This window comes from Melanotaenia boesemani, chromosome 2 (genome assembly GCF_017639745.1).
Source record: "Melanotaenia boesemani isolate fMelBoe1 chromosome 2, fMelBoe1.pri, whole genome shotgun sequence".
Lineage (NCBI taxonomy): Eukaryota > Metazoa > Chordata > Actinopteri > Atheriniformes > Melanotaeniidae > Melanotaenia > Melanotaenia boesemani.
In genome coordinates, this window is record NC_055683.1 from 27,524,452 (window position 1) to 27,580,897 (window position 56,446).

Here is a 56,446-nt window from a genome sequence, read left to right on the forward strand (position 1 = left end):
GTTTAGTTGATTTAATTTGGCGTGCTTGGAACCAGACTGTGTAGGGCTACTGACACACTATTAGGCCTTGGTTAGGGGAATCTGTCAGATGAATTTGAGCGTGTTTGTAAGCTGAGATAGTCTTCTTCATATTACATGGAGCTTTGGTCAATTGGGTTGCTTTGACCCAGACTCTGTGTTCTCATGGGCCTCTGATCTCCTTTAGAGACATGATAAGAGGACCTCTCAAATACTGTTAATGAGCTCCAACAACCTGACTGATGACGTGCGGGCATTAACTCAAACAATGAATCTGATCTCTTTTCTCTCCCATTTTGTGTGGAAGAGGGGTAAATGAGGCTAATTCAGCTCAGCAGCACGTCAGTCTTGAAACATGAAGAAAACACTTTTTTTTTTTTTTTTTTTTTTGCATGGACCAATTATGCTTCCATGGGCCAAGACATTAAAGATGTGAGAAGTGTTTTCAGTTTTAAATGGTTGCTGTGCAGACACAACCGGTTGGTTTGCAATATTTCTGATCTTAAGTTTATAAATTAGCAGTTTAATGTATACGTAAGTAGCTTACAATCTGTAAAAAATAAATTAAGACCACCAAATATCTTTTTTAGACATAGCACAAATGAAAAAAGTTTCAGGCTTACAGTTGGATCAGTCCAAAAGTTTCCTTTGGACTGATGCAGCTGTAGCTTTAAACCAGTATCAAGTCATAGTGCGATTTGTGAACATTATTTCTGCAAAGGCTAACTCTGATGAAGTGAAGCAGAACAAAATTAGAAAGGTTTACTGCAGTGTTCAGGCAAAGTCTCCAAAATGGCCATTTTGGTAGTGTTTGGTACCATATTGTCATGATGTCCCCCTTTTCTGGGATTTAAAAGATTAACTATCACAAATAATAAATTTGTACAGCACAGGTGTTGATGCGTGTGGTGCTGTAAGGACAGTTTATGTTCATTATCTTATTTATGTTATGAGAAGATAACACTGAAATTTACAAAAGCATCTTTAAGCTTTGACTGTTTCAGTTCATTTCTTCACACACAGCCCAGTGTCTTTTTACTCAGTCACCCACACAAACCAATCTAAGTAATTGTGCTCAGCAAGTTATAAAGTCCACTATGGTCCAATGCGTCTTGTTTCCAGACTTCAGACAGAGCAGTTTTGTTAGACTTTGTACTGAGTTAAACTCAGAAATGAAGAGCTGGTCTGAACAAAAACATTGTTTTCCACAGTAAGGCTCCTTTTGGTTTGCAAGAGCTGAGTGAACGTAACACATCCCAAAGTTGCTCAGTCAGTGTAGGAGGAATGCTGTGATAAACTAGAGCTGTCCGGTCAGAAGATTTATGCCGTAATAAAAGACGTAATAATTGATGATGTGGAGTTTACAGTGATCAGCTAAACTAAGTTAGCAAAGAGCAGTTTAGATAAGTGTCAAGTGTATTTAATAGTGTTCTGTAATTGTTCTCAAACTGCATTAGGACAACTTTTTTTCTACCTCACACACTTTAGAAGAGAAACAGTGAAACTGAAAGAATGAGAAATAGAAAGAAGAAAAAGGCAGAAGATACAGAAAAGACATTATTTCTAGCAACACTGACTTTGTGAGTAGTTTTTGTTTCCATTTTGACACTGGGATTTCTGACAGTTTCTCATGTTTCAGCTCTGGATACTGTTGTAATAAACTGAGCTCATTTCCTCATTTTCCCTCACATTGCAGCTTGGAAATAAACCAGGACACCGACTCCGATGAACAAGCTGATGAAATATAGAATTCTCTCCTTTTTTCCAGTCTTATATTGTGTATTATATAAAATCTGTGTAATCTAATCATGTTTTATAGCCCTTATAGACACACTCACATACAGGTATTTGTGCTCTGCACATGTTGATGTGGTGTTAAATATTCATTCACTGTATACTGGGCCTCTGCAGCTGTGTCACACGGACATCCTGAGAAGTGATGACAGCACAAGACTCATGAGTGCCTGTCGGAGAGCTGAATGAAAAAAATAACTCACTGGCTTTATGGCCCAATCCCACATAATCTATTTGTCCACATCAGGACACAAGTTCAGTTCCCAGGCTGCAGGAATATAACACATACATCCACTGACCTTTTCCCTCAGTTTATTTACTTCTTTGAGTATTATGTAGGGAAAAAAGAGGCTCTGTTCAGCACTTCTAATTTCTTATACCTTGTTATTTGCCAAATTACCTCCTGGATTATTCTTGCTGGAAACAACCCCATTAAACATCATATTGCAGATGATTAGCCGAATATAAAAAAATGTATTTATTTTTATTTTTGTCTGTTATCAGTGGGTTATGGTGTGAAATGTGGTAACAATAAGGTGTGACAAAGACTCAAGAAAGATCCAGATTAAACTGATTTCAAATCAGTTTGTCCTTACAGCTGATGTTGCATTGCAGAAGGGGTAAAATGCAAACTGGGCTGAAAGAAATATCAGTTTTTTTTGTTTTTTTTTTTACTAAATGTTGAAGCGCTTTTTAAAAATCCTTTTACGACAGAACTCACTAAAAATGTTTTTCAGGTTTTTTTAGGCTTCTGGATTCTTGTACCCAATTCTACCTGGCTTGAGTGAAACACAAGTGAAGAAAAAAAAAAAAATGTTCACCGTGATCTGACTTTAAGACTGTTTTAATTAGATTTTATCTAGTTGCTCAAATATTGATAATGCATCCATATATTCTTTTGTAATAATTATTGCGGTTTTAGAGCCAGTGTTTGTTTAAATACCTTGTCAGTGTAGTCAGAACTATGTGAAACCACTAGTGTGGCCAATAAATGACCTCATAACAAAGTGTGCTACTTCCTGTGCTAAGTGCGGGCGAAAACAATAAAAAACTTAACTTTTTGATTCCCAGAAGGATCAGCTGCTAATCTGTGTTGTCACTTTTATGTACAGGAATGTTCCCATCTGAACCAATGCTTTGAGTACTGTAATTACACAAATTTCTCTTTTTCTAAGAAATGGAACACTGTTCAGACCTTGTCTGTCCTTATATACTATGACTTTTCTTTCTCTACACATAATGTGGACAGGACCACCTTATGGACCAGGCTACAATATAAGAGATGTCTTTTTTTCTCTCAGCACTCTGTCCAACCTCATCAGAAGGATGGAGTGTTTCTAGATGTTGTCTCCAGCAGCCACATGCAAAGGCAGTGTAGAGAGGGAGAGGCAATACAGCAGCTTTACACCGCTGACTGCTGATGAAGGTGACAGTTTTGCAAAGTTACAGCCCTCCTTACTCCCTGAATGTACGGGGGAAGGTGGCTATTCAACCATCAGCTGATTTGTACTGAAAATAGAGGTTACTGCTGAAGCACAGCTGTTTTATATAAGTCACTGTGTGATGAAATATCCAGTGCCATGGTCTAGCAAACAGAACATGACCCAGAAGCTGACTCAATACTTAACTTACTTATAAGTTATTCTGATACAAAAGCAAACAAATAGACCTACACATGCTCCCTCCTTTAAATCTCAACATCATGACTGTTCACCAAAACAAAAACCACAGCAACTTAAAATCATCTTTTACATATACTGTATTGTGATTTATTCTTTCACCATTTACACAAAGAGGACACAATATATGATGAACTGTTTACACCAGAATGCAGTCAGTTTTCACTGATCTGTTCTTCACATCAGAAATACTGTACACAACCACCTTTAAGAGAAAATGAAAAGGATCATACTAATCTGGGCCTTTCAGAAAATACATTCATACAGAACCACTTTGGTCCAGGAAGGGGAGTGACCCAAGCTGCTGGCTTCAGACATCTATACTGTATGGTCACAGTTGTACATTGTAGAAATACTGTTTTGACTCTACTAAAATTTTCTCACTTAATGTATACAACATATGAGTGTGCAAGTACTCTCCTCCAGGTCTGCAGCACCAGGGTGTGTATTGTCTCCCCAGCTTAATTATCGGATGTCTACTTGCTCTATTACAACCTTCAGCAGATGTTCATGTAAAATAGCTTAGCCTGCAATTTCTTTCTACCTACTAAACAGCAGCAATGGGTAAAGCACAAAACTATTTTGTGACATGGCAAAAAAGTGCTCTAATTTGCTTTAAGGGGCCAGATGCAGAAATGATGCATTTGCACAAAAACCATGCACCTTTTACTCACAAAGTGGTGTTTATAAAGGAAAAACATTTTATAACCATTTAAGAATGATTTCATGATTATAATGTTTTATATATTCTTATTTAATTTTGGGTGCTGCAAATAACTGCATCTGTGTGTAGTGGTCATGAGTAAAGACTGCTGTTAGCTTGTTGGAAGTCCATGGTAATGTGACTTAAAAAGGACAACGTTGTCTAGCATGAGATGTTAACTGGATCATGCACTGCTTTAGGCTACCAAACATTGTTTAAGAACAAATTAATCATATCCTGATTTATATAGCTTCAGGCTATGTCAGGGATCACCAAATCTGGACCTGTTAGGCCAGTGTCCTGCAGGTTTTCACAGTGTCCCTGCTACAACACACCTGCATCAAATTAACATTGCACAGAACTTCATAGGGAGTTGGATCCATTTAATTTGTCAGACATGTTGGAGCAGGGATACACTGCAGGACACTAGCCCAAGATGGGCTATCCCTGGGGATCCCTGGGCTATGTGTTTATCTTAGTCATGCTGAGGTTGCCAGTTTTTATCCTGTATCTCTGTTTCTGCCTTTGTGACCTAATTCAATTTAGTTTGAAGTACTTTAACTGCTTTAATTGTTGACAAAACATTCATTTAAGGCTAAAGATGGGAGTGGAAATCAGGCTTGTACACAGCTACCATAAATATGCTCAGTTTACAAATCTGGTGGAAAGAAAGCATATATATGTCTCTAGTTTTGTGCATACACGATTGAGTCATAGAATGAAACATGTTTATGCATCTGGCCCCTGCAATCTGAGGAATTGTGATTTTATAATAAAACATAGAGCTCTTTCTTCCTTATGCTTAATACAGGTGCAACATCTAGGAATGTCCTGTGGTGCAGAGCTATACTGCAGTATATTTTAAAGAGGGAGGCTGTACAGTCAGGGGCTGGCTGTACCCTTTGACCTCTGCTTTGGGTCAAGCCAACTGCAGAGATTTATATCTACCTCTCTTCCTCCAAATGCCAACAGTAATTCATCCAACTGTAACACATCCACAAATCTGGAGTACTAAAATTACTTGCACTCATACCCTGAAAATATATATGCACATATACATACACTCACTAGTATGTATGAAATATATTGACTGCAATCAAATAAAATCATCTGTATAAACACACATATACATACATTATATTTACGTTATAAATTAACATTGTCCCCGCAACCCTGAATTGGACTAAGTATAAAAGAATCAAAGAATGAATGAAAAATTAATATTGTGCAAATAGTCATACAAACAAAGTCAAGTTCAGTTAGTTCAGGCAACTCTTTTAGAAACTCAGAGGTTGATTAATGTTCTGCAGGCATCTTCCGTTCTGTATTCAGAAGCAACTGTACCACTAACTTTCCTTGGTGCTTAAATATCAACTAGAGAAGTTTTGTTCTACTTTTGGGCTGCAGGGTTTTGTTCAGTGTCCACTGCCACTGTAGACTCAGCATGGCTGCATATTAAACACTGTCCATAGAGCAACTGGGTGCATGCGGTTATTAGCACTGTCTGTCTGACTTTTTGACATTTATGTAGTCGCTGATGTGATGGCACTGTAGGGCACAAATACTGCAAAACCCCTCTTGTTCCAGAGGCATTGTGTCATCTTGAATGACAAATTCAGACTCACGATTCATGCATGCATTGTTTTACAGGTCACATCTGTCATGTATTCTCCTCTTGATTTGAGTACACAGTTTCCACTTATCAGCTATGATCTCAAAAGGTAGCGTGAGTCAGACAACATCTTAGATGGCAAGGGAAAAGCTAAGTAGCACAGAAGTTAAGCTATTAACCTTAAAAACACACTGTAGTATATTTAACACTTACCTATTTAACTGTAGCACTCAGCAGTATTTAAGGTTTGACCTACATAAAAAAATCTATTTTTACTCAAAACAAATAGTCAAGCGATGATCATTTTAGCTTATTTCTATATTCATCCCATGCCATCTATTGACCTGTTTTTAACATCTATATGTAAGCCAGGAAGGACCTGGGCTGAGCAGCTGCCTGTTTCCCATGGACATTAACACTGTGGTCACTTTACTGTGTGATACAGTCAACATAATGTTTTTTTTCCCCACATTTTCATTAAAATCAATATAGACAACAAAACAACATACAGATACCAGAGCAAAGCATATATATAAAAAAAGAATTCTCTTCTGTCCCTGTTTTCCTTATTTGTGTAATTTGTTTGGTCTTGCTTTTTGTGTACACAGTTCAATGTCCAGTTAGTATTTATCTTTTAGTACCACAAAGCACAGACAGCACACATTAAAGCTGAGGCTCAAGCCAGGACCCTGTCTTTAGATGTTTCTTTTGCTGTTACTTGAGGTTTGTGATTTTATTCTTTTTTTCCTTTTTTTTTTTGTTATTATTACTTTACATGGCTTGTCTGTCTCAAGATGCTGCTGCTGAATTGTTCATACGGCAGCAGCTTCACATATGATAATGGCACATATCTAGAAAAATCCATTCATGAGACTCAAAGTACAATATAATGGCCATCTCAGTGCAGATGTTTGCCATACTGTTGTCCTTTCACACAAGCGAACTGCTGCTCCATCTCCCAGTGACACTGATCACTGAGGTTTGCTCCCAGTCAGTACAGAGCTTTACAGCCAACCAGGGAAGTCACTCGGAGCCAGATGAAAGCATCAAAACATACAAATTTCTTCATCAGGTTCTCTTTAAAAGTGGCTCTCCATATTTTCTTTCTGTGTCTCATAACACTGTATTTTATCTGTAAGGCTGATATCCTCCACCAGGGCGCAGTTGCTAATGGTTCCCACCTGTTGCTGGGAGACGGATGTGTCCATGCCCTTGTTGTGGACAGTGCCATTGTGGCAGCCGGCCACAAGCATGTGCTTCTCTTCAGGGCTACAGACAGGGACAGAGGATTTGGCGATGTCTGGGAAGTGAGGCAGCCGTGAGACATGGTTCAACAGGCTGGCTGTCTTTGTGTTGGGGGTGTTGCTGTAGGTGTGGCGGTATTCCTCCTCAATATTCCTCCCTAGCTTCCAGCGCTTCCATTTCTTCAGGATCTCTGACTGCACCTTTATTGAGTACAAAACAAAAAGAGACATTATAAATCTGATTACAAATGGATAATCTGTGGTTAACAAAAATGTTGTGCAACTGAGAAGACTCACTTCTTTGTTGACAAAACAATACAAGATGGCCACCAGGAGGCCCTGAGGAGACAACCAACACTGGGTCAGTTCTCATAAAGTCATCACAGCTGAAATAATAACTGACTTAACGTTTTGAGGCACAGAGCTCAAACAAAGTGTTTACTTTTTCAAGCAGATGAAGAAATCCCTGTCAGAAGTTACAGAGTGAGGAATCTTTATTTGACAGCTCAATGCTTTTCCAGAAAATTGTCATCTAAGCTTTGATTTGTTATCTGTTTTAACGTCAGTAGTTAACGTCACACTCTACCATGACACCACATTTATGGTTGAACTGTAAAAATTGTCTTTCTTTTTCCATCTTTTTCTGGTTGATCTTTTTCTTGGCTTCGTAAAACATAAGATCAAGAACAGAAGAAATTTGCAAGGACTTTAGAGATTATAGCTGCATTGCAAAAGGAATCCGACACACCTTTACTAGGTCTGCAGCATTGAAAATAAAGAAGTTTAATAAAGATTCTACAAAAAACATCATAGAAATACTTTGTTTAATGGAACCCTATGAAGTTACTAATGTTATGTAAAGGTATAAAACTGAAATATTTATATTTGTCATTTTTTCCATTCAAATCCCATCTGGATAAATATGATCAAGCCTTGCTTGGAAGTTGTGGTTGCAAGGAATTGTGAGTATATAGTATATTATTCCTTTAGTAAAGGATGTTTCAGTGTTTTCTGTGCTAAAGGCGATAATAAAGGGACCACTGAAGCTCCTTTTTTTAGTATTTCATTGTTGTTCCTAAGCAAAAACAAAAGATGACCTGAATCTATGCTCCTTATTTACTCATTGCTACACCTATTTTTCCTTTGTCATCACACTCATCAGTTTTTATTTACCTGGTCATACTTAGTTCATCATCAGGTCGCCATCTTTGTTTCCCCCTGTAAATCATTGTCAATGTTTGTTTAGATAAGTTTTATTTAGTTTCTTTTTGGATTTATTCTTCATGTACTTCCTGCTTCTGTAGCACTTTGAGTTTGGTTAAAGAATTGCTTTATTCCTACACCTGAATTTAGGTTCTCTTTCTAAACAGGATATAACAGAAATCACGTTCCGAGAATCGTCCATCCACAGTTATATGAAAAGCAGCTTTTGCTCTCCTTCTTTGCTTTGGCTGCTTTTGGTTGCAGTCTATTGTCTGCCCATATAACCTGACAGCTGTGTAGAGAGGCGCTGGAGTTGTGTCTCAGAGAAACACAAAATACTGCATTCCTGCCATTCCCTTTGTATCCATGTAAGTGGACTCATTCATTTTCCATGCTGATCTAGTTTACTGACCCTACATCTTCCACATTTCCTCTTCAGGTCACATGAATTAGGGCTCCCATTTCACTCAGTCAGCTGCTCCCACTAATTTTTTTCTTGGCACAGTTAGACATGACAGATGCTTAAAAGTGCTAGAATTAACAGCACATATCCTTAAAACAGCGAAGCCATACCACAGAAGTAATTCATAAAAAATGATTGTTTTAGAGACAACACTTTTTTTCATAGTTCTGCTCTGTTTATGTTTTTCAGCAGCAGCTGTGTAGAAGGAAAAACATGCTGTTCTCTGGAATGTCCATGACAAATCATCCCTGCATGTCTCACGAGGTGGGCACACTAAGACAGGGTTGACGAGAAGAAACAAATCACAAGCTGAGTTTGGATGCAAAAACAAAACGAATACACAGGAAATAGAGCAGACAGAGATGGAGTTAGCAGCTTTAGAGACTCTTGCACTGAGCCAGAATGAAGCAAGTGTGAGCACACATAAGGTGCTGCTAAATGCTAACGTCAAATGACCCTTGCAGCTGATTGCCACCCCAGATATGATAGCACCACCCCTGCAAGTTTACAGGATTGGTTTCTGGTTACATATGAACACATGATCATTACTTGGAGACTGTTATTGGTGCAGTGCAGTTCCAAGGTAAATGTGCTCATCTACGATGGTGATTGCTTGTTTTACTCATGTAAAAACATCATATAGCATCATGGTAAAAGAAAACCATTAAAAACTTAATTTTTCATTGAATAAACTTGAGCATTTAAGTAACATCTGTTTTAGGATTAAAACCACACAGCTGCACTCATCATCGTTCACTATGGGATCTTTTGTACGTCATTTTGTGTAATGAAACAAATAAATATTCAAGAATGAAAGATTTATTCATCATCCAACCTGGAAAGATGAGAAGAAGAGATCAGTGAAAAGCTTGGTGAGACGCAAATTGATGTTTTTCTTGGTGGACTCGTCTGTAACAAAGATAAAGACCACCTGATGGATACCCAGCAGTGGGATCAGGGTTAAAGTTGACTTGGCCAACCTGAGATAAGAAGAAAATAGACAAACAGATAGAAATGAACAATTAAACAGAAAAAAAGCAAGCACGAAAGCAGTAAAATAGAAAAAAAAAATCTCATAAATGTATGTTTTGAACTTTTCAGCTTACCTGAATTTATAATCTGTGTATCTCATTTGGTGTGCTCGAAGTTTTGATACTAGAATTTTGATGATATGGATGAAGATAAGGAAGTTGATCTGTGAAACACAGAGACACAAGTGTTATTGGGATAGTTTTACTATAATGATTCATAGTGAAGGGAATTCCATTTTTTTTTTTCACTTAAAAAAACCTGGAATTCCCTTGTTTTGCGGGTTTGGACTCTTTTAGACCTGACTGCAGCCTTTGACACAGTTGACTACCAAATCCTCCTGACTCGCTTGGAGCAGTGTGTCGGTATCAGAGGAACTGTCCTGCGCTGGTTCCAGTCTTACTTGTCGGATCGATCTTTTTGTGTTCACCTTGAGAAGTTTGCCTCAGCTGCTGCCCCTCTCACTTATGGGATCCCACAGGGATCCATTTTGGGTCCACTGCTTTTTTCCCTGTATATGCTGCCCTTGGGGTCTATTTTTCATAAGCACAATACATTGCTTTGCTGATGGTCTACATCCCCTTAAAACCACAGGGGGATTCTCTGACTAACCTTCTCAGCTGTTTGTGTTATCTAAAAGATGGATTTAAATTTTCTCCACTTGAATACGGAAAAAACTGATATTGTGGTTTTTGGAAGTTCTGAGCTTCTAAATAGTACAGTTAGTGTTCTCGGTCCGCTTACTTCGTTTTGTCGAACCCATGCTAAAAATCTGGGTGTAATTATTGACAACTCCTTTAACTTCCACCAGCAAGTTAATTCTGTAGTCAAAAGTGTTTTCTTCTATCTGAGGCTGCTTGGTAAATTAAAGCCCTACCTGCCCAAGCATGACCTTCACAAAGTCCTCTACCTGCTCATTATGTCATGCATAGATTACTGCAACTCCCCATATTATGGCACTGACCAGTCATCTCTATACCGACTGCAGCTTGCCCAAAACGCTGCTGCTCGGTTGCTTACAGGGATGAAACGACGTGATCACATCACCCCTGTGCTTGCCTCCTTGCATTGGCTTCCTGTTAGTTTTAGGACCCAGTACAAGATTTTTTTAATTGTTTTTAAAGCCTTAAATGGTTTGGCCCCCTCGTACTTGTCAGAGTTGCTACACCAGCATGCTCCAGCCAGGACTTTAAGGTCCTCTTCACAGCTCTTACTGAAGGTCCCATCTGCTAGACTTAAATCCAGGGGTGACAGAGCCTTCTCTGTTGCCGCTCCAAAGCTGTGGAACAGCCTTCCCCTTCACATCAGAGCTGCTCAGTCTGTCGCTGGTTTTTAGTCTTTACTCAAAACCTACTTCCTAGAGCTGGCTTTTGATCAAAACTGAGCTTGACATTTGCGTCTTTTATTTTATTTTAGTTTTATTCTAGTTTTGTTGTTTTTATTATTTTATTGATTTTATCTTATTATCAATTTAATTTTTTGTTTTTATTTCCATTGGTTTTTATTGTTTTATTGTGTAGCGTTTTATTTTCAACTGTGAAGTGTTTGTTCTATTCAGCATTTTGGGCAACTGCTGTTGCAGAAAATGTGCTATTGAACTTGAACTTGTTTTTATTTTGTGTGTGTGTGTGTGTGTGTGTGTGTGTGTGTTACTTTGTTTTTCTATTCCTACAGACTGTACATTGTTTCTGTGGCACTGCAGCCCCCCATGCTTTTTAACCTGAAGATGATTGTAGCCTGTTATTGCACCTAATAGTTAGACAACACAGTCAGTGAGATCCTCCAGACGTTTCCAAGTACAGCAGCTATTATTCTACAATGTATATATATTTTTTAAAAAACTGTTTATTTAAGTTCTTGAAGTTATTTTCTTTGTACTCAGGATTTATTTCTATTATTTGTTCCCAGAGCCTGTACTGAACTGGAAAATCAAAATAACCTAAATCTAAAGAAGCTGATATCGCTTAAGTCAAAATAATATAATGTGATGTTAAGGAAGAAGCTTTAAAATATAGTTGTTTTAAAACAGCTGCCTCTTCTTATCATTGTTTGACTTATCATTTTCATCTTGCCATTTTTTACTTGAGATATTTTTCTTGTTTATATGTCTTTAAATGTAGTGTGCTATAACTGTGTTACTGCCGCTGTCTTGGCTAGGACTCTTTTCCAAAAGGATTTTTCATTTCAATGAGACACTTTCCTGGTAAAATGAAGGTAATATATATACAAAAAGGAAAGAAAAAACAAGCGAAGAGAAGCGAGCGGCTCCCAGATGTAAATGAGCCGACACATCGAGCTGACTCTGTAATGATGTGAGTTTTGATGTTGAGTTAAGGTCCAAGATCATTCACGAAGTATTTGTTGTTGCCTCAGTATAAAGGGCATGTATAAAACAGGCACAATGAAAATGGTGCATCCATCCAGAGAAAGGTGATGAACTAAGAAACTGCAGAAATCTCAGCTGTATATATTATATGTAGAACTTTCTCTTCCAGAAGTTCAAATGGAAATAGACTGTATGAAAAATCATTTTATTTATTTAGAATATTTCTAAATGCATTTCTAATATTGCTTATAATCCAATCTGATGATGTGATAATTAGAAATTTTCTTTATTGCGGTGGTGAATCTATAATTTAGTTCCCTTTTGTTTTTCTATGGTTTGGTTTGACTCTATAATTTTTGCCTATTTCTGTTGGTGCAGGTGTGTACGTGTTAAGACAGAAAATTTTGATTTGCCTGAAGTGGTAAACACTATGAGAATCTCAGCCTGTAACCAAGCATCATACTTTCCTAACCGTAGCGTAGTACTGTACTTTTTAATGCTCCAACCTAAAGCTTTTAAGTATCCACTCCGACCCAGAAAAAAAGATGGGATAAAGCCAGAAGAAGAATGAAGCAAAGTCAGTTTGGGTGTTGGATTATTTCTCTACCCAGTCTACTTTGACAGACAACTTGCAGATGTTTGTGCATGGGTCAGTGGAGTGGATGGGATGAGACGCTGGGTGTAGCAATGGAAAATCAGAGGCTCTGCAGAGACTTGGCTCCATCACAGCTCAATGTGCCGACAATGTTCAGCACTAACAGAGCGCAGGACTCTTCAGTAAGGGTCAGGGCGGGACAGCTGGAATGTCAACCATACCTTTGTTTGCCATTGTCTGGTAAAGAGCACTATTACGTAAGCATATTAATATCCAGCTCTAACATTAGAAGAATACTTCACAAGAGCAAATACAGAGGATGTACAGCAAGCTGTGATATGTACATGCCCTGTAAGAATAGAGAAGTCATATTGGACTTTAATAATAAACTTTAAAAATCCAGCATTTGGGCAGATGAAACAATAATCTGCTTATAACATAATGACAGGACAAGAAAATAATAATAATAATAATAAATATTTGCAATGGTGCATGGCCTAAAGCAAACAAGAATAGAGGTAGAGTGATGGGACAGACATGCAAGGTGTCCAGTGGCACCAATTACTATGGCCACTACTATGATGCAACTAAAGATAGAAGCAGTAGAATGTATTTCGCACACTATAAGGATATGTTGTCTGCTTCGATTCAGTCAAATGCAGCAAAGATGATTGGGTGGTGCACCACAGTACAAAGACACTGACCCAAAACATGCATCCCAGGGCTTTCAGATAGTAAAGAAGTGAAAGCTGAGTGTATCATCTGATACTACTTTGATAGAGCTTTATTTCACTGTCTGCAGACTAATCTTAATGCAGGGAAACCAACAAATAAATAAGAGAAATAAGGAAACCCTGCTTATGTAAGATCCAAGTATTCTACACCGGATTTTTTTCAACAAAGTATTAAAAAATAAAATTTAATTATGGTTTTATTGATATGTCTAATTACATCTGAGCACGTGAAAGGGACATATTTACATACTAAAAAACTGAAAATTGTATATTTTTATATCACTAAAGAGGAAAACCTGATCTTTGCAGCCATGTTCTTCATGAAACTGCAACATATGCTTTGGAAACTAGATAAAAGCAAAAATAAGTAAATGAAAAAAATGATTTCAGTTCTACATATATCACTCATAATTACTGCATTAGCAGTAGATGTAAAACAGCCTTTCAACATGATGGGGGAACACTTTCACATTAGCTGGCATTTTAAGAAACAGCAGGCGTTCCTCTGATGAAAATCTCCTATGAAGTAACCTTTACTGATTTAATTTCTGGTTCATCAGTTACAAAAAATAAATAAATAAAGTGAGCTAAACATAATGTCCACATTTTTAAACCAGTCGCTGCTTAGGATGTTCAAGACAGGATGGAAATTTCTAGATGTGATAGCATCAAAGAATAAAGGCAAATAAATACCCATGTTCATTAAAAATACTGTATTTTTAATGATAGTATTAAATGAAAATGTATAAGGTAAACATTTCTCCAGCTCTTTATAAAAAATGCACTGGAATTAATTAGACAATAAAAGCAAATAACAATAAACTGTAATGTGAACAGTGTTTATATTTGTACGTAAGTGTTATTTAATCTTTGCAGACAATGAGAGTGTGGTATTTGTTTAAGTAGCAACAACACATGTTCTCACAGTCTAATAAGCTTACATTAAAGTGTTTATTACTTTGTGTAGTTTTCTGTGCAGCTTGAAAATGCTGGGATCAGTAACGAGGGAAACACTGAAATGAGGACCAGCCCTCCCAATCCTTAAAACAACTCAAACACAGGAATTCCTGCGGGATACAGGCCACTTAGCAAAACGATTAATGCATGGAAAATGCCAGGATGTCTGGCTTCATGTAGGAGCAGCAACAAATCAGGGCTATGTAAATGCTCTGAACTGACCCTTGCAGACTTAGCTGGTCACAATGAACAATAATCATATTTATTTAAGTCAAAACCCAGTGAGTCCTAACATACTTCCCAGATGTTAAATCTGAAGCACAACCAGCCTTTTCCTCATCATGAATAAATAAAGTGTGTTTAATATTGTATAGTGTATGATTGGGGAGAAACATGCTAGTCAAGTGGAAATGCAAGATTGTTTTGTTGCACATGTGGGATTTACAGTTGAATATGCTTCTTTTTTTATACTGGTGTTTAACAAAGAAAAAAAAAAAAAAAAACAGGAGCCAAAAGATGTGCAGGAGACCAAGAAAAAATAAAGAAAAAATTACCACAACAGCAAGCAGTATAGGGGCTCGGATTATCCACCAGTAATTCATGTTTATATTTTGCTCCCAGCATCTGAAAATGAAAAACAGCAAAGAAAATATCAGTGAGGGAATACGAGGAACATTTCCTGTACTTATCATTAAGCACTTCATGTGTTTTTGACCAACGCCTGCTTTGTAACACATTATTTGTTTTATACTGTTTTGCAACTCCGACTAAACTCCTGCTCACTCTGACTGATGAGGAGAGATGTAACCGCTTTGGGTTTTTAAAGCTTGACATAACATGTGTCAGGATTTGCAAACCTCATGCTGAAGAGCGCGCAAGAAAAACTTTGCATTGAAGAAATTTGGGTTTGGCATGTAAACATGAAATATTAAGGAGCTGCTAAAAAGACTGGTGACGATATTTAGCAACAGAACGTAAGCCACTTTTGGGATATTTTGTGCTGCTATTAGAGAGAAATCAATATGAAATGTTTTTACTAGCATTTGTAAAGAAAAGAGAAAAACTTACTCTTGATTTTCATATAAATACTTAACAACCGCCCATGGCACGAGTAATATTAATGGTGTACCTGTGGAAAAAAATTACAAAATGCTTATTTTGTACACAGTTACTGGAACCTTTTGTTTGCGCTGACTCAGATGCACATAATTATGTTGCACCTCCTGACTTTTTACTTTACTAGTGGACAGCTCACCCCAGCCAATGCACAGGTAGATTTTAAAGTAGTTCCTCTCTGTAAACACAGTGATGACCAGGAGGTTGTGAAGGTAGATGCCTTCCACCAGCAGCCAGTAGCTGTTGGCCATGATGCTGTACTGCATCATTACCACTGCGACACGACAGCTCACTGATGTCTGCAAGAGAGCGATGAGATGCATTTCACCAAATCATCGAGCAGTAAGAAGTCAAACGCTTTTCAGCTGATATGGATGGTGCACAGCACTGTCGCAAAGGGAATCTCATTCTGTTGATGGAACTCAGGGTTTGTGCTTGCATGAAACAAGCTGTGGTTATTATCCTTTCATATTTTAATGATTACATTCAAATGCATAAAATTATTTTCTCTTTGTTTATTTAGATTTTTAAAGATTAAAACATGCGCAGCAGGCCCTGCCATTGTCATAATACTTAACAATCTTTGATAGTTACATGATACACAAAAATTGTGGTCTATTTCGTTTCTCATTTAATCTTAAAACATCATTTGCACAGGTTGTTGTCTTGGTGCAGATCAATACTGACTGCATTGTTGAACAGTAGCTCCCCTGGAGTCATAGATGCGCTGGGAAATCCCTGGTCCTGGTCTCTGCTGAGGTCCTGTGATTGGTTGGCCTCCAACAGAGCATCTTTGATGAGGATAGACAAGGCTCGTAGGATGAAGGAGGCAAACAGATTCATGTGGATGTTGTTCCTCATGCAGTGCAGTTTCCTAACCAATGAAAAGCAACAATGGTATGAAAGGTCACCTGTTTTAATTTCCTTGATGAACAATTATTAGATAAATATCAATTTAACATTTTTATTCATTATTGCATCAGTCAGATGAATATTTGCTCATTATTGACTATATTTATTTTAAGAATTAATTTTCATTGATCATTTTTATTACCTGAAAAATAATAGGATGCCAAGAGCCAAAACCAAAGCCACCAGGGATAAGGAATAGCCCACTGTGTACATGATCCGAATATGACCATAGTACTGCTGTAAATGGAAATGTTTTTACTATGCTAATAAAATAGTTTTGTTTTCATTTGTTTCTTTTAAAACAATCATGTTAAAATTAATTTCTTACCTGACCTGGATCATGAGACTCACACTCACTGGTATTGTAAACGGTCACCCACTGGCCATTGGCATCACATTCCTGGTGTACCATGCCATGCTGAACTACACACAAACACAACATGCATCCAGCATTCACACTCATCTTGCAGGATATTCTAATCAGCCATAAACATACAGTATGTTTCAACAAACTTATGCCTCTCTTACCTTTGTGATGCCATGGCAAATACCATGGGCATGGCACACTGACGGTGCTATTGGGTAGTCCATCAGGCCAACAGACATAATTGTCAAATGTCCTATTGCACACAAGGCCTTAGATTAAAAAAGGGAAAGGGTGAGAGATAAAACAGGAAACTTGGGTGAGATTGTTATACTCATTTAATACTACCCTTTGTTTGTCTAAGCCTCTCAATACATCAAGATATCTTTGGTTCATGGTTCATGGAAGCCATTACTGTATAGTCTTTCATCATATAATCATAGTCCTTCATCTCTACCATTCCATGTTTCATCATTTCTCTCATCAGAGCACTGATTGTTAATGTATGAACAGCTGCATGCTCAGGTACACAAAGTGATGTATCCAACTGCTAATCTGCTCTTAGACTAATGGACCGACTGGAAGGGTATGCAAGTGCTGCAGAGTTGCAAAGCAGGAAGGTACAATTTTGCACCGTGTGGGAAGTGGGCTTTTTGAATGTTGGAGCGACACAGCTCTCCGACTTTATGCCAAACAACATGCTAACATACAGTAATGCAACTGAAGGGCAGCGTTTAACATGTAGTTAAACACTTTGTTGATGGAGTGAAAAGGAGCCGCTTTTCACTAGAGCGGGAAGTCAGAGAAGTGCAGTAAATGTATTACTGGGAACAGCTGAAGGCAGAGTGACTATGAAATGATCTGAGCAGGGATAGAAAACTCGTGCTGCTTCATAGTCTGGCGACCAAACTATTATCTGCTCTGTTGCCACAGTTCCACAAGAAGGTGGTAAATATGTATTATCTAACTAATGTGTACACATACTAGGTTAAGATGCTATTTTACCTCCACATCTGACTTGTTGTCAGGACTTGACCAAAAATGTAAGAGTTGTAGTTTATATTAATTTTTGTGTGTTTTGGATAAGTACACCATTTATAATCTAAATTTTATTATCCTTATTATTATTTTTTTAAGTGATTATAATCACCAGTTTTATATTAAAGGCTGCTAATTGTGCCTTTTGTGAAAGAGGACCTTGTTTTTGTGTCAGCTTTCTGTTATACCCTTTCTCCTGTTAGGGTTACACATGCCAGCAAAACCAAGAGCAGCTAGCTTTTTTATTATTGTATCAGTTAGAAGGATGGTCAGTCTCACCCTGGGCAGTGGGAAAGACATCAATTAAAAATTCTGAGTTTACATGTGGTTTACTAAGACAACAGCAAAAAGTGAGGGCTGTTGTCTTTTTCTTGTTTTGAACTGCAAAAGCCACAACCTTTTCTTAAAACTAACCAAGTGTTGCTGCTAACTGAAACAAGACGTTCTGATACCTAAACATTTTTCAGCCAGGTCAAGCAGCAGAGCCTCTCTAACACCATCTTCATCATCCTCCGAATGTGAACGTATGTAGACTAATTTAACCAAGGCTGTTTCACATTCACCGCTGTCCTAGCCAATAAACCATCTCTTCACAAGTCAAAACCACCTGTTATTATTATACTGTTATTGCACAAGCATGAACCTTTTTTAAAACTGCTGTAAGAGGCTAATTAACTATTTTCCTATTGTCAGATTACGTTTATTAATCTTTACTCTGTTGAGTACAATGACATAAACAGGAGCTAAATTTAGCCACAACTGCTCATTGGAATAACTTGGAACTTGGAATAACGCACCATATGATTCTTGGTTGTCTCAAATTAAATAAGGTAAAGGTGAAAAAATCTTGTAGATATCTTTGATCATAGCTAAACCAGTAGTCATTTACGAGGGAATGTGAGAGGTCCAAAGACTAGCTTCTTAATGGCCTTGCAAGCAGATAACATCTAGTAACCCACCAACAGAAAGATAGCATGGAATGTGACAATCAATGGTGGTACTGTTACATAACTGAGACAGACCTGATCAGTGCAGATAGGCACCAAATGAGCTTAATATAATTTGTGAATTTAAAAAACTGAGCTGTGGCATCAGAAGCCTTTATAATATCATATGTCCTGTGTCCCAAGATAGAAAAATAGTGAAGTCAGTTATGATTGAACAGGTATCATCATGCAGCCCGCACATACCAAGCATGATGCTATAGATAATATCATTAGATGCCTGTTGCACAATGTGGCATGCAGTGCACTTTAACATGGCCAAACAAAAACCACATAATTTGTAGTCAACTCATGCAACATAAAGGGATGATATTGTATTATATCCTCAAGACTTTGTTGGATCCCAATTTCTGTCCAATTTTCCTGATATAACATTCATTGTTTTTGACTGGACAGCAGACGTTAGTTCCACACAACAAGCCTGAGAGTGAGCTGGCAGCCGTATAACCAGATGGGCAAAATTGGTCAATCTCCTCTATTTATGTCTAGTTATGCTGCAAAGCCTCCATGTATGAGGTCCTTGTGGGTAGACATGTTTTTGTGAAGTAATAGTGAGCTGTGCCCACTCTGACAGACCTCTATTGAGGATTAGTGTGTGAACCTGGATGATGTGTTCTCAGCAGTGGCACTCAACCAGAACTTAGTACTTGCAGGGTCATTTAACTCTAAACTAAATGCCAATTAACTCTTTTATAATAAACTTGAAAGCTTGAATAGACTTAAAATAGAGACAGATATTTTTCCATAGAGTAGATCAAGATCAAAACCATAATTTAAAGAGTGAATATATCAGTCAATATTAGTGACTATTTGCCAGTGTTGCATATACAGTTTCTAGTTAATGCTCAGAAGTTGTCAACAAGCAGTGTAGTTCAATGACAAAGAGTTATTCAAGGTTTAAACAATACAAAAAAAATCTTTAACATGTTTGGCTCACCAGTACTGAGTGGACCTTTACTGTTGTTATGTTCACACTCATCCATGTACAGTTTCCAACTTTCCTTTAGCTTATCCAGGGTAACAGCAGGAGACACCTGAGGAGATGGTGACGCACATGGGAGAGAATTCAGTTTAAAAAATTCCCAGTTACTCGGTGCAGTGTAAGTATTGTTAATGATGTTCTGTAGCTTCAGTTTGAAGAATGTGAATCTCACTCAAACCTTCATTCCACTTATACAGTATCAGAGGATGTAAATAATTTGTTCTCAAGCTAGGGATATGTTCCAATAAGATGACATTGTGTTCCAGTGAAATGTTTATCAGTATTGGAGGTGTGTTAGGCTTCCACACAATGACTCACAGCTTGTTTTAGAGCCAACAGAGTTAAAGAAAGAAGATATTCTTCGCAAAGGCTATTGACTAACACAAGTTAACCACCTTGCTTGGAGGCTTTTAAACTAAATGAAAATATCTGCTTTTTTCTTTTTATTTTGTTTTTATGTGTGTTTGTGTACAAGATATGTGCACATTTGTGTGTGAGAGAGTTCCTGGAACCAACCTGGATGCTGCAGGAGACAATGAGCATTGCCAAAAAGAGGAACAGCCCTGACATCCCTTATTCCTGCTGTTGGTGCTGGGAGGGGATACTGCAGGATGGGGAGGGGTTTTCACCTCATAAGGGGGCTTATCTACACTCGCCACACAGCCTGGATGACACAGAGACACACAATCCATCAAGGCTCATTGCAAACACATTAACACAGCTCAGCTTGGCCATACTTAACCAGATGAGCAAAACAGGAAAAGGCTGGGTCGTCACTGTCTAAATGCAATTATCCCAAATTTAGAAGGTCAGGAAATAAAGAGCACTAAAAGTCAAATAAGGACAGTTGTTGGCGTGTTTTACTTGTATCCAAAACAGGTTAGTAGTTTATAGAAGAAAGGACACCCAGTGAGTGTGACCAGTCCCATTTATATCTTCATTTTCTCAAGGTAAAGCTGTAGTTTGAGGCAATGTGCACCCGAATGATGCAGTGGGACTAGCTAGAACCAGAAAATCAAGCACAATGCCAAAAGCTCCCAGGAAATGCTGTTTCTTCCATCAGCGAGGTGGTTGCAGCTCAAAAGAGCCGCACTCACTTACTGACTCACAGTTGGCTGCACTTTCATGTTACAACCAATCAGTGTTTGGTTCAGCATGTGTCAGTGTGTGCCAGAGGTCACTCACCTGCGTACTGATTGCTGCAAAACTCCCGACACATTTGTCTGAAGCTGGAGAACGGAACGAAATCTGAAACGTTTCTGCAAAAAACACCTTGACCATGGAAACATTTTTGGCTAAAACGTTTCAAATTCCATTCTGTTCCAGTCTTGTGGCTGGTAGGAGGATGGAGTTGTATTGCTGTGTTTTGTTACATGGGGTGGGTATTTGTTCAAGAGATAAGACACAATGTGTCATGAAAGATGAACAGTACGTGATATTTGTGGCCCAGAAAGACTTCTAACTGATGGTGTGAAGAAAGCCTTGAAATCGTTGGCACAACAGAGGCTAGGAGGTTCCAGTCACAACTTAAATACCCTCCCTACATACACTACACAGGTCTACTGGAAGTGGACTTGATTATATCTAAACCAAAGAGCCATGCTTTTCTAAATGGCCTGTTCAGTGTAATAACCACTGGATGCACTTAGCATTAGCAGCAGTACAGACTGACTGATTGCAGTAGGTGCCCGAGGGGTCCTGGACATAACTACTCTTGTCTGGCCGGGTCAGGACTGGTCCACCTAAGATAACGGTACTCAATATAACACATTTAATGCCATCAGACATGTTGTGGTCTTAAACCAGTTTCATCCACTACTAGACTGATTTTTACAGCAACATTATGCATTTAAAACAAGCAAAAATGTTGGCTTTCATTTAAAAAAATTCAGCATCTTTTCCAGGTCATTAGGAAGCTGAATATATGCCAATAACTTCCTGTCTTATGACATATGCCATGTATTACAGTTTTCCAGGGATTTTCCTTCTCCATGCTCTGTCTTCCACTCTTGTACTTAAACTATCAGACACTAATGTCCACAAACACAAGTCAGCCTTGCAAGGCTTAAAAATGCAAAGTTAAAGCAAGATCATTTGGGAAGACATGCATGTTTGTGATCTAGACTAGGTCTTTGGTGCCTTCTCTGTAGGACTATGAGAACCACAGTGACCATTTGGTGAGAGCTGAGATGGAACTAATGGGCAATGAATTATGAGGCTAATTAAAACGTATGCATTTTGCTGCTATAATCGCCCACTTGAGCCTCTACAACTGTGATCTCCCCCTTAGCGCTGTCAGTCCATTTTGTTTTCAGATCATAAATGGCTCATTGATGCACATGTTGTTTAGCCCAACTAACTCTGTTCCAAGAAATAACCTGGAGCTTTGCTATTGTTGCACATCTGATTGATTGTAATGACAACTGAGACTTGCAGAGGCAATGCCAGTTTTGACCTTGTGAGTTGTTTGAGCCTTTCCTTAGGTTATTTTATACCAAAACAATTTAGTAGGACCAAATCTTTCTTACTTTTTTCTTTTTTGTCTGCTTTTATTGAAAGGATAAACAGCTGCTTGTTTGAATGATGCCTGCATGACCATTTATTTATTTTTGTATAAAATAATAAACTTAAAATCAGAAGTGAATGACGCAAATGCCCTGAATGTCAACATAAAAACCGTTCTGTTCAAGTGCACGTTGGATGGCTTAATACAATGGGCACTAACAATTGTTGTTGTTTGTTAGAGAGTACTTACCTTTAATTTGAGTACACTGTCTAGCAAATATTATTACAAAAGGAGAGTATGTGTGTATGAATGTGGGGCAGAGGGGACAAGCAAAGACTAAAAACAAGCCTACTGGAAAACACAACAGCCTTTCTGCTCAGAAAGTGTCCCTGAACAGCTATGCATCATTCAGCTTTAAAAATGAGAGGAACTAGTAAGACTTAAGGCAAAAACCCTCCTGCATAATCCATCTTAAGATGACTTTATTTCCCACTCATGAGGGTTGTGTGCATTTTTTAAATGCCAGGAAAGTGGTTCACCGTTTCTGAAAAAATAAACCAGAGATATTAATCAAACTGAAAACCCTTAAAGCAAAAGTGCAGCACAACTGTTGTCAAGCTATAGGCCATGAAGTCTTTCTGCTTCCCATACTTCGACTAAATTAGCCAAGGCACAGCATTCATGCTCAAACATCAGGGCTGCAGATGCTAAATTGAGCAGAACAGAGCTGAGAAAGAGCTCTACTATCTGATAATAAGGTGAAGCAGAGTTCAGAGGAGATAATGCACCATGCTGCAACATGCTTTACAGGTAGGAAGCAGCAGTAAAGACAGGACATCATCACATTCTGCTTGACTAAACTGATCTTTATGGCATGCTAACCCAGAAGCTTCAAATGGTTTGTCTATTTGAAATAACATAAATTAAATTCAAATAAATTTATTTCACAATAAAAGTTTTCTCAGGGCACTTTGCGTGGAGAAAAACTTAACAATTCCCTTTGGGCAAACACTTGCTGACAATGGGGAGAAGAAAAACCTTTAATGGGATAAAACATCCGGCAGAACTAGATGGAGGGACAGCCAACTACCTCTGCCAATTAAAATGAGGATACATCAAGAAAAAAAAGACAGCATGGGAGAGAGACAATAGCAATAAGCAGTGGGAAAGTTTGTCAGATCACAAAATGAGGAACAGGTTCTTCCTGTGTCAGCTGGGATATTTTAAAACCCCTGGAAGCATCAGCAAGATAAGGAAGGCATGGCCAGTTAATGAGTAGAAGATGGTTCCTTCTAACCATTTACCCACTCTTCAGTACAAGTGTATGTTATTTTCAGTGTTTCCCATTAAGTCTTTAAAAAACAAAATTCCCATAGAACATCCTGCCAACTGCATATGGAGTGATCAGGCATACAGCCAACACATGTCAAAGATGCTTTGAGAGAGGTATTGGATACAGGATCTGCATAATGTCTTTCATGGTAAAGTTACATTTAGGTCACTGTGACTCCAGAAATTCATCCTGACAGACCTCTTCCTGTCCTACATTACCACACTCCAAATCATCAAATATTTAATACAAGCATTCCAGCGCTTTTGTTTAATTTGAAAATCCATGCTTAAATGCTGCTACTGGGTTTTCTCAGCCTGTGTGATTAGAATTTATTTAAAAAAATGAACTAAGAGACACACATTTACAAACAGCAGTTCAGTGACCACGAGGTTGAGAGAGCACAGCTCTCACACCAGTATCCAGGGTTTGAATCAAGGAATATGATGTTAGGTTTAGGTAAATGCTTTGGTTGAGAGAAAATGTCTGGTTATGATTTAATTTGCGTAAATGTGTTCTCTTTTTGCAACAAGGTGTGCATAACTGGAAAGCAATATCTTGGTGAGCATATTATAATGTTCATTATCAACATGCAATTTGTCATATGTCAGTCAACATCATAATCTGGTCAAAGAATAAATCAGGGTCACACATTAGATCCCAGGTCCAAGTCCAGGATCCAATGACATAAATAAGTCCAGAGGGTGACTGCTAAATTTGCTGTTGGAAAGACAGATAATTACAAAGTGACACAAAATTATTACAAATGAGTTCAAAATTATCAGGACAAAATCTGAAACTCCTTAAAAAAACAAGTAAGCAACAGCAGCATGTTCGTATAAATTGATCAGTGTGTCAGCTGATTATTATGCATGACTATTAAAAAAATAGTCATACATGTGTGTTTCAGATATTTCATAGTCTTCAGTACAGCTGCTGGTTATCTTTGCTGTCCACCAGTGCATTTCTAAATTATTAATATAGCAGGATTCCATTCTGCCATCTATTATAAGATGACAGGAACTGTAAGATATGAGCGTAGAGGTAAGTTCAAACACAAACGAAGCACAGGTTCTCATTCACTATCTCCGATGTGGTTAACCTCTGAACTGCTCAAGCTGTTTGTCACTGACCCCTTCACAATGTGGGACTGCAGTTTGGAATGTGATCCATCTATGACGTGAGGATACACGAACAGCATCAATAACCCAGCAGATGGACACACCAAGCCTCCTTTGTGTGCTGGTTATTTACGTGTTTTAACAAACATTTCCTGTTCAGAGGTCAAATCTGATGAATGTGGGTGGTTAACAATGACAAACCATTGTGTAACAGTGGAGATGTACCTGTATTGTGTGTGAGTGAATGTACAAAGCTTTTCTGTGTTCTACATGAGCATGTGTGTGGGAAGTATTTGGTGCTGATGGGATGCTACTCTTTCATCAGAAGTGTTGGACCGAGAAACTACGTTTGCGATGAAGCAACAGCTATCCTGCAGGGAGCCTTTGATCATCATGTTCATCATCCTACATTTTTCTGCTGTTTTTGTGGCTCAACTTGTTCAAAACAAGATTATCACAGCAGATAAACTTAAATGCGAAACTGAGTTTGATTGGTTTTGGCTCATAATCTGTGCTAATCTTAATATGAAGCACACTGATGCACAGAAGCACAGTAAATGAATAAGTTCTCTGTGAGTTACATGTAGAAATCCTCATACTGGTCATGATTTCTCCTGCTAAAAGACCTCAGTGATGTTTTACTCAATGGTCTCCATGTTTCTGCTGAGCAGAAAACCTGCTGAAAGTCTGTTTTTGCTGAGTCATACCCAATTGCTTTTAATCCTTTCCTACATAAAATAAAATAATAAATAAATAAAATACACTGAGAAAACAAATATTCACAAATTCCAGCTTGTAGATGTAAATCAAGTACACACTGCAAAAATTAATCTGCTGGAGAAATACAAAGTTCTGGATATGTAGAAAGGTGTAGAAAGAAGATATTTATATTTTACAATTAAACATACAACATAAGTAAAAGTGCTTTCATGTTTACATGCAAAACTCAGCACTCAAAGTTTTCAGTCTGTAGCTTTTTAGTGACTGATGTGAATTTTGAGCTCATCTTAACACTTCAGTCTTTTTGGAAATACTCCATTCTGTCATAAATCGGGCTGTTTAATCAGGACGCAGATGGCTTAGTTGTATTGAACTACAGTTTCTAAAGCTTTATTTATATATGCACAATTCTGTTAGTTTCCTCCTGGGGGGGGGGGGGGGTAAAGTAAACCAAGACTGTGCTGCTCTTCATCACCAAAATGACAAAATATGATTAAAGCTAAACAACGCGGCCAGTTTCAGCAAACAGCAGAAAAACAGAGGGGAGATGCTGTTTGTGGTCTCGGCTTGGCAGGAAGAACACTGTATACACTTGAAACATGAACAGCATTTAACTTTTTTTTTTGACTCTACCTAGACTTGCCAATATCACTTTGAGGAGTTTGTTCTGTATTAAAGCCTCTCTCTCTCTCTCTGTCTCTCTATACAGTACATATATATATGTATATATATATATATATATATGGTTTGTCTGTGGTCCAACAGCCCTAATATATTAGGGTTGTCAAATTATTAAAATGTTTAATCAGATTAATGACAGTTTTCAAATTAATTAGTCATGATTAATCACCATTCAAGATTATGCCTAGAGTTTGCCCATTTTTACTGTATCAACAGAACGAGCCAATGCTTACACATATTTACTGTTAACTGACCTTCCCTTGGGTAAACGGGTCAGATATCCAATGGTCAGTAAATGCAGCATGTAATGTACTTCTATATGCTGTTCTAAATCATCTCTACCATGTCCTTGATCACAATTCAGAATTCATTTATCATCCTTTCACCAACTGTCTCCATGGTGATAATTTCTGTTATAAAACCACCAGATGTGAAGACTGAAGTTAAACAGCCAACGTTGATGAAGAAACTCTGATAAAACTGATGATCTGGCTGTGTTTGTGCAGCAGAGATAAAAGTCCTACAGCAGCATCTCCCAAAGTAAACAACTGTTGATAAAATAGATCAACAGCTGTTTATTTCACAAGTTTTTCTTCAATTTTTTTACATTAGATGATCACTTTAGTTGTATTAATCAGTTCCATATTTCATAAAATCTAGACCTTAAAAAAAAAGGTCTCATTTGTGCCCTTCTTTTTCTAGTCAGTGGCCCTGTCTGGCCCCCCAACAGATCTTTTCTAGACCCGCCCCTGCATAGCTGAAGTAAAACCCACTACCACCAGCTGTGTTCGAGAAGGTCCTGTCAAAAACAATACTTTGAGGTAAATATGTGCTGATGTGAACCATGAACCACTAGTTTCCTCCTTCTCAGCTGGACCATAAACAACGGAACAATATGAGAGGAGAGGGAAGAAGCAGCTGCTGCACAAACAGAGACAACACTAGAGCAGACACATTTGTGTAAAACGCAGGATACGTTAAAGAAAAATTAATATAATATGGGGAAAGCGCACATGTGGAACCCTCTCACCAGGAAAGGAGTGAATGTTAAAACACCCTCATTCTCCACGAGGGCGACGTCCATGGGTTGCTCCATTAATGTTGTGTTTATTCTCAAGTTCATCCATAAAGCCAGCTGGTTTATCTTTTCCATCTTGCCTCTTTACACCCCACCGCCATAACAGAGAAATGACGGATGTACAGGGCTCATCATGCCGTATGTATATATATGTATATATATATATATATATATATATATATATATATATATATATATATATATTATTGCTGGGCAACGATTAAATTTTTAATCGCGATTAATCGCAGCATGTCTTGCAAATAATCGCGATTAAAAATTTAATCGCATTGTTACGCGCAAAATGTCTCTTTCCTTTAAAAAAAGGCCTACAGCTATAAAAAGAAAATGCAGTAAGTTTTGGTTTACAAACACTACATCAGGGGTCTTCAACCTGCGACTCTGAAGCTGCAAGTGTCTCTCTGGACCTTCCACAATGCCTCTAAATACGTGGCTAACATATTTTTTTTAAATCTATCTTTCTTGTCATTAGGTTGGAATCCATGGACTTTTTTTTCCTTTCTTTTACATCATTTTCCAGAAATATCTACATTCCTTAGCAGAAAGTCAGAAAGTCTGTCTATCCTCTTTTTTTTATAAAGGTTTTATGTTTTTCTTTATTTTAAAACCTTAAAAATGGAAATAAAAATGTGGTTCTTCAAAAATAACAAATATCCTATGGTGGCTCTTCATTAAAAATATATATTAACTTGCCTTTTTTAAAAGTCTCGTAACATTTGCGTCTCTAAAGTAGTTTTATTTAGCTGGCTGAGGGAAAAATGGCTCTTTGGATTGGAAAGGTTGCAGACCCCTGCACTAAACACATAAACAGGTTTAGCAGCAATTTTCAGATAAAATATTTCTTCATATATATTTATAAAATCAAATATTTATGAGAAAGAAGGATGAAATGTTCAGGATTTACTAACTAAAAGGTAAAAAGTCAGCAGGATGAATTTAAAGCTGTGAAGCTGCTTCCTTCTAAACACAGAAGGAACAATATGTGGTGAATATCAGAATCAGGTGAACAGACAGAAAGAAGGATTAGAATCTCATAGCTTCTAGATGGTGAGGAGAGAGAAATATTCACAATATGCACAATAACTTCCATCCATGCACCTTCAGTGTTTTATTATCCAGATTTCTGGCATATAAATTCTCTGAACTTTTATTTTCAGCCTCCGCTACCGGGAGTTAAGGGGTTAACATCTCGTTTCCGAGTATAACGTCAGGTCTGTAGATGTAAACATAAACATGTGTGGTATCCACAGAAAGTCCAGAATCTCAGCTACCAGCTCAGTAAAACCATTTCTATCACCAGCAAACACAGTTAAGACAACAAATTATTTAAAGAGCAGCTACAAAAACTCTGAAAAATATGTAAACACAAATGATGTCTCCGTTGTCCACCCCACGGCATGAACACGAACAAACGGCTCCTCGACTGAAAGCTCACATCTCACAGATTCCACAGCTGGAAGTTTCATCTCGATATGACCAAGATTCACCGAACCAGAGGCAGAAGAAGACCAGATTTATGCTTCACGTTAGTAAAAGTTAGAAAGCATATCTTACCTTTGCTGTCTTGCATAAATTAAACCCGCATTTATTTTAAATAATAATAATAAAAATGTTTCCCGTCCAAAAATTACGACGTTCTGTCGATCTGCATGTATTTTGACAAAGAGAAACGTCGGTTCTTTTTTTCTTCTTCCTGTTCCAGACAAAAAACATCTCTTTATTTTAATAAACCCGCTCTCTCCCGATCACGTCAGACGCACCGCTGCAGTAGGGAAGAGAGACATGGATGCCATGTTTCTGTCATCAAAGCCAGCGGCCAGCAAAAAAATAAATAAAAAAATAAAAAAAAAAATTAAAAATAGAAAAAAAATAACGCGCGATCTAAAAAAATTAATGGCGTTAATTAAGCGTTGCGTTAACGTGCGATTAACGCGTTAACGTGCCCAGCACTAATTTATATATATATATATATATAATAGTCAAAAATCTAAATTCTTGTTTTGCGTCTGTAATGTATTAATGGCATGTTTATTTACTTGTATGTAAATAGAAGCAGACAAAAACACTGCACTGATTAGATAAGGCAAGTGTATTTAACTAACATTAAAGTTAGCATACCTGGAGTCAAAGTCCTCAGCTGATGGCAGTTTTTAGTGTTTGGTAGTCATTTGCGAGTATAAATTGAGACATCCACTGCTCATAGACAGACTCAAGAGCTGTATTTACATTTTAAGGTATAGTACTTGTTCACAAGGGTTTCTGTGTTAGCTTTATATTTTACAACAGTATGGTGGTGTCTTGACATTTAACTGCTATGCTTGTGTGATGGTCACAAGTAGCAGTGATAGTTTGATGGTTGCTGCGCCCACACAGATGTTTTCACTTCAAGCTGTACATACCTCACTTCAAGAAGTTAGGTGCAGTTGCAGGATGGGAAGTGACAAGACGTACAAGGATACTAACAGGATATGTATTTTTTAATTCCAAATTATTTGAATGACTTCAGTATCATTATGCTAAACTTGCTTGAGTATTAAAATTGAGGCAAATACAGTTTAACCACAATCAGTTTAGCTCCCAACAACTCATAGATCCAGTCCAATGTTGGATGTTGGCAGGCAATGCCAACCAGTGGGTTGTGTCAGCATACAAAAAAAGCATATATGGCACATAACTAGAGAAGCCTTTCAGAGTTTTCTCTTGAGGATAAATAGGACTTGTCACAGTCATAACTCACTCTGTCACATTCGCGCCAACTGAATTTAGATTTGGAATAAACAAGCAAGAAAGGAGCAGTGTCCAAAGTAGCCTGTCAAGGCTTGGAAGTCAACACTACAAACCAAACACACTCTTTCTGTTGTATGAGAACACAAAACATCCTTTACTCTAACCTTTATCAAAACCATAATCTTTGCCAAAACTAATTGGCGAATAAACTGCAAAACCTATTTGTTTCAGCAGTTGAGTGACCCTGTAAAAGTCAGGATTAGCAACAAAACAAGAAACACTATTTTCTTGTGTCAGGGCTGACTTATGACACTCAGTGATGTAATGCAACCACGCTTAGTTCAGGGACGAGAGCAATTGTTTTACAAACACTGTAATCTGAAGCAAGACCACACTATAAACTGGCCTAATTAAGCCCAATAAGGGAAATAAACAAGTACAACATGTAAAAGAAGAGAGGGGGGGGAGAATAGTTTCACAGACACACTTGAGAAGCAGAAAAAAAATAATTACTGTAGCCCAGGAAAAAAAAGACTTGGCAGAGTCACAAAGATAAAAAATTTTCAAGATTGATGATCACGATCAGGAAATATTAAGACACATCAGTCTAACACTAAAGTGACCCCTCACAGCAGATGATGTGAGTACTGTATGCACCATAAGAAATGCTACAAACAGAAAGGAGGAAATGAGGCTCCAGAACAAATCACAGATAGCGATGAAACAGAGATAAACTGAAGAAAAACATGCAAAAGATGTAAATTAGTTGATTTCCTTGTTAGAAACATTCCCAGTTCGCTTCTATCACACATAAAATCTTGTGAGAAGTGCTGGACATCATTACGGCCCTCTTATCACCGCCTATCACAGTACTGTTTAATGTTTCAATGATTTCTCTAAACAGACTCATCAAGGTGAAGCATGACTTTTCTACTTTGTACCCACAAAACTTTGCTGCAATTCGAGCTTTCATAGGTGCTGGCAGGCACTGTTTATGTTCGCTAATCCCCTGAGCTTTGCTATGCTGCTCTGTCATTAGCCTGGATTTTATCACGCACTTGACTGGGAGGAGGTATGTCATATAAGGTGGTAGGACTGCACAGTATTTTGTAACCGGTACATAGCTACACTGAATCTCTTAAACCTTATTTAGTCAGACAGTTTAGCTCAAAAGAGGAAAAAAAATCTATCATTTGTGAAGGAGAAGCTGCTGGAGAAGAGGCTGCACCATGTGCTCAGAGGCTGAAAGATGGAGTTGTAATATCTGTGGAGTGGTAACTTACTGCTATTAACACTTTATTATGGTATCAATGACACAATTGGACTTCAAATGCAGCTTAGCACTAATGACTGCAAAAACACCACAAGATGAGGTAAACAGGGAGAAAAAGAGGGTAAACAGACTGTACAGATGATGACTTCATGTGTTTCTCCTACATTTTCATTTTTATCTTAATTTAGTTGTGGTTTTGTCTACATAAACATTGTGAACAACATCTCCTGTACAGCAGGAAAGAGAAAAATTATACTTCAGGGACATTACAGAATCCACATAGAGAGCGTTTAACAGTCTCTCCAGCAATTTATATAAATAGAATCACTACAGTAATAGAAAGGATAAGGCTTGTATTGTTTATGTTACAAAAACGCCCCACAGATACTGAGCCAATATTAAATTTGTCCAACTAAGAAGTATGATCAAGTACCATAAGTCTGATGTTTATTTGGAAAAAGATCTTTAATTTGAATGCTATTAATATCCAGTTAAATCCTTGTGGAGAGCATTTGAGTTAAAAAAATAAACTCAACATGTTTATAGAGGATGTTCTTGAATGCAAGACATAAAATTAAAAGACATTTTTAGATGTTTATAATAGCTGCTTCCTATTGTCCCACATTCTTATGTTTTGCTTTATGGCTGCCATTCTCCTCTGTGCAAATGATGGTGTGCCAACATCACAATCATTGTTCCAGGTGCGTTGGTGTTATTTTTGCACCTCCTGATTTTTGTACCCTTGTATGTGTTTCTGAAAGTATCTGTACAACCTGTCAAATCCCTAGAACAAAGTACAACTACCGTAAATCCTATTAAAGTGTTAAAAATGCTTAAAAATGGAGATAGAAATTGAAACTGTGTAGTCACATTTTGTGTGTGCAGATTCTGCTTCCCATAAGACTTCTTTTAATAAATTTTTTTAGTTTCATAGCATGATGTCACACACCATCTCTTTGTGTTGATCTCCAGCCATGTGTTTACCAGCCGATCTGGCCGCATGTTCATGAACGTTCATATGAATCACTGCCGCCTCTCTCGTCTCAAAGCCCTAGGCCCTCCCTCCCTCCCTATAACAGGCTGGGCCAAGCGAGCAATGGCAGCTCAAATTTTCAAAGCGAAATGGCAGAGAGCGGAACAAAATGTTCACCAGGATCAATCAGGTTCAACCAGGATCCAACATTACCTCTTAAAACCTATGGTCTTTGGTGAAAAAGTCATCGGACAAAGAAAGGAACATAACCTGGATTAACACTGGACTCAGTGGTGTAGTCTAGTTTATTCTAGTGGGTATACTCTGATCCACACATAACTGAGATCATGAAAGACTGGTTATGTGTTATCTAAATGTAAACAACACAAGATGTATAACAGCCATTCGTTTCCTCATGGGTATCCTTCACCCCAGGAGCTTTGCCTGCTTGGAGTGGGGTTGTTGCCGTGGTGATCGCCCTTGTCCCAGTGGCTGGGGGTCCTGCACTGCAGTCCAACAGCTGTGATGTGGACTCTGGGCTGCCCTGATCTGGGTGGTTGCTGTGGTGGTCTCTTTGGAAATGGGTGGGCTGGCTCTCGGTGTGATCGGATCCCCAAGATATTGTTTCCCCACAGCAGCGTCAAGCCAGATGTTTATTACTTTTATTACTTTTGTACTAATAAACAGAAACTGTGGAGTTCTTGTTTGTGTATAATGTAGGGAAGGGGGACGGCTCTGTTTGTGCATATATGTGGATGTCTGTGTGACTGTGAGAGACACAATGATGGGTGTGTTCTTAATTTGCTATGTCATTTAGTGTGTGAAGGCTTGTTTTACTTTAATATGCATACATTTTTATCATCGTGTAAAGCACTTTATGTTGCCTTTGGCAAGAAAAATGCTTAATAAATAAAGTTTGATGTGAATTGATTAACAGCTGCACTTTAACTAACCAGTGAACAGCCACTGAGAGAACAAGACAAATCTTCAATAAATAAAAATTCATGAAAAAATATAGAGGCAAACATTCCTCTCTTGGAATAGCTTGAAAAATGGCACTCATGTAACACACATAAGTAATTTATTTGATGGTGTACAAGGTGTCCTTATTAATGGACATTTAAGATGACTATGAATTGTCTTAATTTTTATTTAACCATAATAACATGCAAATATAGCGTTAACTTTGTACATTTAAATAGTTTCCACCAGCTTTAAATGTCCAACATTTACTTAACTTTCCATTTATCCTCTCTAACCAAAGATGCCTGTTTTTAAATTCCCCTACCAGACTCCACAAGACCGGCCAGGTCGAAGTCTCATCTACGAGCACGCGCACACACAGAGAAAGAGAGAGAGAGAGACTCACCGGGGCCCCGTTTCAGAAAGCAGGTTAAACAAACTAAGTTTAAAGTGCAACTCTGGGTTGACCAACTCAACCTGCTTTCTGAAAACGCGGCCCAGGTTGGACGACAGGGTCAGGCTCTCCTCCCCGCCCGTATGTGTAACTGCAGTGTCCCCCGAATCGACAGTGGAAACAGCACCAGTAGCAACACGCTCACTGACACACTGAAACAGTGTGATTTGACTTTGTTTTCTTTTCATGTTTTTTCTCTGCGTTCCCTCTCCACTAACAACGCGTACCGCCCAAAACATCTTATTCCCCTTCTTTTTCTGCTGCTGCTGCATCTTCTTCCTCTCATCCGCCACTCTTTAATTCGCGGTTGTCTAGCAACCAGCCACCAGCTGTTAAGGACCGCAGGTCAGGATCAGGACAGACGGTCAAGCTGCTTTCTCTCTGCGGCGGCTCAACGTCACTTTTGACAGAATTCCTCATGGTCTAAACGGGCCGGCTTCGTGGCTAATTTATGATCGGGAAAGTGAAAGTTATGTCACGAAACATGTTGATACGAATCTTTTAGCATTATTTTGTGGTTATACGGAAATTTGTCACCTTTTCTAGTGGGTATACGGCGTATACCTGCGTATCACGTAGACTACACCACTGACTGGACTTGTATTTCCAAAGAAGAACAAAGAGCTAAAGAGGCTACACTTTGACTCAGAGCTAGCTCTTCTCCTGGACAGAAACAACATAAACATTATAAGTTACTTCAACATGTTCTACAAACTGGGGGGAAGACATAGAGAGAGATGTGGCTTATGACACACTTTGTTTTGGTCTACAGGCAGTTTTTTGTTACTATATAGATTACAGCAAACCTTGCAGTGAAAGAATTTTACTTTTTGCCCCTTTAACAAAAAAAAAAAAAACATTGATAAGATGAATCATTTTAGGGAGCAGCTATGGACGTTTGACTGCAGGTGAGCTTGAATGCTTTCAGTTTTACAAAACCTTCTTTCTCAAAAAAAAAAAAAAGTGTTTCTCTATTTCAACCACTGCACCCATGTGGCGGCGGGAAGCTAAAATGGGTAGTTATGTGTTTGTGTGAGATGAGAAGCAGTGTGCTGAGGTTTGATCAGTTCCTTAGTAATGAACACTTCACATTCAAAACGTGTAATGTACTGGGGACCTATAGGGACATTGCAGACATACATGTGACACACTGTTTCACCTAAAATGTTATCACTGCCACATGTTCTGTTTTTATCTTTAATTTAGAGCTATCGCTCAATATGTTTACCATAATTATACTTTCTATCCAGCAGATCCAGAAGTTCTATCTGATGTCTTTGGTGTGCCTCTGAGCAGAATAATCCAGCAACTAGTGTAAGAGCACGGTTAAAGATCAAAGCCACGACAGGCCAATAACAGTGAAGTATAACCTATACTGAGCCTTAACTTAACAGACATAAAGCAAGTTAAATTTATTTGAGCTTGGTTTCTTTGTGGTATTGGCTGACGACAATAAAGAAATAAAATAACAGCCCATCTTCTTTAATCTCCAGGAAACAGCTGTGAATTATTGCTTTGCTCACTAAGATTTTCCCAGCTGCTTACTTTCAAGCCTTTAGGCCGCTACAGTGATTCAGTGAGAGATATTAATGTACTTTATATGTGTGTGAGAGTGTGTGTGTGCAGCAGGTTCCTGTGAGCTTTCTCAGATCTGACAGTAATGTTATCCCAGGTGGCAAAAAAGTGACTCATTACAGGACTGAAAGCTGCATTCTGGCTCAGTGTTGATGAAATAATTATTACCTGAAGAATAAAACACATAGAGGTCCAGAGTCAGGAGCTATAATGTAAAGTTTGTTGGTTAAGTAAACCAAGGTGATTTGTCTCTTTTCTTCTCTCTTCCCACAGTTCCTGTCTCTCATTTTCTTCTTGAATAATCTTTGTTATCTCGCCCAGTACTCCCCTTATAGCACATATGTCAAACTGGTCCAGCAAAGGGCCGTGTGGCTGCAGGTTTTTGTTCCAACCAAGCAGCAGCACACCAGATTTGACTGATTCAATCAACTGATCTCAGTCTTCAGACAGCTGATTGGTCAAACTGTGTGCTCTTGGCTGGCTGGAACAAAAACCTGCAGCCACACGGCCCTTTGCTGGACCAGTTTGACATGCCTGCCTTATAGCATCGTTATCATCCTTGATCTAAAATAACTAAATTCCTTTCTACCATTTGGCAGGAAAAGCAAAGTAGCTTATCTGCAGCTCCATCTTGTCAGACATACACAAATTATGCTTTGCCAGTTTATCACCTCTCGAGAACATGGATGCACGATTAAACGCCCACATAAACACACTCTTAAAGCAGAATGGCACACATACATTAGATGCTTGAGTCCTTTTGTATGTTCATTTTTGCATCAGTTACTCATATATAGCTCCTAGAAAAAATTTTGTTTTCTTCTTTTTTATTTGGTTTGTTGTTCATCTGACTTCTCATTAGGAAAAGTCAGATAAATGAAGCAACTACTCAGACTGGGCTGCAGAAGCAGACATCATCTACAAGTCAACACACTCAGCCAGATATATGGTCGAGTTAAGAGCTAAATGGAAAGCTTATCTATAAATTTGGTCTTCATGTTCTTGAACATCAACCTGGTTTGTTTTTAATCATTTAATTGGGTGGACTAGACCTACAGTATTATAGTTCTCCGAGTCTGCATCTGATGTAGTTTATAGGCTGCAATAAAATACTTCCGCCTTTCATCTTTGAGAACTGACATGCACTGTGCAGCATCAACATCTTAGTAATTCATAAGAAAAGTAGCAAACAAGATATCCAACTGTCATGCAATATCAGGAAGGAGGCTTGAAGAGCAAAGAAAAGCAACTCAATAGCTGCTGAGGTAATATATGTTGGTAGTGCTACGAATAAACCTAGACTCTCTGTGTGGGTCTCTGTGTTATCATAATATATACATGCTGTCTGTCAGCCAGATGACACTCAGTTGTAAATGTTGCTAAAACCCACACATCCCTGCAGCCTGTTAAGGCTTCAGAAATATCACCTGACACTGGCTTCTTATCTGAATAGAATTGTCTTTATTGTGGCTGTACAGGCATCTATACAACGAAAGTGAATTGTCAGTTTCTGTAAAAGCATCTCTAAAAGTAAAAAGGGTTCAAATTAAAATAACTTATAAATAAACCAGATAAGACAATAAGAAGTGAAACAAGCTGTTCACACTTTTCTTTCTTTCACTCAAAATTAAGTCTGATTTGCTTTAATCTACTCTTGCTTTGAGCATTGTGAAGAGCTTACACACTAAGCTGAAGCTCCCTCCATGATCTCCAGTTAGTCCAAAACATCCATAACAATAACAATGATCAAAGCCGACCCCATAACACCTGATGGGATGGGGCTACAGTCATGGTGTAGATGTGTAATTATGTGAATGAGTGATTGATAAAACATTTAAACACTTTTCAGCCTTTGTCAGACATGTTAGAAGTAAAATCGGTTGTATTGATCAGTGATGGATGTTGCTCAATCTGACGTTAGCTTGTGTCTGTTGCTGTACTGGGGCAAGAAGATAATCCCCACATCTCTCCTCCCCCCGTAGTTTTCATCTCATTTGTTCACACACCTCGTTTGATTTCATTTCTTTTAGTATTGATCGTGAAATTTGTTGTTCATGGTTAAGAAAATGTGTTAAACAACAAATTAATACATAAATTACTCGCCTGCTAATCACTGGGATAGGCTCTAGCTTCCCCGCGACCCTGAAATGGAATAAGTGGTATAAACATGGATGGTTGGACATAACTTATTATTAAATTGGCCTTATTATTAATCGTTATTAAAACATCAGCAAATAAAAATAGTTATTTCAGCATTTATTTAAGAATATTTACAGGAGAAAGGTCAATTAGCAAAAAATTTGATGAGTAAATATTTAACCAAATTTATTGGTATGTTCTTTAGTTGTTTGTGTTTGTTTTTTAACTATTCCCCCAGCAGCACATGGACTTTTGGAGAGCATAAACAGCAGTTTACAGCATCAGAATATCAGTGTTGGAACATTTGATGTGTTTAGCCAACTTGAGTCAGAGAAGAGAGGTGAGCAAGCGTAAAGAAGATGAGGTGTGACAGGAGACAGCAGCACAGCAGAGGTGTGAATCATGGCCCAGAGAGAAGAAACCATCAGGTGAGGCGGCTGCTGACAGGTGTGGTTACTTCTGTTATGTTATATATTTTCAATCCCAACTTTAACCAAATAATTTTTCTTTTGTGACCCTAACAATGGTTTTTAATATTTAATTAATCACAGATGACAGCAAAGTAGAAAAGGACTTCCTGGTTTGGGTGAAGTTTAAAGTAACTGAGTACTAAACTAGTATTAAGTACTGTGCAGATGTTAAAAATGGCAAACACAACCATATGTCATTTTAGGGCCTGAACACTCAATAAGTCCGTAAATGAGACAAAAAACCAAATATGAAGGTGCTACAGCTGCCTGTCATTTCACTAATTACCCTCTCATTTTGCATGGAAATGCCTGTGTGTCGTCACTCATTTGAGATTGGTCATGCTCTACACACCTTACTCCCTGCCTACTGAGGATTGGCACCATACACCACACCTCTGCCTTCATCAAGCTGATTGGCCAATCATCATCCCTACAGCCACCTGATGAGGAAATAAAAGCCATCTGCAACTGTGTATTCTTTGGCAACTGTTTGCACAGACAGTCTGCTCTTGGTCTGAGAGCTTTGGTTATGAGCATGTGCTTAGTTTGGTGGTTTTGTGAATTAGAGAAACTTAGTTTAGTGTAGATCTCCCACAGTGTTAAAACTGTTTGGGCTTTTGTGTTCTCCTTTTGTGGTTTATTGATGGATAGTCTTGTTTTCTTTTGTTTGGTAAGTCTTAAAGCCCTTTTGGGTTCTCCCTTAGTTATCTTTTGTTAGTTTAGTGGTAAAATTAGAATGTGTTGGGCTAGTTAGGATTGTAGTGGTTTATAATAATTTTTTGGTTAAATTTTAGGTATTGCAGCAGCTTCACGTTTTGTTACTATATATACTTTGTTTTTACTGGCCTGTTTTGAGTTAATTTTAGAAAAATAGTTCTTATATTGATGTCTTGATTTAAGCAGCTTCACTAACCCCAGCACTTGACTCGCCACCTTTGTCCTTGTATTTATCCTCATTCCCACTTGTATCAATAAATTCTGTTATCTCCCGGTTTTACATCTGTCCACAAGTCTTATTCTTTTGTTACGTCCATCATACCCCTGTACTGGGTCGTAACAGAAGGGATAGAACTTTATAATAAACAGTTGCCATTTATAACAGATTCTTTCTTTTCTTTTTTCTTTTTCTTTTTCCCCATTTGTAAAATCCAAGACAATAATTCAACATCTGCCAACAAACACTTGAGAATAGCTGATGAAATGACTAAAGTCATCAATAAAACTTGTAGTTGTTTCATGTTCTTGTAAAAGCCTGCAGTAGCTTCTGTGTGTGTTACATGTGCAAAGAGGTCAACGTCTCCTCCTGTGTACACAGCATGTGGAGTCCTATGTCCAGCCCCCCAGGTCACTAACACACTGACATCAGCAGTCTCTTCGGTGACGCAGGAGGGCATGTTGTTTTCCTACGTCTGCTAACACTCCCTGCCACTGAAAGCTGAAGAGAAAGGCTTCATTCACTGAAAGGTAAAACAGACAAAAAAAAAGAAAGAAACATACAGTTGGAAGGTATTACTCTAACAGCATCTGCAATTCAGGTCCCTTAATTCATATCCAGCAAACCCTTTACTTTTAGCAGCACTTACAGTCCTGGTAGTCCTAAAGGACTGTGCTTTTCTATACTGCAATAAAAACTGAAATTACAAAGTTTGTTATTCAATTGAACATTTATTTTTTAATAATGAAAACTTTGTAGGTTGAGTTCATGCAGTTTTGTTTGATGGTTTATTACTGATAAACGTTTTGAAAGAAGTTTAGATTAAACAAATTTTTTATGTAAAAAATACCAAAATGTCCCATTTTTTAATTAATTTAAAATTATTTTTTATGATAATAATTTAATAATTGATAGGTTTGAACTAATTTTCCTCTCCGTGATTATTGCTGATTTTATAGTATTAATATAAATAATATAATGAGGGTCATAGGTGTAATTATTTCTGCAGTTAGAGTTTTGAGTTTTGCTTCTAATTCTAATTATTTTCCCTAGAGTCACAATAATCCTCAAAATCTAAAGAAGCCCTGTACACAAGATAATTTTTCATAATTAAATCTAAAACTTATCCTTTCATGTTTAAATGTCAGAGGAAAGATTTCCAGAAAGCCCTGCAGAGATCGAGCAGCTTTGGCAGAATCACTGACATTCACATACAGATTTTGATGTGCTTCATGTCATTTTAATTTTGGATACTGCGTAGCTTATGTTTCAGTTTGTGTGAGCAATGCAGCAGCATACACACAGGTTGAGACCATGAGTCTCGTGTTTTACTAGAGTCAGATTCTTTTTTATGCCAACCCTTTGGTACTAGATATCCTATGGGTAGAATGTGACAGATAAATATGCATTTCACTCAGTCTACCTTCTAGATACCTAAACATGTTACATACCATTGGAAAGCTAAGATTCCAGGCTATAATCATAACTGTAGATTCAGTAAACACTTATTTTTAACCAGTTGCCAATGCAGTTTATCTTTTAAGCCTTATTGTACTCCAGCAGCAGATGATACTGCAACAAAAACAGTCCTGTTACATCAGCAAGGGTCCAGTAAAAGTAGTCCAGTAAAATAGTTGGTCCACATTAAGTCTATCCATAAAAACATGTTTTAGATGAAAATGGAAGGATTTTTAGGGTTAAACAGCTTTTTCTGATTAAACGGACAGCCCTTCCCAACGTGTGCCGGATAGTTCTGTCAATTTTTTTTCTTCTTATGTTTGTTTGTTTGTTTGTTTTTTTTGTTTGTTTAAAATAAGCAGGTTTGGTTTGTTAACCTTCCCATAATAATCTTGTTTATCATATTTTATTGCTATTACTGAAACTTTTGAAATCGTATAAAACATATTCAAGTCACCTGAACCAGTGCAGGATTCACTGAAAATACCACATGTTGATGCAATTTAACATTTTTGTCCTCATTTCTCTTCTGAATTATTGAGACATTTTCCGCCAGATGAAAAAAAAAAAAAGAAAAAAAAGATCTATCTCCCCCAGTCTTGGAAACTGTCTTAACTCCTCTGGGTTCGGTTGCTGTAGCTCATCATGCGCAAAATGCATTCAGTAAGGAATAATGCATCTTGTCTCCGATTTCACATATGTTACTGCCTCCACTTTTCACAGCTCATGTCATCTTGCGAATCCATTCTTAAAGAAAAGGAAGACGAGGCTCCCTCCGTGATTTGCTTGTTTGTGAAGAAAGCTGGGCACACAGATTCTCTGAGGACTATCCGCCTCACAGGAATCAGCAGCTCTGTTTGATGGAAACGCTAAAACAAATACTTTACAGTCATGATCCGTTCTACTAGCACTGGCTTTTAGGAAGGGTTATGTAGCTTCTCTGACATGAAAAACCCAAAAAAGCAGGTTGTGTTTCATCAAACTTTCACAACTGTCTCTGCTCATCTAAAGTGATGTAAAAAAAAAGTTTTACCAAAAAGAAAGAAAGTGCATTCAAGAAAAGAGCAGTAGCCTTTATAAAGCAACAAAAACCCATGCCTTGAAATGGTCAGGGGACATTGAATGTAAAAATCGCTTGTTTTGTGGATGGAGAAATGTTGTCGTTTGTCACACAAAGCCCATGGTGAAGACACGGTTGTAACATGCTTCCAGCTGAGCAGCCATCGAGATAAAGTGACTGTAGCTTGTGCTCTGTTCTGTGATAATAGGTTGTGTTGGGGAGCAAAAGGCACCGTACTTGACCCTATACCCACACAGATTGCGAGGGAAGAGGGGATATTTTTAGTGCCTCACCAATGAAGATCGGAACAAACAGAAAATGGCTCAATAGTTCTGCCTCCTCCAGGGTTTCCAAAGCAGTTAAAAGGAATCTAAAGCTTTTTTGTGTTCTTTGATCCAGTCTCTACACTACATGGAAATGCCTCTCTGCATGCAAGAAGTTTCAGTTATGTTATTTTCTTCACTGCCTGAAACACGAGCTTTACATAAACACTACTGCCAGCTTTGAACAAGCAAATCTGCTCATCCAGGTGACCAGTAGTAACCCTGAAGGATCCATGTGCACATGGTGTCTGTTCAGTTGGTGCTGAAGCGTGTAGGTTGGTCATTAGTGGGTAATAATATAAGCCACACTGAACCTGATTGTGTGATTTATTTTAGAGGCAGACAGCACAAGTGGTGTTTCCATCATCGCAACCCACTGACTTCTTCCAGGCCAGCATGACTTATCTGAGTCTTCAGAGATCTCAGTCATGACCTCAGCAGTGTGAGGTCACATATCACAGTCCATCTATAAGCCTGATTGAATTTAATGGGCATGTCCATTTTCTGTAGCATGCTATTTATCAGAGACCCTAAGAATTCAGGTTAAGTATTAACATATGTGAGAGACCACTGAAATATCACTGGTGTGCATCTGTTGTGCTCAAATAACAAAGACATGTGGCTTTCCACTCTCACTGCCACACACCATTCAATTTCTAAAATGAAAGATGCTGACAGATTGATATATGTGAGTTTAAAATACTGCATTATCAAATTTACAAAAACAAAAGAATCACTAATGTAGATGTTTTTCATTTGCAGTTTTAGATGTTGTCAAGTAGAAAAAAGCCAGTGTTTTTTCATCCCGACAAACATTTTTAAATAAATTGAAAGAAATGTGTAAGTTTCAGGAAGCTCAAGTCATGATGTCATGCCCTGGCTCATTTCTTTCATCTGTCATTCAGAGACAAATGATGTGAGTGCTCCTGGGGTTTACTTTCCATGTTCTCAGACAAATCGGCTGCAGCAGTTGGTATAAGAAACTGGAGTCTTCATTATTCTAACAAAGTTAATCTTTATGAGCACAGAAACAGACAACAAGAACTGCACAACACTTGGGTCTCTAACCTGGTTCTGTCAATCTCTTCCATAGTCATTACTTTAACTTTTAATATTTTTTCCTCTTTTTTTTTCTAAACATAGTACATTCATTATCTGCCCAGCAGTTTTTACAGGCATGTCTGAACAAGCCACATCCCCTGTGCACTCGGGCCTGTATTTATGTAAGTTTTAAATTTAACAACTTTCTTAGGACTTGTGTGAAATTCTAAAAAGAAAAAAATGGAAATAAAGAACATAAACAACTTGATTTTTGCTGTTGTTCTTTCTGTGAATTGACTCGAGTGTCAACAGTCTGGTTATTGTCACCACAAGATCCAAAAAAAAAGAGACAGCTGACACTGTGCAGGAGAGACCGTTGACTCTGAAGGTGTTGAAATAACATTTTCATTCAACACGGCTACTTTTGCCACAGGAAATGCAAGCATTACAGCAAAAAGTTGGACTTATAAAGGGAAACTGTCTGACACCTTTAATTAGCCATCCAGATACCTGACTAACAAGTAAAATTGGCATTGTTGTAATCTATTTCATTTCACAAAGATCTATTAAATTTCATCAAGATCTAAAATAGCTTTTTAAAAAGATGCATTAGCTCAAATAGCTGTTTTACAATGGCTGAACATGATTTGATTTTAAATAGTCATTTTAAAATAGCATCATTAACGGTATGACATTTATTTTAGCAGTGAACATTTTATGTTTTAAAATCTCTTGACATCTCTTAACACCATCAGCTCCAAAAACAGCTTTTCAACCTCACAGGACTAAAGCTCAAATAATCCCGTGTGGGACTTTGTTGAACTGACTCAGTGAAGACAGAAATGACAGTGTTTGGGAGTCTGGCTAATATCCAGAAGGAATGCGGTGAATCTTCGTGCTGTGAAGCTGAAATGGTAAAGCTCTAATGGAGAACCATCAAAATGATGCCTGTAAATTATGATAATAGGTTTCTTATGTTTGGGGTGAGAGTGGAAAAAATGTATGACACAGTCATTTTGACTGTGCTGCACAAGCACTGATCACTTTTGGCCAGCTGTGCTGAATGAAGGGGTTCTTTTGGTCTGTCAGCGTGATTAATTTCTCTATCCCAACTGCAGAGTGGACAACATCAAAACATTGTCTTGATTTGTTCACCGGGACAGGAAGGTTCGATGTTGGCGGTCATCCAACATCTTACCTTAAATGATGGAATGTGCTGTTCTAAGTATCTGACCCTGGTTTTGGTACTGAACTGAGGAAATGGCAACAGACACTGAACAGAGACCGGATCAGCAGGGCATGTCTCAGATGGGCAGAGAGAAAAATGGTTTCCAGCCAAGCTGTTACAACGTGCACATATCTGAAAAGGAACATGAACATGGTTTTCTCTGCACTAAGGCCTTTGTGAAGAAAACAAGATGCCCCAGTGAACTTTTACTGCTGTTTAATCTGATGCTTTAACATGTAGCCATGTTTTCTTTATAAGCCAAGAACTAATCACATTTTCCATCACAGCTAAATAGTGTGTTTGAAAAAGGTTTCAGTAACAACAGCAGGAGTTTTTTTGCTACTGGCACACTATTGAGTGTTCTTGATAAAATTGAATAAACTCTTATCAGTTTAACACTGCATGTGCTTGAAAGTTGTAAAGCAAAATCACGCATCAGATTGTTGCTTGAAGCAATGTGGGAGTCAATGTATATTCAATGAACTGCATCTGTTTCCTTCTACTAACAGGAAGGGACTGTTTTTTTTTTTTGTTTTTCTTTTTTTTTCTATTCAGTAGTGTACTTAAACTCTATGTACAACCACATGTATGCATGTGAATGAAAGAAAGCATCATAAAAGTCCACAAATTTTATATCACTTTGTGCTGGACACAGACAAAACTACAACTCAGCAGAAGGCTAAAACAGTCATGAGTCTATTTTGTTTGTTTTTGTGAAATCAACATGAAATAAAGAGAAGTTCCAATCATTTTAAATCCTGGCCTATATTTCCCATCTTGTCTTGATCTTTTTGGGTCCAAGGAATCAGTCCATTACTGAGCCAGAACCAGCAACCACAAGGAAATCAGCAGATCTCATGGTCAAAGGCCTTGTTTTTGCCACTAACAGGCTCAAATTTGTATGTATCTGAATTTAAACTCAGAAATAATCCTTTTGGCAGAGCCATTTTGCTGACTGCATTAGGAATCTTCATCCAGCTTTCTTGTAGCTGATTTAACCAACACCATATTCTTGGATAGCTTTATCTTTAGTATTTCCATATACTAGAGAGGTGGTAGCAAACCAGATGAAATTATTTGGGTAGGTTGGAAGGATAAGAAGTCAAGATACACAGGATGCATATACACACTTCCAGAATTAAGGCACGAGATGCTGATCTGGCCAGTAATAGTCTTTCCTTTCAGCTGCTTTTGAGGAAATGAAACACCATTTACTGGATAATAATAAATATTCATCCAAGTCTTTATCTTGAGTTTCACCTCTAGGATTGCACTCATCCGTGGACAGTTTTTCCAAGTTTGGCGTCAGCTTTGACAACTTGGCAGCAACAGATTTCCGCCTTAGTTGGCAGCAAAACTTTAAGTCCAAGAAACCAAACCGTTTCAGGTTTAATGGAATTTTCATTGTTGCTAACTTTTCCTCCTCCTCTTTCGATGTAGGTCCTCATCTTAACTCTGACTTACAACAACCTGTAATGATTTGCTATCATCCTTAGTTTAAGTGTATACAGAGTAATCTGCTATTGCATATCACTGCTTCCTTTGCAGAAATTCAGCCTCAGCCTGTAGACAAACTGTGTAGATGAACAGATTATTGTTAGTAAGCCAGTGATCATGTTCGTTGGTAAGCTGCGTCAGGGGTTAACACAGTAGCAAAATGGCTGCACTTTAACTTATTAAATATTCATATATATCAAAATTAATATATATATAATATTGGTGGATGGTATGGTATTACCCTGCTTTCTTCTGTGGTTGCTGGTTGATGTGAATGCTTTTTCTCCATATATAATTTGGAGGTGCATCAAGAAATTAATTATAACCTATAATTATGCTGTAGTATGCAACTTCTAGTCGCCGTGTAGCTGCCACATTACTGTAACAGTAGTGCTGTAATAATAATGTATTTTAGCTATAATTATTATCTTTTCAGAACCCTCACCATCTATTTTGTTTTTTTATTATTATTATTTCTAATACTTAACATTCAGTTATATAAGAATAAGAAAACCTTTATTTGTCCCTCAACAGGATAATTACATTGTTGCAACAGTAAGCAGTAGTACACAAAAGAGTACAAAAACAGTATCAGAGAACCAGTCTGGCTAAAGATAATTAGGTAAATAAAAGACTAAAGTAAACTACAACAATTTAAGCTAAATAACTTAAAATAGACTATGGGGAATTTAAATATACTATAATAAACATCTACAGTATGTGGTCTAACAGAATATTAATAAATAGCAGAAGAGTGTAAAATTTAAATTGCTGCATAGAAATCAATATTGCATGTAATAGTAGAAAATATTGCCCAATTTTTGAAAAAAATGGTTATAGAGACATTGCATAAGTGCAATGGGAGCAATCTACATGCATTCACTGCAGCGCCTGATAGCAGGGAGGAAACACCTGCAGAATCTCCTCCTCCTCCTCCTTATATTGCCTAAACTCAACTAGAAAACAACATTGTCTTGTGTTGATGTGTGACTATAAGCCAGAAATTAAGAAAAAAAATAGGTGTATCTTGTTGTCAAATTTCAATCCTAGAGTTTTAACTGCTGTGTGTAATGGGACCATGCAACGGTGGAGATTGACATTTGTAGTTTTTTGGAGGCAGTGACAAACTTCCTATAGGTCCGTAAGTTCCAAGATGTGCAATACCTCCTACCATGTTGTTCCCCTTGGTTAAAAAATATAACAGTAACTTTCCTTCTATACTTGAAATTAGTGCATTTTATGATATTAAAATAATAATAATATTAGACACTATATTTGGCCAGTTTACCTGACTCACCATGGCTCATCAGTCATTAAGATGATACATTCTTGACCCCATTACAAGAAAAGAGCAATTGTAAATTAACTGCATATTAACATTACATTGAGATAACTTGAATCTGGAGGAAATATCAGCCATTAGTCTTTTTTTTCTCTCATAGTCATGCAAACATTATGATTAGTTTAGCAGAATTCCCAGTATGATGCATCAGAGTGATGCCTCTTTTATTTTTTTTAGAAACTGCATGCCTTGCCCTCAGGGCAGAGGCTGTACATGATTTATATTCCGTACGGCTGAATCGGAATTGTTAAATTTATTTTCATGTGGATGTGTCTGTATGTGTGTGTTTGTTGACAGTGTGTTAGGAGCAGGGAGACACGCAGGGCAAAGTGGAGCCTAACAGCAGTAGCTAGACAGACCTTTATCGCTTCTCTGTTACAGTCCAGAGTGACAGCTCTTTGTAGTAGAGGCTATTCTTAGCCCCCCAGGGTCCATTGTGATGGTCCAGTTGAAATGGAGCCCAAAGTGGCACACAAGACATCCGTAGTCACTTTATGTGGGATGACACTTACATATCTCCACCAGGGATCATCGGGCTGATGGTCCCCGGTGATTTCCCTAGTTTGCTCTGCTCTGTTTGCTCAATCTTTCTCGTTTAGAGATTTAGACAGCTGGACTTTTTCAGAAAAAAAACATAAATCACCTGCTTTTAAGAATTATTCTTGCAATTATCTTGGATCTTTTACAGTGACGTGTCTCCTCTGCTGTCCTTAAAGATGTAAAACTTCTCTCCTGGAAGAGTTTTGACAGAATCTACCTTGTTGGTTATTACTAAAGAAACAAAAGCTTAAGGAACACAAACTTGTTAATGATATGTCATTAGGTAAAACAAGTTACATGTAAATGCAGCAGATGCAATCGCCTGATTTAACTCTTCATTCTACCTGCTTAGATAAAAACCTCTTCCTGCTAATCCATCAGACATTAAAACATCCCAGCCATGTTAAAAATATGAAATAACGTCAAAGTAGTCATTTAAAATAGGTTTTTCATGTATTTTTATAAACCTGAAACATCCCAGGAAAAGCCACAGCTTTTTCTCATGAGAATGAATTACAGCTATCAGACGCATTTTTTTGTCAATCAACAAAACTAAGTTTAAAAACATCAGACAGCAAATTAAATCGTATGACAAAACACTAAATAAAATGCTTTCTTTGGCAGATCAGGGTGCTTTATCTAAAAAGAGGTGTGAAAATACTAAAGCACCTACAGTTTTTATTTGTTACCCCTTGAGGACAATTCCAGTCATGTTGCTGCTCTTGTACAATGTGGTGCATGCATATGAGGGACACATGCTAACAAATGCAACCCCTGTTGTAGTATTATTATTCAATCCAATCATTTAACTCATTCAGTTGATCATATACAAACTGGAACTCACAGCTGTGAAAAGCTCATCCAGCTGACTCCGCCATCCCTTTCTGAGCAGAGACTTAAATGTATGCATTGCAAAACTTCATTAATGTGTCTTTTCTATGCATTAAAGACCCGGCACCACCCACTAATGTTTGCAAATCACCACGTAAAATTGCATAGAGCAAGATATCACTCATTCATGCAGTGCACCTGTAAGCATGACCCCAGTTCTTCACCTAAGAGCGAGAATATCTGCTGCATCACTGCAACAGATGTGGTGCTAATGAATAGGCTGTGTTTGTTTAGTTATGTGTGGTAGATGTTTACCAGACAATGGGCTCAATTATGAGAAACACCTTGTACCGTGCAGTACAAGATGCACAAGGTACTGAGGACCCACATGTTGTCTTTTCACTTGCATGATGATGCTCAGCTGGATTTTATTAGTATCAGACTCACTCCTGGACAATTAACTCCCTGAACAATCAAATTAATTTGTATTTAGTGTTCAATTATAAAGAAGTGTTAGTTTTTGGGGTTTTTTTCTGCGTGGAGTATAATTACATCTTCAAATAAACAGAAAAACAACAGAGCATAAAACTTCAACATGTCATGTTAATAGCATAATGAAGATATCTAATTATTGAGTTTGGCATACAGTTGAGTTCTCAAAGACACGGACTCTCACCTTTAACTGTGTATTCAGCTGTTTTGATTTTGTTCAATGTGAGAAGAAAGGTCTATTAGGACAGTTTACTAAAAAATGCAGTCCAGCAGCACTACACATTTCCAATATTTAGAGCATTAAAAAATAATAAAAAGAGATAATATAGAAACCGTTTCAATATTCATTCAATCTGCTGACATGTCACTGCAAATGGATTGACTGAATTAGCAAAGGTCGGCTAGATATAATTCATATACGTTTTTAAAAACATTTATTTTATTAAGCAATATATCCTCATGCTGTGTCTGAAACAGGCTAATCAAGATGAGTAGGTATTTTGTAACATAAAGCACCTCCTTCGTGCATATGTGTACATTCACCACAACTAAAACCACGTGCTCTTTGACAGCGTCAAAGTCAAAGATAAAGGATGGTTCAGATAACATGCGCTTGATATTGGCTCTGATATGCTGCAGTAACTACAGCTGCTTGAACTTACGAAACGTTTCCAGAAATGTAACCTTGTCCCAACATGCACTTAACAAAAAAAAAAAAAAAAAAAAAGAAAGAAAAGAAAGAAAAAACATGGATTCATAGTGACAATATTGTGTGAGGCTGAAGTCTGTTTTTAGATATTTGTGCAAATCACAATCAATATTAGCCTATAAAGAGTCAGCCCAATGAAGCATGTGTGATGATGATGATGATGATGATGATAATAATAATAATAATAATAATAATAATAATAATAATAATAATTACCTCTCACAGCACGGAATTCCGTTGCTTTTCCAAATGTGTCCGTCAGTGCCGCTCATCATCTAAGCAGTTTATTCCCTCTCAGTTCAAGCCGTCTGTAATCCAACTTTCACCAAAAAAAAAAAAAAAAAAGAGAGAAAAGAAAAGAAAAATGACGGCTTGTCTGGGCAGGAAAGTCTTCGTCCTGTCAGCAGAGACTTCAAAAAACTGGTGATGTTCTTTAATAAAACTAAAAGAGGAATAAAAGAAAGAAAGAAAGAAATAGCACTTAAGTAGTCGGTGTGTCTGCCTGTGAGTAGTTGGCACCAGTGACTGAGCGCGAGCCGCCTTGTACTCGCGTGACGTAGGAAGAGGAGGAGGAGGGGGATGTGGGGGGGTCTCAACTTAAAGATGGATGATCTGTGTTCAACCAAAACGTTCAGCGGTGGTGCTTTGTTAAAAGTTCAAAGCGGGTGCTGCCAGGTTTTATATCATTCAGGTAGGTGAGTTGTTTCACATTCACACAAAGGAAACGTTGGAAAGTTGTAGAAATCCGCTTCTATCAGAAGTATTGCTCAAAATCTCCCGAGCTTCACATAATTTATACATTACAGGGCAAAACAGAAAAGACCATGGTGCTGTGATTTAATGAGTCTAGTGAAAACAGAAATGGAAATAAATATCAGGCAAAACTGAGTTTGAATAAAGCACAATTAGAACAACCCAAATTGATCAAAGGTCTTAATCTAAAGTGCTGAACATCATACATAGTAACAAGAACAACAACAGCCCAAACCCACTGTCAAACCTTTGGTCTTCTTTTAACAAATTTTAAAGCTCTGTTTCTTTGTTCATTGCCTCATGTTCTGTTCTCTGTCAAGATGACACTGCTTCAGTGATATTGAGTTCCAAAGCTCTGGGGATTATTCATCACTCCATCAGACCTACTGCCACCGATTTTCAGTCCAGCTCCTGTGTCCTTTGGCATACCTCTTCCTTTTGTCTTTGTTTCCCCATTCTTAACTATTTAAAGTCCCATCAATGGTTTCTGGGCAAAATTTAGGGTACTATATCTCATTGAAACTTTATGGAAGCTATATGGGCCTATAATGTGAAAAGTTGTTTGTTATGTAATAAGACACTGATTCATGAACTGAGTTAGGGACCTTTTTTATTCTTGAATAATTCTTAGATCAATGTTAAGTGATTTGATAAACAAAATCAGTACATTTCTTTACAAATGGTCAGAATTGAGGACTGAAAATGAGTAAAAAATAAATAAATAAATAAATAAATAATAATAATAATAATAAAGAAGCATCATAATTATAATAAACTTTCAAGAAAACTAGAAAACTGTTGCTCAAGACCACTTTAAAAGATTACCATAAAGTCCAGATCCTTGGTAACAAAATATTGAGAGAAATTGGGGAAGGCACACTGTACATGTCAGGAATTATTACACTCACACTGACAACTAATTAGGAACATCTGGATATTTTCTTTACCTTTCTGATAGTTTTGTAATGAGGCATCACCAGTGCCAGCTGCATCTATTCCTTTTTTATTTGTCAGTGCTCAAAATATCAAGTTAAATAATGTAGTGAATTCAGAAAGAATAAAGATTGTGTTTGAGGGATATTGAGAAAAAAATTTGATGAAGAACTCAAATCACTGAAAATGGGTTAAAAAGCATGGAGGATAGATACTGTTAGAGGAAATGATTTGGTGACAGCTGCAGCAGCAGCTGCATGCTGAAGTAGAGACAGTAGCCCAAAGATTCCCCTCTTTGAGAAATATGGCTGGCAGCTATGTGAAACTAGTATCAAATTTTGAAGGAAATGCAAACGGTCATAATTGTCAAAATGCATCATATGAACAAAACTTGAAGTAAAGCAGTGAGTTCCGAATAACTAAGAAAATCCTGAAGAAGGAGCGTGAGTAATGCTGTGCTCACTTGAATAAATACATTATTAGACATGTTCATTGTGCAGGATTTAAATCTCTCAATGACTTCCTGTTCAATAACAAATAAAAATAATCTATGAAGCACAGCATGAGATTGACATGACAGGTATATTAGTGATTCAATGTTTTACTCCTGTTTACTTCTGTTCAGCAAAATCCAGGGGCTGTTTTTGTTGGATGTTCTTTAATCTATTACTGTAGTACATTTGGACTTTTTTGGTGTGGGCTTTTGGCAACTTGTTTCCTCAAACCTCACTCCAATTTCATAAATAGTTTATTCGGTAACTGAACTTTGTCCTGCTCTTTCTTGACGCTTCATAACTCTAATGTGCTCTCAGCTGTTGTTTTACAAAACTTATGTGTGTATTTGTTTATACGGGTACTCAGTATATTTCTTTTCTTTTTTTTCTGAAGGGATTCTAGGGAAAATTTAAGTTCTAAATTGTAGACAAGGCTGAATTTTGGTGTGATCATCACTGTTAACACCAAACTGAAATAACAAATATGTACCTTGAGTGTATTCATCCTAAACTGGCTTTGAGTTTGACTTTTAAGCAGATTATCAGTCAGATTGTGGACAGTTTTGTTGAGCTAGGCGAGATGAATGTTTTCACAAAGAACTGGACTGCATTGAATAATGTCAGCGTTTTCAAAATTCATGAGGAAATCTCAGCTTTCCTGTTGTAGAATGAACAGAGCGAGGCATTTCTCTTACCTTTAACCAGCTAATCAATCACCTCACCCTGCAGTGAATTTGAGTAAATTTCTCATTTCCCTCCAAACCACACACTTCTGAATGCTGTGGCAATGAATCTTTGAACAAAACAGTGTTTTTTTACTTGCAAAACACACATACTGTTGAATGTGAACTTTGCCCATAAATGGAGTTCAAGGACCTTCTGCATGTGTCAATAAGCTGTGTACAGCTTAAGCAATATTCTGCAAGATTCTCATTACAAAACACTACTATTTCTATTTTGTCTTCTATTTTCTATGAGATCAGTGAAGTATTAAATCTGTCCTTTATTACTGATGTATCATTTCTGCATGCTCCTCACATAAATGCTGCTTTTGACCCATTAACGCCTTCAACTTTTCTTAGTTTGCTAAACAATCTTTCCTTTTTATTTACTGTACTGATAACAAAAGCCCTAGATTGCCAGCAGCAGTGCACAGTGTCAGCAGGTCAAATAACCACGTACACATATTTTTATCAGCCGCTTGCTGCAACAGCTGTTGTCGAAGATGTCGAGCTTTGAGCAGGGTAAGAATTGGCGAGCAGCAGCTCCTGTGACTTTTGTCCTCTTGATGTGAAACACAAGATATACAAGAATAACTCATGACTGAGCGTTGATGTTGAAACCGCCTCCAGCTCTTTTGGGCCACAGTGTCACACAAAATACCAGGGTCCAGTGGTCAAGCATCACAGCCTCTGTATTGAAAAGCTGAAATGCTTTTAGATCAGATGCAACCCCACCCCCACGTACACCCCCTTGCCTCACCCCCTTTCCCCTGAGACACTATATGTAAGATCATCAGCAGCATGGAGCACCATTTATAGCCTCTCTAATTCTGTTTAACCAACACTTCTTGCTTGTTTTGCTCATATGTCTGTAATTTATCCTCCTTTGCCTTAGCTGTAAAAAAAAAAAAGGCGGAAATGTCTATTTTTTTTTTTTTCTTTGTTTTTTCAAAAAGAAACCCTTGGGGCACAAAATAAATACACAATTAATGCAAAAGTGCTCTGGCTGAAAGCAGAAGCAGTCACACAGTGTTAACCAAATGAGACAGAAATGTTGTATCTGTGTGTGTGTGGGTGGATGTGTGTGTGTGTGTGTGTGTGTGTGTGTGTGGTCCAGGTGTTGCTCATGTAGTGAGACCTGAAGTATTTTTGTAAATCTTGTTGGATACAAGATTCTCCCTGTTGGAGAATCCAAGTCTGTTGGGTTTTACATGCAAATCTCCTTTGCATTTAAAATCTTTGGAGTTGATGTTGTACCTTAAAGGTAATGTTAGGTTTAAATTATAAATTAGATAATTTTAGATTAAAGTAAGTCTCTGGAACAAGTCTGAGTCCTTGCATGTGTGAATATGGCTGTTGGACATGGGGTGTGAGAGGGGATATGAGGCAGTGTTCCAGCCATCCAACAGAGGGAGCCACCAGAGCAAAACTAACTGAGAGAACCATGAAACAGATCAAGTGTGCCACATAAATGAAGATGATTTCCCATGTGTTTTCCACTAAACTCAATTTCCTTCTTTTTCTCCTTACTGCTGTCCTGCATTTGCTCTGTATTTACAATGTATTTTAATTTCAGGCCACACATTAGTCTGTGACTGTAGCAAAGTAAATATTTACTGTGGAGATTTATTCTCATTGCAAAAAGTTGGAGTACATGTTGCAAAAAACAAATTCTAAAGTCTTGATACAGAACAGGTCCATTGGATTCATGTCACTACAACAATTGATAATCCACTCTTAGCAACACTTTACTTTGTCACTTCATTTTACAGTGTTGTCAAGGTATCAGTTCACAGATGATGTGGATTCCACCAAATGGGCATACTCCTGCCAAGATCTACTTTTAAAAAGTGTTTGCAACATACTAACCTAGCTGTAAACCTAGCTTAGACAGTGTGGGGAACATTCAGTCAGTGCGCTGGTTAACAGGTCTAAAGAAGCATGCAGGTAGAAGGCAAAGACAGGTAAGAGTGCAGCGTTGTAATGTTAGGGTCAGCTGTAGCCTGGCCTTGAGGCTACCTGGCCCTCAGAGATGGGCTTGTTGTCAGAGTCTGAATACTCTTGGAGTCTGACCATTCAACTGCCGTTTGGCAGGATATTATTTTCCATGTGGCACCATGAGATCAGTGCACTGTGGTACACAAATATTCTTTCATAGTTTTAAGACTTTTTTATTTGTTTGTTGTACGTGTGGTGTACATGATGTCATAAGGCAACAATGCAATCCTACACCTTTACTTGTTTTGCACCACATTATTTCAATTCATGACTTAAATCTTGAGCATCAATTAAAGCTTTGTCAAATGCAAGGCAAGGCAAGTTTATTTGTATAGCTCATTGGGCTGACTCAGCATATAACAGAGCCCACACACATTAAAGGACACAATCTAGACTTACTGATTTCCAACAGTTTGGATGTTTCCAAGGTTACTGTGTGCGATATGGGCCTGTCTGATCATTACTGTGTTTGCTTTGAGTGTACAGTTTGTGATTCCCTTAATAACACACAGTGAGAACAGATAGTACTTTGTGTCAATAGGTAACTTTATATCTGAGCAGACAAGAATTACATGTGGAGTTCCCCAAGGTTCCATCCTGGGGCCTCTTCTGTTTAACATCTACATGCTCCCACTGGCACAGGTCATGAGGAAAAACAAAATTAGTTACCATAGCTACACAAATGACACATAGATATATATTAAAATGTTACTTGGAGACCAAGGCCCCTTAGAAGCTCTTGATAAATGCATTGAGGAGATTAATGACTGGATGTGTCAGAACTTTCTTCAGTTAAACAAAAACAAAACTGAGATGATTGTCTTTGGAGCCAAAGAGAAACAATTAAAGGTCACCTCGGAGCTTCAGTCTATACACCTAAAAACCACCAACCAGGCCAGAAATCTGGGTGTATTGATGGACTCAGACCTTAACTTTGAGAAACACATTAAGATCATCACAAAATCAGTCTACAATCACCTTAAGAATATATCAAGGGTAAAAGATCTGATGTCTCAGAAGGACCTGAAAAAACTGGTCCACGCTTTCATCTTTAGTCAGCTTGATTATTTTAACAGTGCTTTTACAGGTCTACCTAAAAAATCAATTAGACACCTGCAGCTGATTCAGAACTCTGCTGCTGAAGTCCTCACTAAGACCAAGAAAGTGGACCACATCAGTCCAGCTCTGAGGTAAACTTGATTATGTTTTAATATTGTCTTTCCCCACACTGGAACTTTATTTCTTACATTTTATCTATTTTATTTTAGCCCTTTCTTTCTGTTTTTATTTAATTAATTTTATTTCTTTTAATCTTTGCTGTTTTTTGTTTGTTTGTTTTTGTTTGTTTCTTTATTTGTTTTGTTTTTAATGCACCTGTATTGCTTTCTGCATCCTGCACGAAACCTGTAATGGTTTATGTAAAGCACTTTGAATAATCTTGTACATGAAATGTGCTATACAAATAAATTTGCCTTGCCTTGCCTCATTTCATATACAAGAGTGCTTTACATAAAACATTAAAAGCAAAGTGTTAGTTTCTGCTACACTGGTCATATGTAATCAACCTAAGGAACAATTCATAGCTTCCTGTAAGCTTGAAAAAGATTAATCATTATGTTATCCAGGCACAAACCAGACCAGAATATGATCTAAAAATGTAGACATGTCAGATAATATTATTGGGGACTGAATCACTCTGGAAAACGCAAAACATACATATATAAGAACAGGGCAGAATTCCCAATAATGGTCTCATTCACATATTTTTCTGTTTTTGTTATCAAATAAAGAATTGGACATTGTGATTGAAAAGCAGCCCTTTAAGGCTCAAGTCAGCTCACGGTCATGTAAAGCATTTCCAGATTGTTGCTTTGTTCTAACAAAATCTTTCATCTGACAAATCATCATTCAACTATCTTAAAAAAAAACAACATCTGCAATTTTTTTTCGATCATGATTACACATCTGATGACATGTCAGACATACTCTGATCAGTAAGGCAGGACTCAGAGTTTTCACACTCAATAACATTTCAGCAGTGGTCTCTAATTGGTCCAATTCTGATACATCTAGTCCAGGATAGTTTCATTTCTTTTGTTTTCTTGTTGTCTAAGTGATTCAGAGGCTGTGTGAAAGAAAATAGACTTCAAATCAGTTTAATTAGCTTTGAACAGTCTGGCATTGTTAAAAACTCTGGAGAGGCTGTAATGGTATGTAACTGGTAACTGACGTGACTGAGCAGCAACCCATAAATTCCCAAACAAGGCCACATGAAGCACAGACAGCCAAC

At 37.7% G+C, this 56,446-nt stretch overlaps 1 protein-coding gene across 3 annotated transcripts; it reads right to left on the minus strand.

Annotated features, from left to right (window-relative positions):
• Nucleotides 1–3,486: 3,486 nt before the first annotated feature.
• Nucleotides 3,487–52,195, minus strand: gcgra (glucagon receptor a). Of its 3 annotated transcripts, XM_042005609.1 has the most exons (15): nt 52,132–52,195; nt 49,473–49,575; nt 20,290–20,437; nt 19,729–19,825; nt 16,914–17,021; nt 16,714–16,808; nt 16,528–16,622; nt 16,161–16,347; nt 15,613–15,772; nt 15,426–15,486; nt 14,912–14,981; nt 9,823–9,911; nt 9,552–9,696; nt 7,348–7,389; nt 3,487–7,251 (listed from the first exon to the last, which is right to left on the minus strand). In XM_042005609.1, exons 3-15 carry the CDS (start codon nt 20,341–20,343, stop codon nt 6,886–6,888), a joined length of 1,569 nt encoding a protein of 522 aa, XP_041861543.1. In that variant the 5' UTR covers nt 20,344–20,437; nt 49,473–49,575; nt 52,132–52,195; the 3' UTR covers nt 3,487–6,885. The 3 variants fall into 3 exon arrangements, with proteins under 3 accessions (XP_041861543.1, XP_041861534.1, XP_041861551.1); XM_042005600.1 differs by lacking the exon at nt 52,132–52,195 and having other exon boundaries at nt 49,473–50,304; XM_042005617.1 differs by lacking the exons at nt 49,473–49,575; nt 52,132–52,195 and adding an exon at nt 20,959–21,006.
• Between the last annotated feature and the right edge of the window lie 4,251 nt (nt 52,196–56,446).

Coding starts and splice junctions, on each gene's coding strand:
- gcgra (XM_042005609.1), bottom strand. CDS start 20,343: ATGTCAGGGCTGTTCCTCTTTTTGGCAATGCTCATTGTCTCCTGCAGC. Junction 15,487..15,612: donor CTACCTGTGCATTGGCTGGG/GTGAGCTGTCCA, acceptor TTTTTTCCACAG/GTACACCATTAATATTACTC. Junction 7,390..9,551: donor TCTTCTTCTCATCTTTCCAG/GTTGGATGATGA, acceptor TTGTCTCCTCAG/GGCCTCCTGGTGGCCATCTT.